General features: G+C 43.3%; 1 pseudogene; it reads right to left on the reverse strand.

The window, feature by feature from the left end:
- Positions 1-27,587: 27,587 nt before the first annotated feature.
- On the reverse strand, positions 27,588-54,032 carry LOC136133570 (small ribosomal subunit protein uS19 pseudogene; annotated as a pseudogene).
- Positions 54,033-72,089: the final 18,057 nt, after the last annotated feature.

Below are 72,089 nucleotides of genomic sequence, written 5' to 3' on the forward strand. Positions count from 1 at the left end.
GCCCCTCCGTACACTCAGGCTGTCTGGGTTTCAGTACCTAAGGGACCTTCCTCTGTATTGTCTTCCTGCCCAAACGCTCAGAGTTGCTTTCTGTAAACCAGATGAAATGAATGAAATTTGACCTATCACATGATTTTTTTTTTTTTAATGTGGTGGCGTGAGAAGCCCTGGAGGGTCATGTGCTCCCTTCTCTCGCTGTTCAGGCCTGTCTGCAGCTCCCTCCTGGGCTCCTGTGGGCTGTCTGAGGCCTTGGGGACTGACTGGAGGCTGGCCGGGAGGGAGTGGTGTTGTGTTTTGTACCCATGACCTTGTAGGTGAACCTCGGGTCTGCAACCCTGGGGTCGGGTCATCTTCTGAAAACTCAAAGGAGGTGAATGACACCTGGACGGTCAGATGCATTCCAAATGGCCTCAGAGAGCAGTGATTAGGGCTCTGGGTTCTGGGACTGTCTGCTGTCCTGCTCTAGTAATGCCCTGCTCTAGCCCACAGGGGAGTGTGGGCTAATGGTCTACCATTCACCTGATGGACCAGAGTTCATCTCTGGTTTTGATCTTCACCTAAGACCCCGTGGTCTTCTTTCCCTATCACTATGGTCCCTGCATAAGCACTGCTGCTCTAGATGAGACCCTGGCTGGGATGGTGCAGTGACACACCTCTCTGTGTCTAGAGTCTCTGGGTCACTCATCCGTGCTCTATGAGAGGGGGTAACATGGATGGATATTGTAGTTCCTTTCTTCCTTCATCTTTCAGACCAGAGAGAGGTTTGAAGACCAGGGAGACAGAGAATGAGCCACCAGAAATAGCAGTTTCCCAGTGAAACTTTATCTGAGCTTTATGAAAGAGATAGCTCCATTAATGAGCACAGATCAGGAAAGGCAGGACTTTGGAGGCACAAAGACCTAGGTTCAAATCCCAAGTGTCAGTTGAAGCTGTACCTTCTCTGAGCTCCTTCCTTCCTCATCTTGAAAATGGGGATAATAATAACTCAGTTGTGAGGTTACTGTGAGCACGGATGAGTTATTGCGTGCAAAGTGTCTGGTGTGGCTGTGGCTTTCGATCTATGTTAGTCATTATTCATTTCTTAAGATTTATATCTAGCTCTTATTTCAAAGAGTTAGAGGCAGTTTGTACACATATCCATGGGGCAAAGGCAGAGTTTTGAGATGGGCATCTGGAGAGGGAAAGGGATCTTGCTCAAGAATGAGGTTTGAATTCTTTGATCAAGCAATACTCCTGACAGAATCACGACTTCCCTTATTTTGGGAGCTGAAGAATTCTCCTCTCCTTGGTGTGTTGTGTTGGGAGGAATCCGTGAAGAAGCCAAGTGGTACCCCCAGGATGGGCATGAAGGCTCAGTGCCCTCCTTTAGACCAGCTTCTATTTTGAGGGCTATTCTTAAATGGATTAAGGTCAGTTTTACCTGCTTAATGATCTGCCTGGATGAGGAAACAAGATGTCAGGAACCAGTTGGGGGAGACTGGACAGTGATATTGTGCAGAAGAGTCCTAGCAGTGTCCCGGCCCCCCCTCCATCCTCTTCCCGGCCCCCCGTCCATCCTCTTCCCTGTCCCTGTCTCCCAAGCCCTGCTTCCAGACTGCTAAGGTTGCTCTTCAAAATAAGACATAATCTTTGCGGTTATGCCTGAGACATCACAAATCACACACAACAAGTCATTAGTTCCTTCTATATGAGCTTCTTAATTCGTTAAAAAATCCAGTCCCTTTCAGTGTGGGAAATAACTGCTCACTGCCGATTTTGAAATTCCTAAAATCAAGGAAAAAGCTGGAAACACTGGGCAGAGGGAGATTCTGTGATATGGTAGAGAGGCCAAGAACTGAATTTCATCTCTGGCTCTGACACTAATTAGCCATAAGATCTTGGGCAGGTAAATCTTCTAACCCGTGCCCTCTCAGTTTTTCGTTCTGTAAAATGGAATGATGGTTCCTGCTCCATCTCCTGGCTTTGTTTTGATATACACTGACATAATGGATGGGAGGGGAATAAAGTGCTCTGTGTATTATCATTTGCCTCCCTAACCTGTGATTCTTCCTTGAAGAAACTAAACCCAGCTTCACATGGCCAGTTAGCCTGCAGTTCCAACTCACGGTATTTCCCTGAGTATTAGCAGTAGTCACCAAAAACCCTAACAACGTCCAACTTGCCTAACCCTGTGGCTGTCTGGAGGGCTTGACAGACTGGTGACCATGCCCAAGACTTCAGTCCTCCTTGACACTGTAGCATGGAAGATGGCAAGATCTTCAGAGGCGGCCCTGTCTGTGATGCTCAAAAGAAGTCACAAAATGAGGGACTTGTTGGTATAGAACAGGGGTTGGCAGACTACAGCCCGGGGGCCAAACCTGGAGCACCACCTACTTTTGTAAATACTGTTTTATTGAAACACAGTTGTTCTTGTATGGATCTATGTCTGCCTAAGTCAATGGCTGCTTTCAACGGCAGAGTTGAGTAGTTGTTGCAGAGACTGGCCCTGAAAACCAGAAATATTCATTACTACCTGGCTCTTCACAGGACAAATCTGCTGACCCCTGGTATAGAATGTAGATCAAAGTAGGCTGTCACACAAGCCTCCTATGAATGTGTGATTTCACCAGTTATTTAACTTACTTACTAATGAATTCCTGTTTATATCTCAGGGGAGTTAATACTGGTTCTGGGCTCAATGGGGAAACAAAGTATCATTTTCTTTGTTTTTTCCCTTTTTTGCAAGTTTCCTCCACAAGAGACAGAAGAAAATTAACCATCTCTGTGCCAGACACTTTAATTATGCCATTACCTTTACTTTTTAGGATAAACCAGTGAGTTAAATATTTTACACATGAAGGAACCGACCTTCAGAGAGGTCACACAGCTAGTATGGGGTGAAGTCAGGATTTCAATCCAGGCCTGTTAAATACCAGACTCTTCCCATCAGAGGTTGCTGCCTCCATGCCCTCTGGCCCTCCCTCTGAAAGCTCCTCAGAGACCAGATCTAGACATTATCTAGGCCTTGGAGGCATGAACTAAAGCCAGGGGGGTACCTCTTGGGGCATGCTCTAGCCTCAGTTCCAATCATGGAGTAAAAGGCTTTCTAACTTACAGAAGGGATTTGAGGCATCAAATTGAAAGATGAGAAATGTTTTTGGGGAGAGGGGATTAGGAAAGTGTGGCAACCTTCCCTGAGCCCTAAAATCACCTTGAGGGGTGATGCCTCATCACCCATGTGAGGGGCAGTTTAGAACTGTTGCTAATTTATATGGATTTGTCTATGTAACTACCCCAATCTTAAACGAATTACTCAGTTTCACTGCATTAGCAATCCTTTACATTACCCACATTTCTCTCAAGTAAGGGGTAGAGATCTGATAAGTACTGACCTGGAGGACCCAGGATCTGATAGCTCCAACCTCATCCATAAACTTTCGTCCATCCACCCCACAGCCTCTCCACCTATAGCAGAGCAAGTGCTCTTGCTGGCTTTGCTGTCTGGGTTGTTGGTGATGGCCCTGTTTTTGAAGGCAACAGGAGAGTTCCTGGATTCTGGAACCAGCCTGGACATGGAGACTGTCTGTGTTGGCTGAGCTGTGCTTCGGCACTGGAGGCAGCCTGGGAGAAGAGGCATCTGATCTGTGATAAGGATGAGAAGCCAAAGGTATCTGCAGCTGCCTTCGACCTGGCCCTTTTGCTTAATATATGGTCAATCTTCTGATGAAAGGGCTGGAGGTTAAAGTTGGCTCTGAGTTGACTGTTAATGTACCTGCCCTCCTCTTGCTCTCTGGGGGAGGGATTTTTTTCCGTAAGGTTAATTCAGGGTAAATGCATTTTAGGGAGAAGGAGGAATGACAAAGACGTTAAAAAAATTTTTTTTTAAGGAAAAAGGCCAATGATTAATCTGCTATGTTCTGAGTTGCAGATCTTAGTGTTACACGTCTAATTCTTTAAAGGCTCAAAGCTCCTAGGCTTACGAAGGGATGATAGATGAGAAATAGTAATTAAATTAAGGATGCGCACACTGGGCCCTCTAAATTCTGGGAAGTTTGAAAATGGACTCACCCTTCGTCATAATTAAGGCCCTCAGTAAGGATGTTCTGGTGGTACTGAGCTGAAGGAGGTATCACGGGATCTCCCCCAGGGACTCCTCAAGCTGTCACAGGTTAGAATCTCCTTTGGGAGAAGGAGAGGTGGAGAAAGAGAAGGCCCTGGGCAGGGGCTGAGCTGGCTGTGGCTGCATGGCAGTGAGAGGGAGAGGCTGGGGGTCAGACAGATGTTTACGGCATGGGGTTGGAGCTGTTGGAGTCTGGGTCCTCTGGGGCCATGTTTATCAGATCTCTACGCTAACTTGAGAGAAATGGGAGCATATAAAGGATTACTAATGCAGTGATTTATTTGGGACTGGGGTGGTCTTATGGAAAAGTCCGTGTAAAAGCCACACTGTCTCCTCTGGAGCTGCAGCTCTGCAAAAGGAGGCTGCAGCAGGAACTGAGGGGGCCACTTTTTTAGCCTCACATGGAAACCTTGAGCCCCTCACTTTCCCAGGGCTGTCCCACCCAGAGTAATGTTGAAGAGACAGACCACGGCTCCAGGAACAATCAAGGATGGCCATTGCAGCTCGTAACTCAGGCTGTGCGATTTTGAACAAATCCGAAACATTGAGATAATAATTCCTGGAGGGAGGAGGTCCTGGCAGCCAGACATTGAGGGTCAGTCTTCATGGAAGAGAAGGATCAGAGGCATTGATAACATCTGGATGGGTGCGAGTGAGGAGGGACAGAGTCATGGGAAAGTCTGTCTCCTGCAGTCACTCGTGGGGCTGAGGGAATTGGTGTGTGTGTGGGCTGAGGTGGGAAGGGCTGAGCCTCTGACCTCTGGGTTAAGGAAATGCCATTTTCTTTCTTTCCTTAAAGAAAAAAACCACACACACACACACACACACACACACACACACACACACACACCAAAAAAGAAAAAAATTCCAACAGTTCGTGGTCCTGTTTATTCTCAGACAGGGAGTGGATGGCCTTTTGGAGGTGTCCGACTGTGCCGTCCAGCCAGACTGACATCTGTGGGAGTTCAGGGTTTTAAATGTTTAGTCTGCATGAGACCCCCAGGCCCCAGCGGGCTCAACTCCTGATAGGCCTGACTTAGCCATCTACCCCCACCCCTCCTGTGAAATGGAATCTTGGGGGTTTGTATGAAGGAAGCTGGCTCCTCCTGAAGTCCAAGGGTGAGGACTGTGTGCAGGGCTGTCATCAAAGTTGTCGGGAACCTAAGCCTGGGGACTTAGTTAAGGCTGTAGGTCAGTATCTGCCCTCCCCTCCCCTTCTCCCCTACAGCTAGCCGACATCTTCTCCTCTGATGGGCATAGCCAGGGCTATGCTCTCTTCACTTAGACCTTCACACTTACTGCTCTCACTGCACTTACACACAGCCCTGCAATTGTTTGTCAGCATGTCTGTGTCCTCCCAGTGATTAATTCTGTTCTTTATTTTAAGTCTCCAGCTCCTAGAAGAGTGACTGGCACAGAGCTTTTGGTCAATAAAAACTCTTGGAATTGGCCTGAACTGAACTCAGGTGAACATGCTTGTCAAAAGCCCAAAGATTTCACTGGGCCTGGTGGCATTTGGGGCACGCACAGGGAGAGAGCTTTGCAGATCTCTGAGTCTGTGTCTGTAGCGTTCCTGGGCCACAATCCTGGAGTAACCAGTGGGCAGGGGCTGCCCTCTGAAACCTGTGCTCAGAAGTTGGCCCATTTGGCCACAGAAGATGGACAGCTGGGGTCCGTGGGACAAGGAGGGGAGAGAAAGGGGATTACCCCTGTGCTGCAGGTGTGCACTGCAGTCATTGCTTTTCTAACTGGAGGTTCTGCAGGGCCTGGGAGAGGGGATACCCTGGGAGTGACATCAGGCTGGGTCTCATAATCACCTACTTAGTTCCTGCTTGAGTAAGCAGCAGGCAAACCACAGTTAAATATGTCTTCTTTAAAAAATATGTTGTTGCTAAACCTACACTTTTTAACCAGTTTATGTAACACTTTGTCCTTCAGGGTTCCCAGAGACTAAAGGACGTGAAGATGCATAAGGCAAAACAAGCAAGTTCAGCCAGCAAATTATTTACATTGATAAACATAATTTATATAGATCAATTAGCAGAATATGAATTGTAAAAAAAAAAAACACCCCCCAAACACCAGTTTGAACTGTATGTTAAAACAGTGGCTTATGTATTGTGCTAAATGCCTAATTTAGAGGTCATCTCCAGGAAGAGTTCTTGTCCTCCTGGGGTCTCTTTTTGGCAGCGCCTGCAGTTTGGCCAGTTGTTCTCGGACCACAGGAGCTTCGGATTTGGAGATTCTTTACATGCCAAGGACAATTCAGGGGTTAAGCTTAGCTTCGCTATTCTTCAGCCTACACTGTCTGCTCTGATGTTGATCCATGTATCTGTTTCTACTTCCATTTAACATTTATTATAGTGAGCCTACTATGTGCATTATGTAGCATTGTGACATTGTGAAGGTGATTCCAAAGATAATGGAATGCCTTCACCCTGAGGAACTTACCATCTAATTCAGGATTTCTCAGCCTCCGTACTATTGACGTTTTGGCCTGGAAAATTCCTTGTTGTCAGTGGCTGTCCTGGGTATTGTAGGATGTTTAGCAGCATTCCTGGCCTCTACCGACTAGATGCCAGTAGCGCCCCCTCCCCCCACTTCACCCTCAGTTGTGACAATAAAAAATGTCTCCAGACACTGTCCCCTGGGGGGCAAAATCACCTCCAGTTGAGAACTGCTAGTCTAATTGAAGACAGACACACCTGACATAGAGCAATGTGCTTTAATGGATGTTTGCTCCACTGGTTATGGGATGAGAAAGGAGGGAACAGGGGACATTTGAGCTGCACCTTGAATAGGGTGTGGAAGTTTGCCAGGCACAGCAGAGATGAAAGGGCATTGTATGCAGAAGGAAGAGTGTGCAAGGTGCAAAGGCATTACAGAGCATGGCGGGCTCGGGGAGCAGAAGGAGTTGGACATGGCTGGTGCGTGGGCTGAATTATGGTGGGGGAGGAGGAGGCAGGAGAGGGGGCTGATAAAATAACCAGGACCAGGTGGAACAGCACCCAGCAGGCAGTGATACACTTGGATGACACCCTTTTCTGACAGTGGAACCAATGAAGATCTTCATACTTAGTCAAGCCTGGGGTGGGGTGGGCAGCTGGGATACCACTTACGTACTAACCAGGCAATCAAATCAAATCAAATCAAATCAAAGGAGGGTAAGTGACTTATACTTAGTCTTCCTCTTCCTTGGTCACCTACTCAACCTTAAACAGAAACTAGAAGTAAAATGAGCTGAACTCATCATATGTAAGCCAAGATTTTTCCTGGGAGCATAGGAGTGTACTGTGCCCCTTCCAGGCGATGACTGTGCCATTTCTTTTCCTCTTTCACCAACCCTAGGGGAATGACGCTTCAGAGCATGTCAGAGCCACAGGACAGAAGGAGCCTGGGCCCTTGAAAGACTGTGTGGGAGAGAGCTGCTCACAGCCAGAGCACCCTCCCAAGAGCTTACACAAGCAAGAAATAAACTTCTGAGGTGTTAAGACACTGCATTTTTGGTTACTGCATCTTACACTTTCTTAACAAACACAGAGACTGTATTTGCTAATCCAATCCTAGAGCACAGATGTCTATTCTGTTGCCAACACTGAACTGGATATGAGGCTGAACACTGCATTTGCAATGGCGATGTTTCAGGTGAGATAGCTGGGGGCAGAGTGAGGTGCTGGCTTGGACTGATCCTCCTTCCCAGAGCTTGCAGTAAGATTTGCAGATGGTATCTGCCCTCTGTGCTTTTACACCTTTCCCTCCCCACCTACCATTCCCTCTCATCCGCCACTGTTCTGTCCATCCCCTTTCCCCTATTGGCAAAACCTCCCCAGGAAAAGCTGGAGGACTCAGCCTTTGGTTTTCTGCTAAGGCAGAGAGCTCACTGGAGCTCTCAGGAAGGTACAGATGTCCATTGCTTCTCTTTTTGTGGTTGAGCCCTAACACTCCAGGCCAGCTGTGTCATCTGGTCCAATTGGCTGCAACTAAAGAGTAGATTCCTTCTCATGCTCCTGAAAATAAGAGGGCTGTCCGGTGTGTGTGTGTCTGTGGGCTGTGGGCCTGATATTAGACACAGGCAAGTGAAGTGTCATCCATTTGCATGTGGGGATCAGAGGACTGGATATGGGGACTTACAAGAGCATACACATGGATACCTTTTACCCTTAGGCTGGTGAGGGAAATGACCTGTGAGATTTTAACAGGAGCTTCATATGTGCATGTTGGTGACTGTTGGCAACAAGATAGCAGCAAGAAAGGCATTGCTTTCTGAACTCCCTTTCCCAAAGGACCCCTTTTTACTCAATCTGCCTTACCTGCTTGCATACTTTAATGGAGGGGTGGGGGAGGAGGAGGAGGGGGAGGTGAGGGTGGTGGTGAAAAATAGAAGGGAAGCTTGAGTGTGCCTTTTCTTTCTCTTTCTCCACCCTCAGCCATCATTAACAGAAAAATATTTTTAAAAGATCCCTTGATGGCATCCCCAAATGCAGAGCCTGACATTTTCTTAGCTGATGGCCTCCTTCGTGAAGGTATTTTGTGTCCTCCCAGCATGCCTGCTGGATCCCTGGTTTGCTGTGGTTGCTAAGGTAAATACTCTTTCCATTAAGCACCACAGCCCAGGAGTGGCCTAGAGCTCAAATAAATGACCAAGGAGCAAGTTAAACATTCCCTGGGGTGATTTTAACCTATGCAGTGTCTTTTTGGGAAAATTGCCTATTTTTTCAAGTTTTGGCCAGTGGCGGGGGGGTGTCTCTTATTCCCTTCTTTTCTCTTTCCTTTTCAGCTGAGTATACGTTTTCTTCATTTATTCATGCATTGGATGAAGGGTGGAAGCAGGATTAATAAATCACACAGGACTGCCCCCCGCCAGCCCCGTATTTGTAAAGAAAGCCAAGGCAGGATACATGCGTTATGTTAACTTTGGGGGGACCTGGGCCATGTAGCCAATTCAGGCAGAGGCCCCACTTACCTTTCCTGTGAAAATACCACAGCACAAAAGGCACTGGAGAACAATGTCCTTCTGGAAGACTTCTCTGGCAGGAGGAGGATTCAGGGATCCTGGTCCCCTGTGACATTTCCAGATGAGTGTGCCCAGAGATTTGCACATGGCTTGGCTTTGCTTGTTCTCCTTTGCCTCAAGGATATGTTCACAGGCCTCAGGGGAAAAAAGTGTCCTGACAGTTGTCATGCTTCGTTATTTGACCAAGACTCCATAGGACAGTCTTATCTTCTTTTAATCTTTCGTGGTGGAGTATGGATCGCCTGGCAGAAGGCGGTGTTTGGCCGATAGAAGGAAATCATGAATGGGCAGTGGCCCCTTGATGCTGGCTGGACCCCCGTGGAAGAGAATGTGTCAATTCTTCCCTGACTACCCCATCTGGGGATTTGCTACTTGGCTGGGTGTGCTTTATCTCCCTGCTAGATGACACATTCCTGCTGCCCCAGACTCCTGTCTCTTTCTTCCACACTCTATAATGTCTGCTATGCCCAGGATTCTCAGCAGAATGTCCGAAAGCACCTCTTGTCACAGAAGTCAAGTACTGAGGGGACTGAAGACCATGATCATAATTCCCCAGGTTGGTACTTTTCAGATCATGTTTCTTGGCTTCCAGGACAGCAAGAGCCCTTGGGTGTGGACGGTGGTCCCTTGGCCAATGTGATCTTTTTGGAAACGTGAACCAGATCACATCACTCCACTCACTGAACTTTGAACAAAACTGTGTCCCAAGAGTTTGGCTTGTGTTACCCCACCTTTCTCATTGCATCTCATGTCCTTTTTCTTCCGGGGGGCTGAGGGCTCCTCAGCTCCCTCTGCAGTTCTGGCCTCCATGGCTCTTCCCTTGCGCGTCACCTGGCTACTCCTGTGCATCCTTCCTTTGGGTTCCACTTAAACACCTGTCCACTGAGAGGCCTTCCTTGACCTGCAGACAAAGTCAGTGTCCCCGAGGGCACATTCATAGAGCCTGGTGCTGCTTTTTCTCCATTGTATGAGGGCCAACCAAAATTACGTAGGTATTTAGTGTGATTATTTTCTTAATGTCCATCTTCCCCACTAAACTGTAAAGTCCACAGGAGCAGGAACAGGCCTGTTCCATTTGCAGATGTATCTCTAGCCCATGGTATATAGTAGGTGCTCGATAAATACATGTTTAATGAAAGAGAGAATGATTGAGTGGCACTGCTTCTCCCTGTCAGAATGGTGTCTGGCTTCCTTTTTATTTTTTTCCCCACTCTTCAAGTTGTCTGTCAGCTGTTTAACAGAGCAGATTAAAATAATTTCACCAGCACTCTTTTTTTAAAAGGGAGGGATGAGTGGGCCTTTTAAAGCATCTTCTTTAGGCAGCCCTCAAAGGATATAGTCTTTCTTTCCTTTCCTGGTGTGGGAAATCGGAGCTCCCGATCAGTACTCACGGGGTCTGGATCCTGGAGATGTTGGAAGTGACCTGGATGTCCTGGAGGCTGTCCAGGGCCTGGAACCAGTTGAAGGGGCCCCACTGCCCATTGCTGAGGCCTGAACTCCTTGTTCAAGCAGCCTCTTTGCCAAACCGCTTTGGGCTACAGAACCAGGCTCCAGAGCAAGACTTGGTTGGAGATATTAAAGAATAGTTCTGACACCCCCCTCCTTTTCCTTCTGAAAAAGCCCAGCTTTATGGCCCTTGCAGGAAATATGGGAGGGGAAGGCCCAGAATGTAACTGGGGCAGGAATAGGGGTGGAGGAGAGATGGAGGAAAATTCTTATGTTTTTCGTTCTTGACGCTAAGTCAGTCTGTTTTTGTACTTGTGTCTTTTAAGCTTTTCCACATGTGCCCCAAGGGCCCATCAGTGAGTGTGTTTTATAAACTGGAAAAATGAATAAAAATAAAACCCAGAAGGGAAATACCAGAAGGAGTGTGAAGGGAAAAGTGTTAGTTCCTCTGTACCTCCCAGCTAGGCCTGCCCTGCATTTGTGGGAGTCCCAGGGTCAGGTTTATTTGGCTTTATGGATAAAATGTGGAGTCTTCACTCAGAAAAAGCCTCATCGGTTTTGTACTTGGCCTGCTCCGTTCAGCATTAATTAACTTCACGAAAGTAAAAAGTGATCCCGTTTTATTTGGCTATCTGGCTCCACAAACCTGGTTGGCTTCCTGTCCCATAGGTGTTGGATTGATGGGACTGCAAATGTGTAAAGTCTTGTACAGGAAGCCCCCCGGCATGGCCATTCAGAGGCTCTCACCTCCCGCCAGACCCTGAAAACAAGCAACGAGGAGGCCCAGACCCCATCTCTGAGTTTGCACTTTAGGAAATGGTACCGGAAAGAAAACTCCATTTTCTACTCTTACCATGCTTGGGCCAAAACAAGAGCCCAGGAAAGGGGCTACTTGGAAAACAAATTCTCCAAATTGCCTGAAAAGCCAACCACAAGCAAAACCCAAACTATTTTGAAAAGCAGCATATTTAGGGAGCTTGAAGAACTTCAAAATAACTCCAGAAGGTTTATGTTGACCCCAGCATGGTCTCTGTCTTGTGACCTAAGGCTTTGTCTTCCAAACCCTGCTTGAGCAACTTTATCAGCAAAAACATTTTTGAGAATGTACACCTAAAATATGTTTGTTTGTTTTTTGTTTATTGTAATTATACATACTTTTGTATTCGCATTTTACATATATTTAATAACAACCCCCTAAATAACATGTTAAGAACTGATATAGATGAAACAAATATTTAAAAATAATGATTTTAATCTATTAACAGTACAAAAATCTTTTTGTTCTTACTAAGATATATGATGAATAATTATATTTTTAGTGAGAGCAATGGATTGGTTAGGCTCACTGTTTTTGAACATACAATGCTTTGTGACACAGTGAGTCAAAACTCTGTTTCTAGGTTTAGTTTTTCAAAACCTGGGCTGTAATAGCTAAAAAAATATATAAGATACATAAGCCCAAATGGAGGAAGGGCACTGGGGCTCTCATTTCTGAATCCCAGCCTCTGTGAAGGCATAAATTTTAATCTGTCCCAGTGTGCTACAGCAAACAAACAAGTGAAGGTGCCGCTGTCAATCCCTCTTTGTATGGGATTCCTGCCTTTCTCTCAAGACACATCCAGTGCCTTATATGACAGTGATCCTCTGTAACACAGCAGCAATCTGTCTGTCAAATATTAGTAAAGCTTATTTTCTTTATTATTGTGTAGGAAGAATGTTCTCCAAAGGTGTTCACACCTAATTCCATGTTCCTATGAACATGTGACCTTACGTGGCAAAGGAGACTTTGCAGGTGTGATGAAGGTTAAGGAACTTAAAATAGAAAGATTATTTTAGAATATCCAGGTGTACCCAATCTAATCCCTGAGACCTTAAAAGCAGAGAACTTTCTCTGACTGGAATCAGAGAGATGTGACCAAAGGGGAGGTCAGTTCAGAGCAATTTGAAATGTGAGGACTCGGCCCACAGTGGCTGGAGGAGTCCCCATGGGAAGATGGGTAGCAATGCAGGTAGCCTCTAAGAATGAGACAGCTGGCCCCCAGGTGACAGCCAGCAAGGAAACAGTGACTTCAGTCCTACAGCCGCAAGGAACTGAATTCTGCCAGCAACGTGAATCAGCTTGGAAATGGATCCTTCCCCAGGGCTTTCAGTAAGGAATATGGCCTTGGCCACACTTTGGTTTTGCCCTTGTGAGACATTAAAGAGAGGACCCAATCAAGGCCAGCTGGACTTCTGACCTACAGGAACTGTGAAATCATACATTTGTGTTGTTTCAGGCTGCTAAGTTTGTGGTAATTTGTTTTGGTAGCAATAGAAAACTAATGCAATTAAACATTAGAAAAAGTGTAAGTATAGCCAGGACATGGATGCAACCTAAGTGTCCATTGACAGATGAGTGGGTGAAGAAGATGTGGCACATACATACAATGGAATATTACTCAGCCATAAAAAGAAATGAAACTGAGTTATTTGTAATGAGGTGATGGACCTAGGGTCTGTCATACAGAGTGAAGTAAGTCAGAAAGAGAAAAACAAATACCATATGCTAACACGTATATATGGAATCTTAAAAAAAAAATATGGTTCTGAGGAACCTAGGGGCAGATGTAGAGAATGGACTTGAGGACATGGGGAGGGAGAAGGGTAAGCTGGGGCAAAGTGAGAGAGTGGCATGGACATATATACACTACCAAACGTAAAATAGCTAGCTAGTAGGAAGCAGCTGCATAGCACAGAGAGGTCAGCTCGGTGCTTTGTGACCACCTAGAGGGGTGGGATAGGGAGGGTGGGAAGGTGACGCAAGAGGGAGGGGATATGGGGATATATGTATACGTATAGCTGATTCACTTTGTTATACAGCAGAAAGTAACAACATTGTAAAGCAATTATATTCCAATAAATGTTTAAAAAAAAAGAAAAAAAACCAACTGTAAGTAGAAGCTCTAATATTTCCCTCCCACACCCCATTGGTTCAACTTGTGCCCCCCTTGGGGTGTGGGAAAACCCCTTGAAACCACTGTCATCTAGGATTCTAGCCCCTACCTGGGAAAAGACCCAGATATAACTTTCAGACTGTATTTCTGAGCCATTCACAACAAACCTAGAGAGAAGATGTGGCCTGCCCAAGTGCGAAGCAGCATGATGGTAAATTCTGGATGTAACAACATTAACAACTGTATCAACTCTCCAAACGTCCTCATAGCAGTGAGAGAGAAGGAGTAATGAGAACCAGGGTCCCAGCTGTCGGAGCACTGTGGCTGGAGCTTCATTTTGAGTGGAATGTCACTCTTGCTCATGGCCTGATCGTATCCTTTCAGATTTTGTAGCTGGTTATATTTGCATGGCAGCTTCTGTTTTGTGAGCACAAAAATGGTGTGGTGGCCTTGATCTGCAGGACCCTTTCCTACTTACAGTGACTCAGCGTGGGCTATCTCTTGGATATTTACAACAACCAGAAGAGTGAGGGCACGAGCACCAAATAAGCTCAGAGAGGGCAAGTGATCTGCCCAAGGCAACAAGGCAGTAAGCCACAGACTGAACATACTTAGGGTGCCCGGATCCAACAGGGGTCTGGACGAGGGACCAGGGCCTACAACACCAGGACACTGGGGAAGAGAGAACATTGACACATGGGGGAATGAGCATCCCCCAGCCAGGACTGACTTGAGGATGTGTGCAGCTCTGTTACAGAAAGTGGAAGAGCCTGTGGCACTAGGCCTCACCCAGCCCAAATGTCTCACTCATTTTCACCACCATAAGACTGCTTGTCCCAGTCTGTATATTTGGGATCCCCTCCTACTTTCTCTCAGCCTCTCCATCCTTCAAAAAGCCATCCTGAAATGCCTCTCCCAGGCTTTCCCTTGCCTTTCTTTATTCCCTTGAATTCCCATTGTGTTAATTGTTCAGAAGACTAATTCTGGAACTTACCATATGCTGCTTTGTATTACTATTAAAAAAACAGCTGCTATTTTGACTGTTGAGATGGACCTTACATGCCCTGCTTTATACACTGCTGTGGCCCTACCCTACCTGGTGCAGTGGGGGCTTAATAAATATGTATATGTTGAATGAATGAACGAATAAGTGAGATGATTTCATTTCCTTTGTTCTTTCATTCCGTCTGATTTCATGTCTTAAACAGTGTCCCCTTTAATAACAATAATTATTTGAATTACGTATAGGTTAAAATGGAGACTATAAGCCCCTGCAGTCCCAGCTGGGTTAGTGAGAGTATACCCATCTCTGCCTGAAACACAAACACTGAATCAGTTTAAAGGCACTGTGTAAAGAAGGCGGGCTGGATTCGATTGGGCTTAGCCTTGGAAAGAGCCACAACACCAACTCATCTGTTTCCGTGTTGTGTCTGATTTCAGGCAATAGCTTTGGTCCCCCCACCCCCCATCCCCAACCAGGACCAGATAGTGGAATGTGTTATTAAAAACCAGCTCTCAGCCTGGTTCCCAATAGACTTTCTAAAGGCCCAGTCTAGCTGCTGAGTGATGGCGGCGTTGGACCCCAAACCTGCACATACAGGCTAGTTTTGAAGACTCACTCTGGGCTGTGAGGCTGATTGCCTCTGGCTCGGCTCCGTCTGCTCTCGAGCTTACACTGAACAGGACTGGCTGAGTTAATACCCCAGCAGGTAGCCTTCGCCCTTCTCAGGGGAACTGACCTTTCCTGGCCCCCCAGTGCCCAGCAAGTCAAGCCCCGTACCCTCTGCCTGGCATTCAAAGCCTGCCAAAAGGACTTTGCAAATTTTCTCTCTCCCCTCTCCCATTTGGCTCCTGTGCCCCAGCCAGGTTGGGCGCCTGGATTTCCCCTGCACACACCACACCCATTCCTGACTCTGAGCTACTTTGTCATCCCCTTTTTCACAAGCATCCATTTTTCTCTGTGTCCCTCCCAACTTCAAATCTTGCTTTTAAAAAAGCCATTCCTGATAATTCTGACCCAACTGGCCGTTTCCCTCCTTGATCACCCACAAGTCCCATTGTTTGTCCCACACATTTTGCCCATGATAGTCTTTTTGAATTAAATTTAAAAGTATTTATTTTGAAACACACAGAAAAAACACTTTAAAAATTACTAGTAAGTCTTCCTGCCTGGTACTTAAGGGGGATCCAGAGGAACATGGGCTACCAGTGATTAGACACTTAGTAGGTGTCAGGTGTGGTGCTGAGTTCTTTATGATTCTGGCTTTATGTGATCATGATGAACAAGCACCCCATGAACAGGCAATTCTACTTGGAGGAGCAACCCTAGAAAAAATCTGGTGCGCGTGCACAGGAGATGGGTGTCAGGGTGTTTCTGCAGCCTTGTTTGTAATAGTCAAGAACAGCCTGAATGTCCATCAAGGTATATAAGCTGTGTGAAGTTCATGTAGTGAAATCTTATAAATAAGTTGTGGTAAATTCATATAATGAAATCCTATACAGTAGTAAAAATGAATAAACTAAAGGTTCCATGTAATGGCTCAGACAAATCTTAGCAAACATAACTTTAAAAAAGGAGTGACCAGTTGTGGAAGCAAATGTACTATATAATACCATTTATATGAAATTAAGACACACCAAACAACACTGTATTTGGACATACACATGTGGAGTTGCAGTATGAAAGTGTGTATGGGAATGATATAGACCAGGGGTTGGCAAACTACACCCACTGGCCATGTCCAGCCTGCCACTTGCTTTTTGTATGGCCTGTGAACTAAGAATGGTTTTTGTAGTTTTTCAGTAGTTGATAAAAATTATATGTCAATTATATCTCAATAAAGTTGGAAAAAAATGTAAGAAAAAAGTAGCTGATAATAAAATCAAAAGAAGAACAATATTTCATGACACCTAAAAATTATATGAAATTCAAATTCCAATGCCCACAAATAAAATTTATTGGAACACCACCACACTCATTCCTGCTTTTGTGTTCCACAGGCTTGGTTGAATACTTGTGACAGGGACCATATGATCGACGAAGTTGAAAATGTTCACTATCTGGCCCTTTACAGAAAAAGTTTGCCAACTCTGGCTCTATATTAAATTCGGGGGAATGCTTACCTCTGGTAAGGGAGGAAGAGGAATGGAATGGAGAGGGGCACAAGAGGGGTGTCAGTGATAACATTTTACCTTTCAAGCTGCTGATGGTTGTATATTATTATATTTTCAATATCTAAAGTATTTCATAATAGTCAAAGAGGTAAAACACAATGCTTCCTCCCACCCACCGAAAACCCCTCCTATAATTGGTCCCCTTACCCTTCCTAGTTCATAGATGAGAAAGCAAGGCTTGGAGCTGGCACAGAGAGTAAATGCTGTAAGAGGAGTGAACTCAGGAATGTCTGACCTGGAGCTTCCAAAGCACTAGCCTGTGCTGCCCACCAGGGTCTGCGGGCCAGCTGGGGAGAAGCGACTTAAAGCGGAGCTAGTCTGGAGTGAACATTTGCCTCCAGAAGACAGCTGTTGTTTGAAATCTTCCACCCACATCATTGGCTTCGTCTGAGGCTGAGAGGAGTGTGGCAGACAGGCCATCATCTGCAGCGTCAACTGGGACTGGATTGCCTAAATAGTCACAATACCCAATATTTTACAGAACTTTCTGTTTCTCCAGGCTGTTTCTCCAGACTCACTCAGGAACCCTGGTTGGAAGCAAGGCCATTGTTCTTGTCTGCATCACGGAGATGCTTAAAGGGACATTCTGAGCAGGGCTCAGTTCTTTAACATCCCTGAGGCTCGGTCAGGAGCTCGGATGCTGGGGTCTGACTCCAAGCCCCCGTGGTCGCCCAGCTGAGTGACCTTGGACAAGACCTGCATTCTCTCCAAGACTCAAGAGCCACATCTATAAAATGGAGACAATAATTAGTTCCTACTGCATAGGCCCGTTGTGAGGCTCCCTCCGTGCCACCTACTGTATTGTTTTTGTTTTATTATTAATCAAATTCAGTATAGAATTCCTCCCCACAGTTCTCTTTATCGCTGTTAAGACTTGGCCGTGTTCAGGATGAGTGGTCTTTGACAAAACCCTGGTGGTCGGTAATACTATGTGATTCCCAGTGTAACTGTAAGGAAACAGTCTCAGAGAGCAAGGGCCTGTCTCTGCTTTGTGTGTGGGCACGAGTGCCCCACGTTCCAGGCACTGGGACCTGCCTGCTTTTACTCTGTAAACATCAGAAACCTGAGTGTCCCAACCATCAGGGCAGGACAACCATGACCAAGTGGCGGTTGCTGGGCACTTATCAAAGTGGGTGTGGTTTCCTTTCACGTGGTACACAATTCATGGCAGTTATTCTTTTCTGAAGCAGGGCTACTTTTCTTTCCCTGGTGAGGTACTTGTAACAGAGATGGGTGGGGAGAGGCACTGGAGTGAAGAGTTGATGGTGGGTGCCGGAGAGTGAGATGGGATTGGCATAGTTCAGAGGCTGACAGGCCAGACCAAGGGGGCTGGCAAAGAGAGGCAGGGGAGGCACTGAGAGATGGAGTACTTGCTGTGCTCAAGTGGTCCAGGAGTTTTCATTCTCATTGTTTTTGGTAGTCAGTGTTCACATGGAGCAAGGAGCTTAGTGTTCAAAAGCAGTGGCTGCAGGTTCTTTGAAGGGGCTTGACCTAAGGTAAACACCTTGGCTGGGATTTGCAGGTAGACCACTTTAGGTTGCAGATGACAAAAACTCAGCTCAAACTAGCCATAAAAAAAAAAGAGCAGTTGTTGGCTCATGTATCTGGGAGTGCAGAGGAACATGGGATGCAGGTACGGCTGGAGCTGGGTATTTCACAAGGTTGTCAGGATTCCGTCTCACTCTCCATCTCTCAGACATTTCTCTGATACAGGCAGCCCCAAACTCACAAACTGTTAGCTGAGATGGGAAGATACAGTCTTTCTGTATGATGCCAGTAGACTCTGTGGGGGTCTGGCTGACGGGGCCTGGGTCACTGTTAGGAGAAGAGATATTTACTCCACAGTACAGGGCAGCAGGGACCTCAGGTCCTTTTTGTCACCTCACCATGAAAATGAGGATGATTTTGGTGGTTAGCACATTCCCTCTTATTTTGCCTTAGTCTCATCTACATAAACTAGAAAATACAAATGTGTACATATTTTTAAAGCTGATTTTAAAGAGGGAAATGGGAAGAATCTGTAACACTGGAAACTTAGAACAAGAAAATCTGCTGTGTCCTGCATGAGGTACACTTATACTCTCAGTTACTCTCTGAGGCCTCCTTGCCCTGCTATCTCTTTTTGGCTGAGTTGGGGATGATTTCTTTCTTTCTTTTTTTTTTTTTTTAACATCTTTATTGGAGTATAATTGCTTTACAGTGGTGTGTTAGTTTCTGCTTTATAACAAAATGAATCAGTTACACATATACATATGTTCCCATATCTCTTCCCTCTTGCGTCTCCCTCCCTCCCACCCTCCCTAGGGGATGATTTCTAACTTCAGTTTTGCTTGTGAATGTAAAGAAAGTCTGACCTCCCACCCCCGGTACATCAGGGCTGTGCCCACAGGGACCTAGGAAATGTATGGTTTTCCCTAGAGCCTGAACCCACGTTCCTTGGGGACAGACTGCCTCTCTAGGCCCTGGGGAGAAACCCAACTTCACTTGGCAGTGTAGACGGGCTGCTCTGGGGAAAAGCTGTGGCCATCCTCTGGTAAATCTTCTCCTTTCCTTTTACCTTCACAGGGAATGGAGCTGGTCCTTTGCATGAATATGAAAGATACTAAATTGGGGTTCAAGAACTGACTTTGGGAGATCTTTAGTTACAGGGTAGAGTCCACACATGTGGCTCAAGTCTCACTGGCTACTCCAGTTTGGAGGGGCCAGGATCAAAAGGCAAGTCCATTCATTTTCTAGAAAAATGTCTTGCAGAATCTTTGCAAATCTTGCTCTGAGGCTGTGGAAAGTCTTTCGTGTCCTTCCTTTATGCCTGGCTGGAAGCCTTTCCCCTAACTGTGGCATGTCCACCTGGAGTCCCCTTGGAGTAAGCTAGACGTGTTTTCCTTTTACAGGGCAGCCTCCACAGCTTCCTCATTTCCTGCGTGATGGCTAATGCAGCTCTTCCCTTTTCTAGAACGCTGGTTAGCAGAGTCCCAGCTCCTCACATCGTGGCTGAGAGGATACTTCATCCTCAATCCTTCCTTCCATCCCCAGCCCTGTCATTTCCTTCTCCCTCCTGTCTTTGAAAATCCTTCCCATCCTTTACAGCTGCAAGTCTGACTTCCTTCATAATCTGAACTTCAAAAGCATTTCTTATCTGTACTGCCTGATTCTTATTTTTCCATGTTGTTCTCAGTTTACGTGTACCCCTCCACGTATTCTTACTACTGGGCTAAACTGTGGGAGGGTAGGGGTCACGGTTTCTCCTTCCCCATCCTCCCCCCATCCTAGAACTCACCCTAATGTTGGGCCCATAGTAGAAGCTGAAGAGGTACTTGTTGATTGAGATTAAAAAAAAAATGCAACAGAACTCTTTATTCAAATGGAGTCTTCAGTGGAAACTAAAACATATAAAAAGAACAAGCAGAAGTGTTCTGGTGGAATGAGGAGCCTGGAGTCCCACCAGCTTGGACTTTCTTCCTATCTTGTTACTGGCCACCTCACCAGACCCCTGTCCAATCCAGCCCTAGAACAGCTCATGGAAGTCTTGGGGACTGGCCCACAGCCATGGTCACTACATACTTGTTGATTTACTTGATTGATGTTGATATTCATGGCACCTAGTTTCTGTGGCTTGAGTCACTGTCATTGAACAAATCCGTTCTGCTGAGTAGAGGCCCTAAGTGTGGTGGGGTGTCCTCCTTGCCTGCTGGTCACCCTAGACCAGAGTTTGGCAAATTTTTCTGTAAAGGGCCAGGTGACAACTTCTAGGCTTTTGGGGCCATAAAATCTCTGTCACAGCTTCTCAACTTTGCAGTTGTAGGGAGAAAGCAGCCGTAGATCATAAACAAATGAGTGTGGTACAAATGTTCTAGCACAACTTTATTTACAAAACAGGTGGCAGATCAGGTTTGACCCATGAGCCACAGTTTGCTGACCCCTGGTCTAGACCAAGGATTTTGTTGGCTTCAGGGAAGGCTCTTTATGATGACTGGAAGAAGGAGATTAATAAATCAAGTGTACTTTGAAAGTGTTACCAGCACTGGCTGTCTGTGCTTGAATACTTTAGGTTGTGCTTCATCCTTTAAGGCTCAGGAGGGCAAATGAGGGCCAGTTAACCTCCTTTAGAGGACCTGCTGTCCCCACAAGCCACTTGATGGGAACTTCAATGTCTCTGTATAAGTTAGATGCTTCCAGTTTAAGGAACGATGACATAATTCCATCACTTTAGGAGACGGGGGATTATCAGAAGGACACACAAGGAGGTGAGGATGAACAGAAAATCTTCAGAGTGGTCACAGAGCAGGCTTCACTGAGAACCAGAACATCACTCGTGGCCACATGGTGTGATTTAACAGGAGCGTGTGAAACCTGGTGAATGAAATCTCATGTTCCATAATCAAACTGCCCGGTTCAGATTCCAGCTCTGCTAGTTACCAGGCTGTGTCCCTTCTCTAGCCTCAGTTTCCCCACCTGCAAAATCATGACAATAATAGCACTGACCGAATAGGGTCCTTGTGAAGATTCAGTGTGGTCACATGTGTAAGGGCTTAAAAGTGCCAGGCACAGAGTTATGTTCGACCAGTATGGTTGCTGTCGACAGTGGCTCCGTTAATCGTGTTGTTGTTAATACTTGTTATTAACAGGTTCTACCGACAGAGGTAGTTATCAATGACTGCCTACTCCAGTGCTGGGTAGTTGGAGTGATTCAGTTACATTTTTCTGTCCTGCTGCATCTATCATTACTTGCCGACGGTGGCTCCCCTGTCACAGCCAGATGTCCCAGGAGAAGATCTGATAGCTCTGCCAGATGTTATCCATTATTCAGCAGTCCTGCTGGGCACAGTTTTCACACTAGGCCATCTCATTGGCCTCCTGGCAGCCTATGAATAAATCCCTTGTTCAGTCAGAAGTGGCCAGGACAACCCATGACTGAAGACCCCCTCAGACTGTGGGCAGGAAGGCATTTTGCAGAGCTTATCCAATGAGACACTCTGGGAACTCATTTACCCATCAGGAGCCCTGCCCAGATTATATGAGGGCACTTGTGCTCTGCCGTTGAAGGCCCTATCTCCATCTCACACCATAAGCGTCCCTCCCTGCCTCTACTGGGCTTCCATTTTCACTTTTCCTCTCATATATTCTCAGCTTAAAGCAAAAATGAAATATCTATATTGAAAGCTAGAAATGTTGGGTTCCAAAGCAAACTTTTCAGAGAGGGTTCCCTTAGAGCAATGTCCATGGACTAAAGAGATGAGGACAGAGGGCTGGCCTTGTCACATTTCCTAGGGAGCCCCAAGTCACTTAACTAAGTGTCCTTCCCCGAGATGACCCCTGCCTCATGGAAATGGGAATTGTAGGTAAAAGGGGTGCTTGGCATAGCTTTAGAAGTCTGCTGGCTCTCTGAAAACATCCCCTAGTGAATGGGTAGGGAGCGGGTAGCTGTCTCATTGTTTTCTAGACTGGCTTCTTAGAGACCCATTTGGATGTTGTCTCTAGAAAATTTGCTCTTAAGCTCTTGGTAGATTTGAGGTAGACTGTTAGTTGAAGCTTCAGAATCTCCTTTCTTTGATTCCTTCAGCAAAGTCCCAGCCTGTTGACCTTTGGGTCCCAGTGCCGAGCCCAGATTTATCTACTCCACTGGGGCTAAATGCCTGACTTGTTAGCCATGCTGAATGGTTTTATTTGTTTTTGTTGTGCATTTTTATCATTTTTGTTCATGTGTCTGGAGGCTTTCCTTAGAAAATGATGGATGCGTTTTCATAAATCAAAAAATAAATGAGAAAGGATATAAAGGCAAGAAATAGACCCAAGCCTGGAATTTGCCACTCTAGGCTGGAAGGAGCTGCTAGCTATTTCCCAGTGAGAATGAACTTTTTGATTTTACAAGGTCAGATCCTGACTTATTTCACAGAGAACAGTTTTCAGAGCATTTCCTAATAGTAACAGCCACAATAATGATGATGGTAATTCCAGCGGTGCCTGGTACCGTGCTAAGTGCTTTGTATACGTGATCACATTTAAACTCTAGCTACAATCCTATGAGCTATATTCCACTTCCATTATACAGATGAGTAAAGAGAGGTTCAAGAGGTTTTATTTAACCAAGGTCCCACGGTTGGTAGGGAGTGGAATTAAAATGCAAGTGTCCCGAATACAGATCTCATGCACTTGACTGCTACACTGAACTCCTTTTTAGTACTTGTTGGAGGTGCTGAGGGGTTGTGGGTTCTCCTTCCAGCTCTGCTGGAAGGCAGGTGGCTGGGAGAGATTTGGCAGCTCCCAGTTGGAGGCGTTCGTGGAGAGAATCTGGTGTCACTGGCTCTGTTTATGGAGTGCCCCAGGGCCAGAACACCCACCTTGCTGGGCAGCATATTGGGACAGTTCCTCACAACTGTTTTTGATGTTTTGGACAATGTCACTGTCACCACCAGCAGAAAATCCCCCCCCATCCTGTTTCGTCACCCTGCAGCCAAGGTCCCCTCTTCCCTTAGGGTGTCCTCTAGGACTAGACACAGGATGGTGGTCTGATACAAACCAGAAAGCAACTGGTGAGAGTCCAAATGCTTTCTGCATTAGTTATGAGTCCTCTGATTGTAAATAACAGAATCAGCCCTGGGACCAGCTTGAGAAGAAAGGACGTGTAGGATGTTTATTGGTTCATGTAACCAGAGCAGAAAATGTGTTTTCTTCCTCTTGGGGATGAATCCTGATTTCCCTGGTCAGTCCAATGCCAGTCCTCGGATCAATGAACAGGATGGGGAAACTGATTGGCTCAATCCTGGTCACAAGCCCACTTCTCTGGCAAGAGGATAAGTGACTGTGATGGGCTGCTGGAACCACAGAACCAAAGTTGGGGTGGATGAGGCCCACAAAAAAGAAAGTTGCTGTTCTTCAAGACAATTTGGTAAATGTCCAGGATCTTTTCTATTGCTTTTCTTCTATCCCATGCCTCCCTCCTTTGTCTGGGCTATAATATGTCCAGCCCACGTTGAAGTTGCGGCATAAATCTCTGGTGAACTTGTGAAAAATCCCGCTTGTTCTTTCCCTGCTCAGAGCAATCCTGGGTGCCCCATCCCACCAGGGGTGTCTTTTGTGGTAGGTGTCCATATTCTATCTTAGGGCTTCTGACGTCAGACCCTGCCCTTTGCTCAGGCTTGGAGATTTCAAGTGGTGTCACTAGGAGGAGTGCAGGATTAGAGAGGGAGTTAAGCCCATAGAGTTTCTAACTGACCAAGTTTGGAATTTGCCATTCAGCAGAGCTTAACCTTTGTGAACATCTGGTAGGAACTGAATCCCATCCTGATTCTGTGTTCTTTTTCTGACATTTGAACAGTAACAACGTGTGTAGTTTTGCAAAAGGTTCTTTCACAATTTTATGAGTGTGTGTAAATAGGTTAATTAGCCCAATCACTTGCTATTTCTTCATCTGTGTGGCACCACCTGGCCCAGGAGCATGTAACCCCTTTTGAGCTCCAGGCAGTGAGACGTGGCAAACAACCATCTTGACAGGGTGTAGGATTAGGAATTTCAAGACCCTGCCCTGGAACTTTGGCCAGGAAACCCACTCTTTCTTCTTGATGGGCAAGGATGAAGGTTTGGGGACTTTCTGAGCAAAATATCTTAGGGCAACTTAAAAAAAGAAAACAAAGAAACTTCCAGTAACTATCATGTACGTTTGTAATGAATGATTCTCTGCTTCCTACCTGGTGACCCTCTTACATAATGGTCTATCAGCTGCTCTGCTCCACCCAAATCCCCTCTTGTATTGTTCCAATTTGTTTTTCAGGGTTGATCTTGTCTAGCTGAAGATGTCCTGAGCTCTATGAGGACAGGAAACCTATCTCCTGTTTCTTTTTTTAGTTTGTTTTTTTTTTTGGTGGTACGTGGGCCTCTCACTGCCATGGCCTCTCCCACTGCGGAGCACAGGCTCCAGACGCGCAGGCTCAGCGGCCATGGCTCACGGGCCCAGCCGCTCCGCGGCACGTGGGATCCTCCCGGACCGGGGCACGAAACCGTGTCCCCTGCATCGGCAGGCGGACTCTCAACCACTGCGCCACCAGGGAAGCCCTCTCCTGTTTCTTTTGTCGGGCACTTGGTAGGCACTTGATAAGCCTTCCCTGGCTGAGGAGTTATAATTGTAATTGTGTGTGCGTATGTGTTGGCGTGGGGGTGGTGTATGTATTAGTTCGCTAGCGCTGCCATAATAAAGTATCACAGACTGGGAGGCCTAAACAACTGAACTTTGTTTTCTCACAGTTTTGGAGGCTGGAAGTCTAAGATGAAGATGCTGTCAGAGCTGATTTCTAGTGAGACCTCTCTTCCTGGATTGGTAGATGCCTTCTCACTGTGTCATCACATGGCTTCTTCTCTGTGTGTACATGGAGAAAAAGAGATCTCTTGTTCTTCTTATAAAGACATAAATCCTACCGGATTAGGGTCCCATGTTTATGACCTCATTGAACCTTAATTACCTTCCTAAAGGCCCTACCTCCAGATTCAGTCACACTGGGGGCTAGGGCTTCAACGCGTGAAAATTCAGTCCCTAACCGGGTGGCAACTACAAGCAAGGGCCCTGAGATCCTTGTGGCCCTGATCTCAGAGTCACCTAAATTGCATATATAGAGGTTTTAATTTTGGAAGGGAGGTGCTGTTTCCTAACGGTGAAGATTTCCAACTGCCCCCTCCCGTCATTGCTGGGTCAGTGAAAGCTCTGAATTGTGCGTTGGAAATGCCACTGCTTTCCATAACAGTTATGTATTTACATGGGACAGAGCTGAGGCCAAACAGTGCTGGCAGCTCTTCAAAGCCTTCCATAACCTCCCAAAGTTAAAGGCCAGTCACACACCTGACCTGATGTTTTGGCTTCTCTAAAGCCAAATTCCAGCCTTGGTTGATTTTCTGTTCATTTGAAATAGATCCGTATGAGATGTAAGTGTATGTCCTGTAGGAGGGTGTGGGGGGAGAGTCAAGTGAGTCAGAAGGGAAGAGGGGGATCTCTGTCCTGACAGTGCTACTTGCCCACTCTCTTCTGATGAGTCTAGATGGGTTTAAGGGATTTGATGTGGCCACGTGAAAGCATGACTTAGAAAAAGCAAAATGTCAGTGTTTTGAGGCCTTTCCGTTGGGGAGGGTGGGAAAGCGGTGGTCACTGCGTGTTCTCCTTAGACCAGGCAGGGGAAAGGGAAGTATGTGCGAGTCTCTGATAATCCTCTTCTCTTTCTTCCCCTCGCTTTTGTTCTTCAATAAATCACTCAGGACAATCTGCTTCTCTTTAGTGGTGTGTTTTCCTAGGATTCAGTCTTTGTTTGAAATTCTAGAACAACAGAGTTGCAGTAAATATGGTCAACCTACGTGTAATTATGCTGGTATGTCAACTTTGCCCCTCAGAGTCGGGTCTGCTCTGGTTAACCAGAGCCCCCCTGCCCCCCCGACTCAGAAATAGGACCTCCTGCAGGACCCTGTGGAGGGCCGACCCAAGCCCTGCATCTGAAGGGGGTAAGCGAGCCCATAATTATGCTCATTGTTTAGGTCGGAGCACAGGAGGGTTTACATTAAAGACCTCAGCTGGCACACACAGCGCGCCTATGGAAAACATGAACCGGCTCCTTCGCCCGCCCCGTGGTCCCGCATTGCCTGTCCAAGAGCTTGGGTTTCACAGACGCCTTCTGTGACTCCGCTTCTGACCACTCCTGATTAGAAGCTTGGATTCCCCCAGTTCCAAGAGGCATCTCAAACCTGAGGTCTGGAAATTGAGCCACGAGCCGCCTTTTGAGACCAGAATTTAGGTCTTGGGAAGGACATGGAGATGGTCTCAGCTGGTGTATCTCACACTTTACTGTTCACAGGAATCACCTAGAGATCTTATTAAAAGTGCACAATTGAATGCAGCAGTCCTGGCCTGGGGCTGGAAAGTCTGCAATTCTAAAAAGCTGCCTGGTAATGCCTTGGGGCTGATTACTGGACTGCCCTTGGAGTAGCCTGCTAAGCCTTACAAAGGATAAAAGGGAGGCCCAGAGACTTCAAAGAGCTTGTTAGGGCAGAGTAGAGACTTGATCCTTCTTGTCCTTAGAGTGGTTGCTGCCCAGCATGGGCGCTGCTGGCAGGTCTGGGTGGGTCGTAGCAGAAAATACTCTCCTGTGACCACACCTGGAATCTTGGAGCAGGGGCTTTTTCTCAGATGCTCTGGGTAGATGTAGATCCCCAGAGCTCTTGGCATGAGCCCGTGGGCCTCAGCAGCTGGGAATCTGGATAGGAGTGGATCACTATGTGTTCCTTCCAGGGCTTCAAAGGGGCGTGGGAAGGGAGGGCACTTTGAGCATGTTGTCTATTGAGAGACGCGTGCAGTCCCAGGCCACTGTGAGAGATGTCAGGCAGGGCCAGTTGGATAGGCAGGGGAGTATATGGCATCAGGGTAGAGGGGAATGAGTGTTTTTAGTAGAAATCAGAGGATGTGAGGCTCTGTTTCTGTCCACACCACCATGAGACCTTGGGCAAGGGAGTAAACCTCTCTAGACCCCACCAGTATAATAGGGTAGAAACAAAACAGAAATGTACTCCTATATGCAAAGCGTACCTGGCTGTAGAGTGGATCAAGGAGTCTAGGATATTAGTAAAGAGCCTGGGCTTTGGAGAGAGACAGACCTGCAGGTGGAACTGGGCATTCGTAGTTCTTGATTGATGTGGGCATGTTACTTAATGCCTTTAAGCCTCGGTTTTCCCATCTGTAAAATATACTTACCTTGAAGGCATGTTGAGAAGATGAAATGCAATCAGGTATGGAAAGTACAGGGCATGCAGGGAGCACTTTATAAATGGTTGTTGTTGTGATTATTGCTATTATTATTACTTCTGCCTTTATTGGTGGTGTGATTTACTTACCTATTTACCTTGGTTTTTTTTTTAAAAAAAGAGAAAACTGTGCCTTGGTTGGCCAAGCAGGCTACTTGAGGGGGATGAAGCAGGAGGAGTGAGTGGCTCCCGGCCCTGCTTCACATGTTTGTAGGTGATTCAGAGCATGCCTAGCTAGTGACCGATCATCTCAGGCTTAATTTCCACCTGGTTGAAAGTCTTGTGGTTGTAGATGCCCACCATGCTGGCCACCTTCTCAGGCAGAATGATCATGACCCGCAGGTGTGTGTTCACCACTGCCGGCTTCTCCTCGGGCGGCGCCTCCTTCTGGGCCTTGTGCAGGCACTTCTGCAAGGATGCTGCTTCCTCCACAGGCCTCTGTTCAGCATCTGATGCTGTCATGTGCTGTGCAGCTGCATAAGCTGCTGGTAGAACACATCCAATATCTGATCGAGGTCCACGCTGCGGTAGGTGAACTTGCAGAAGGTCTGCTTCTTGTGCCCTACTTTTGCCGTCTTGTCAGTTCTTCGGCAGCCTTAACTTTTATACTTACTAACATTTTGCCTTGTTCAAAAAAGTATTTGAGTGGCCCACGTACATGGAAATAAGATAGCCTGATAAAATAAACTACCAAGAAGTAGAAAAAGAAGTATTGGGTAAATTGGCAGCAGCAGCTGAAAACGTGGGATGCCCTCTTTGTGGGGTTCTCCAGGAAGACCAGGTCTGCTGAGGGGTGGGCTGCAAGATTGGGCCTGGCCATCTAAGATTGGGAGGGCTGCCACCAGAGGCATGGTGACACGTCTTTACATCAAGGGGTAGGGGATGATCTTGTGGAGGCCAAGAGTTTAGAAGGATAGCAACTCACCTGGCTTGGAGGGGAAGAGAGAGTCAGGTCCTTGGACTTTGCATCTTTGGACTCACTCAGTCACAGCTTCTGTGTTTTTCTAGTTCGTAAGTAGAATGTTCATTCATAGAGGTATGTGCTATGCTGTAAAGAGCTGGGGTAGAGAATAGAGGTAACATTTGTTTTTGGAAAACTTTCACCTTTACTATCTATTCTTTCTCTTCCTTTTGTCACCTCCGGGCATTGCCAAGTCTCTCCAGAGGCTATATTTTTCCTTATTTCTCTTATTTTTTACTACTTCATAACTGATAAGGGTTTTCGACATTGGCCCTTCCAAGAAGATTTCTATTTTAATGGTAGTGGGGAGAGGTCTCCTTATGAGCCACTATAGTGATAAGATATGGTGATAAACTCTATTGATAAATAGTGAAACTTAAAAAGTAGAACAAAACATTCTCTATCCCCAAACCAACTAAAATCCTAGAGAATTGTACTGAAGAAGTTCTGTCTAACTGAGCATTCCAGAGTCCACCACATCAGAGTCCTGAATTACAGCTCTGACATTGACTAGCAGGTCACTGAATCTCTCTGTGCCTCAGTTTTCTTATCTGTAAAGATGGGGATAACAATAGTATCCACCTCACAGGGCTGCTGGGGGGAATAAATGACCTAATAATATAAAGAACCATTAGATTTTGGTGGCCAGTGGTGTTTCAGTTACAAAAAAAGTTGGATATTAGAGTAGTTCAGTCTTTTGATCACAAAATACTTGATTTGCACAAGTTGACCACTGGCATCTTGGGGTCCCTCAGAGTTTTCACCGGTGGGTTGGGAGTCCAGCAGAACAGATTAAAAATGTGGAAAACAATGTCCTTTTGTCATTCATCAAGTCTGATTAGCAGTTGGAATGTTCATGGAATGGATCCTATTTGGTTAAATAATGGAAATCAACATTCTTTTTATTTGACAATGAAGCGTTGAAGTGTTGGGGATGAACAGTTCCTGGTTTGATGGCAGGTTCAGATTTCCCCAGCCTTCTCTTTGACCATGGTCTTCAACTGCTGGATCTTGAACCAGAATACAGTTGCAGGAGCACAGTGGAGAGAGCGCAGGATCAAACATTAAGACTGAGTTATGCATGGGACTGGATAGATGACAAATTTTGTGAGTCTTGGTTTCTCCATCTCTAGAATGAACACTACAAAACTTCCTTCGTAGTGCTGTTAGGACTAAAGGAGATGATGTGTTTGAAATGTTTTGGAAATGATTAAGGATAATGCAAATATTTATTATTGTTTTGTCCTCGAAATGAATTGACTCATGTCATTGCAACTAGAAGGAGGCCCAGATGGGTTCAGTGCCTTGCTCAGGATGAATTAGAGGGAGGAGGCGATGTGCCTTGGGGCTATAATGGGTCTGAGCTTAGCAATCACCTCCTGCACTTGTCCAGCATGTCCAGGTGTCTGCTGATAGGGAACAGATTTGAGTCTGTTGGTTTTTTGTCTGCTTGGTTGAATTGTAAAGATCTGTGCTGTCTGTTGTATTAGGTTCCATTCTCTGTCCAATCACTGATTAATTCTGTGACTCAGTTAAGTCATGTAGGTCTGGTGTCTTCACGAAATGGGTAACCTCGGCTCTGCCTGTCTCAAAGGGAATTTGGAAAGTAAAGGCAACTAAAGGATTGAAAGTAAAAGCACTTCTTGGAAGATGCTTGCTTCCATTCTGGAGGCAGGATAGCATCGAGTTTATGTGCACAGACTCCTGAGTCAGATGCTTATCTCTGAATCATAGCTCTGACACTGACTACTAGGTCCCTTAACTTCTCTGTTCCTCAATTTTCTCATCTGAAAATTGGGGATAACAGTAGTAAGTTGGAATTGTTGTGAGGATTTAATGCTGAACGGCTTCAAATGGTGCCTGGTCCAGGTGGGTGCTCTGCACTTGTTAACTACAGTAGAGTAGGGCCTGTCCTTTGTCCCCTTGGAAGGTAAGATTGCTGCAGAAGAAATCAGTCAGGGATGTCTGAGACACGTTGGTCCCTATTTTTTTGTAGTATTGTCCCTCATAAGTCACTGGTAAGGGGACAGTTTGCCAAGTGCTCTGCCAATCTTTGTAAAAAAGTGGATTAAAAATGTTTAAAGATAAATCTCCAAATATTAACCTTTCCCTGACTGTCCTAGAGCCCCAGAAGCAGATTTGTATTTATATGAACTTATGGGGAAAGAGGCCTTTAGTGGCTGAATTAATGCATGCAATGAGTTGTTCAGTGGTAGTTGTACCATCACAATGGAAATCTCTCATGTTCTAGAACTGATGGACAAGGTCATGCTACAAAGTTGATCAGTTAATTCTACCTTTTATTTGTAGAGTCCGTCTTCCCAAATGCTGAAAGGGATGCTGTCTGTTCTTTGACCTGTTATTTCAGTTTCAGTGCAGGCACACAGCTGCCCGTTTTGTAGACCATGAGCCTAAGACCCAGAGGCACATTTACTGGCCACTTTTACCATGAATACTGATAATGGTTGTGTTATTTTGACGCCAGTCATGACAATTTTGGACACTTCTTACTGGATAGAAATCCCACTTGAAGGAACTTTGGAGTGTTTCATTGGAAAGCATGCCAGCCTAGGCCTGGTTTAGGAAGGGTTAGTTGTCATTCATTATGAGTGTTTGTAGAAAAATGCAATCAGCATGACATTTCTGATATAGCATCACCCAAAGAATACCAGTGTTGATGTAGTTGGACACAAAACACTGTCCAGCTGACTGGGGTCCCAGCTCTGTGTTGTAGCTGGTCCTGCCCTCAGAAGGTTTGGGTGTCCTTGCTGAGGCTAGAAGGAAAGAAAACAGCTGGGCGAGCAGGATCACCAGGAGCTCTGGATCCACGTGTGCCGAAGTGCTATTTGGGATAGAACAGGACTGAACTTGTGCCCCAGGACATCTGCTCCTGGTGCAGCAATGAGATTTCCAAGAAAGCTTTGCATTGCTCTATCTCCCCTCCTAGAATTGTTTTTATTATTGTTCATAAAGAAAAGAGTTTTTTTTTTTTTTTTTTTTCATTTCCAATCATACAGGTGAAACTTGTCCAGTGGAATTCAGTGCTCTGGGCCAAAGGAGAGGAAAATGCCATCCTAGCCATTCCTTATTGGCAACTGTAGTTAGGTCCGGTGTGTGTTGTTATGCAGGGTATGGCATAGTGCAATATTCTTGGAAATCGTGGGAACATTAGGTATGAGCCTTGGCATTTTGGATTCAGGAGCTGTGTCAACATTTGGGCTGTAGCATTCTCTTATCTGTTCACTCAGCAAGTTTTTTTCCCCTCCTATTTACTCCTCATCCTTTCTAGAAGAGAAACATTTTTTCTAGAAGAGAATGTTTTGGAATATCTGGGGGTCTTGTAGTATATGCTGCGGTAGGCTTCCCAGCTCCCCCTTCAAAACCAAGAGATGTTGGCTCCTGCTGATTCACAGCTGTACTCTCTCTGGAACCAGCCCTGGAAGAAGGAAGCTGCCTTGCCCAATCTTACTCCTTCTCCCAAGGGCTCCCTGCATCCAATTATTAGTTACTTGAGAATAGGAAAGCCTGGTTCCCTTGCCTTAACTGGGGCAACTCAGAAGGGCATCTCAACTCCTGAGTTCCCTACGGGATTGTCACAAAGGCGACAGCTGCATCACACAATTCAACTCTCCCACCTGTCCTTGTTTCCCCCTCTCTCTTACAGGTATTATTTCCAAGCATGCTCCCCAATTTGCTCTGCACCCAAATCTCACGGAGTCTGTTTCTAGGAAATATGATCTGAGGTAGATCCCTTGGAGCCATGATTAGGGATGAAGTGGTGACACTGGTCTCTGACCCTTTTTATCTTTTCCAGAAATGTTTCCTAGTCATTCTTTCCTAAAAATGATCTTGGAGGCAGGGTTTCTGAGCCAGTCTAGGCCATTATTATTTCCATGCATATATATGGAAAATCTGGAAGGATACCCACTGAGCTGTTAACAGTAGGAGAGGAAGTGAGGAGTGAATTTCTATTTTACCTGTATAAACTTCAGAATTGTCTAAATAGTAAAATAAAAATGCATAATGTATCAACTGTATAATTATTATATTTCTTACTTATTAGTCGACTTTAATATCTGAGTGTGACCAGTGCACAGCCTATGTATTCACCATCGCTGGTCCTCTGAGTGTTTAGTGGAGAGGCCATGGTGGGGTGAGGGGTGGGGGAGTGGGGATGACTCCCAACCATAGGGGTCAGCTTCCTCTACCTCCTTATTTTTAAAAAAAAATTATTTATTTTACTTTTGGCTGCGCTGGGTGTTGCTGCGTGCGGGCTTTCTCTAGTTGGGGCGAGCGGGGGCTACTCTCTGTTGCGGTGCGTGGGCTCCTCATTGCGGTGGCTTCTCTTGTTGCGGAGCACGGGCTCTAGGCGCGTGGGCTGCAGTAGCTGTGGCACACTGGCTCAGTAGTTGTGGCTCGCGGGCTCTAGAGCGCAGGCTCAGTAGTCATGGCACATGGGCTTAGTTGCTCTGCGGCATGTGGGATCTTCCTGGACCAGGGCTCGAACTCGTGTCCCCTGCATTGACAGGTAGATTCCTAACCACTGTGTCACCAGGGGAGCGCTCTACCTACTTATTGACATGAGTCAAAGCAGAGCAATGCTCTGTGCCCTTTACCACATGAATGGAACCCTCTTACCCTAGTGTTTGAAGAAGTGTTTGCTAGTTTTTTTTTATAGGGGATGACATAATTCATGGAAAGTATCTAAGGTGGCTGGGAAAAGGCTTAATAAATGATGGTTATTTTACCATTATTATTATTATGTTGTTGTTACTGGGTTTTGTATTAGAGCATTAGCTCTGGAGTTTTTTTTTTTTTTTTGGTGGTACATGGGCCTCTCGTTGTGGCCTCTCCCGTTGCGGCTCCGGACGCGCAGGCTCAGCGGCCATGGCTCACGGGCCCAGCCGCTCCGCGGCACATGGGATCTTCCCGGACCAGGGCACGAACCCGTGTCTCCTGCATCGGCAGGTGGACTCTCAACCACTGAGCCACCAGGGAAGCCCAGCTCTGGAATTTTTACCAGAAGGGTTCCCCTTCCTGCCCCTGGAATTCCATGTCAAAGCAGGAGAATTTAATGCAAAGTGAGCACTGTGATGGGGCTCTGTCCCTCCAGTTCTTTCATGGGCCCGGAAGCTGTGTCTGGTCTCTGTTCTGCTGATGCAGGATGGTTAGGAAGAGGGACCCATAGAAAGCTGCACTTCTTTCTGAAAGTTTCCTTTAGCATTTAGGGCTACCTCTTTGGCGTTATCTATAATGCAAAATGTCAAAGACTGATCCTTTTCCATTGGGGGAAAAGGATGAATTGTCTTCACTTTGGGGAGGGCAAAGAAGGGTGAACCCTCATACTCACTCCCCTCTCTCCCATATGTGAGCCCTAGTCTTCTGTGTCTCTCCCCCAGGTGGCACTGAACACAAGTTGTCAAAGGACAAGCAGGCCACAGAAATCGAGCCTGTTAAAATAATTTACCAATTCGACAGTAAACCACAAAATGGAAACCCAGATCCTATGCCTTGTTGTTCTAAGAAAAGTTACCTCCAGCCCCCTTGCCTCGGTTTACTCCTGTGGGACATTGAAGTAGCCAAACAGAGGCTGGAGAGATGGAGGTGGATGTTTGTGAAGTGGGACCTGGGGCAAATCCTTTCTTATTACCTGTCTGGCCTCCCTCACAGTGCTGTTTGGACCTTAATTGGCTGGGTTAATGAATGTGGCTATATGAAGCAGATTGTATGTAAATATAAGATCAATGAAAAATATAGTTTATTTGCTTTAAGTAAACTCTTGAAATAAATGTCTTTCTGGAAATCAAATGCTACAGTGCAGTTACCATGATAGATAGATGTGGATAAAAGGAAGCAACTTTGCTCTGGGGCAGTGTTTCCAAATGTGTTCCAAGGAACCCTAAACCCAAAAGATGTTGCTTTGAAAAAAGGCTGCATGTATTGATATTTGTCATATATTTGTGTGATCAACATGTTTGGGAAACAAAGCATGCACTTTAGAAGGAGGGAGGCTCTAAAAGTGAATTCATATACAGAAGGAAAAAATAAATCAAATTATATAATTATTAAACATGCTGACAAATGCTATAAACATGACAAAAATCTAGAAAACTAACAGTATTTTGAATTAATTACTTGACATACTTCTATGATACTTTTCCTTCTATATTCTTTGTTCACCTCTTTGTACACAACAATTTTGTAATATTTTCTACAGAGAGAATAGAAAGATAATTTAGTCTTTCTCTAACGTGGCTGATAGAAATTTGTCTTTTATTATTGACAATTAAGAAAATGTCAGTTTTGCTGCTTGTAATTGGTAATGTCATAACTTTTTAGGTTGTTGACAAACTTGGAACAACCCCTATCCAGTTTGCTTTGTATGTAAGCTGTAAGATTTCAGGGTGTTTCAGGTTTTCTGGTATAGTAACTCATCTTACCTACTCTTTACATTGATGACCCTCATTAACCTACCAGTGTCTTGGAAGGACTCCATATAGTGAGGGACCCTGACACTTAGGCTTCATCCACTTCAGGGTAAATGTGCCTTTGTATAAGACCTCCTTCCCCTATCCCCAAGCATTTATTTGGAAAAATGTCAAACCTAAGAAAAAGTTAAAAGACGTGTACAATAAACATTTATATACCATTCACCACGATTCACCACCTGACATTTTTCTACATTTGCTTTACCTCTTTCTTTCTCAGCCTATATCTCCCTACCTTCCCCATCTAAACACACACACACAAACACACTTCAGACTACATATTCTAGGAATAAGGACATGTTCCTACATAATCACAATACTATTACCATGCTCAACAAATGTAACATAGATATAATAGTATAAAGTTTCCCCCTACAACCCTTGGGAGGACAGCTTTGGAGACCTTGGTACACACCCTGAGCTAAGGAGAATCAGCAGGCCTGGGCCCTGAGGGGGCAACTAAGTGTGACAGCCAGGGTTCCTTACGTGGACTTGCTTCCCCGGATTCACTTCACAGAGTCATTAATAAGTTTTGTGGGTGTTTTTTATTTTCATGTTGTTTTGAGAACTGTCCTTTGAAAGAGTCCTAGAGAGGGGCTGATTCTGTAAAGATGGTGCTACCCAGAAACCAGAGGGCCAGACGAGCTGGCAGAGGAGATGAGGAACTCTGGAGATGCCATCCCAGCTGTTAACTGGAGTGCCCCAGGAGAGGCCCTGGGGAGGCACTGATGAGCTGGAACTGGAGGTGGCCACTGTTAAGAGCTACCAGATGTGGGGACAGACAGGAGAAGCCACCCAGCTGCTGCCACGCATAGCAGCTTGCACTGAGACCGAAGACCCTGGCAGGAAGCCCTTCCATTGGAAGCAGAATTTCCCATTGTTCTCCTGCCTGGGCAAGTGACTAAGGGAGAAGGTTGGAATATCAGTTAACCTTTCTCCAATGTGATTTCCTCCCCTTTAAACCAGGGGACTGGATAAGATGACTGGTTTTCATGACTTTTAAAAAAAATTAACAAAACGAAGCCTTCTGTGGGAGCCCGATTAGGTAGAAGTACAGCTGCTCTACTTGAAGAGGAAGTTGGGGCCCCAGAGCCTTCCCAGAAGCCCCACCCCCTCACCTTCTTCTACCTCTCAATGGCCTCTGAAAGGAGTTCTGGGTTTTTACAAACAGATTCCATCTGGAATAAAAAACAGAGATCTAAAATATTTTCCTCATTTCAAACATGCAAATGCAGGCAGAAAATTGATGAATTGGAATCCTGCATGGAATGCGTTTGTGAGTGCTGGTTTAGGAGGCAAAGGAAGTGCCTCAGAACCATGTGTTTATATAGCTGGGGAGGAGAGCCATCGAAGGACCCCAGAATCATTACGACTGTTGGCTCTGATCAGGGCTAAGAGGACCAGATAAACCCCAGTCCTGCGGCTGTGACTCTTGGATATAGGAAGTCAACAAAGCCTTGGGGTCCAAGTTTGAATGCATCCCAAGTGCCTTCTAAAGGCTTCATCCTTTCTGTTCTGCTTACCACGGGTCTGCATTGATACTGTGTACACTGGCCATAGCCTTTAGGCTTCCTAGAAAATATGAGCAATTCTGGTGGTTTGGGGAAGCTCTGTCCTATCCAATTCTTGTTGTAGAAGAGGGTATATTCCTTCTAGTTTTGCACAGGATCCATAAGAGTATGAGAATACTAGATAGGACGTTATGCTTCCAAAAGATTTTAATTTTCAGAGGACATATCGTGACCTCATTTGATTCTCACAATGAATCAGAAAAGTAGGCATTAGGCTCATTTTTCAGATGGGCAAACAGAAGCCGAAGAGAAGGTAAGTGACTTGCTCATGGTTACATGGCTGACACTCGGTGAAGCTGGGATTGGATTTTATGGTTCTGCTAAGCCAGCCCCAGATGGCCACTTCTATCCAGATATTAGATCAAATGCAGGTGCCTAGAAAAGAGTTTTGTTGCTGTGGCTCCTGTGGGGAAGGTTAGCCATAGGCATCATTAAAGGTGGTATTATGACCCCTTGGCACCAAGTGCCTGCTCCAGGTTCCAAACTCCACAGCGCATGTTGGTATCCACTGGGGAGGGTAGTGCTACCTGCTCCTGCCCGGCCTCCAGCTGTAATTGCTTTTCCTCTCGCTCCCTGGGGCAGTAGGATGTGGCAAGAGTCTACAGATCTGAATACTGCTCCTAACTCCACTGCCAACAGGTTATGTGTCTTTGGCAACTTCTCTGAGCCTCAGAGGATATTGGAGTACATTCTTGTTTCTCAAAGTGCTGTGCTTGGGCCACCTGTGACAGAGACGTTGTGTGTGCACAAGCGCCTGGGGGGCTTTCAGTCCCACTGCAGTAGAATCTCTGGGGCTGGGTCACAGGCTCCTCTGGTGATTTGGTGGCTACCACTAGAGTGAAGAGTCCCCAAGTGTCCTTCCAACTTGGTGCCTCCTTTCAGCAGTAACCCTTTGCCTTGACCCTGGACGGGCTGAGGTTTCTATAGGGAGAAGGTGGCACTTGATTTAACTGAAGATTTAAGAAGCTGTTTCAGGCAAAGACTTGCAAAAACTTGAGAGTCTAAGGAGGAAGTTAGCAAACAGGTGGTTCAGGTGTGGTATGAGAAGATGTCCTTCGTGCTTATTTCAGGAACTGCTCTAAGTTCTTAAACTCTGCTCATGCCAAGCAAGTGTGTGGGGACTGTCTTGCCTCTCATTAAAGCCAAAATAAATTACTCTTCTGGGGAGATGACTCTTGCTGTCCTCTGCCTCTCTGTCTTAATTTAGGGGCTCTCTGGGGTTTGCACCCAAAAAGGAAGACCTGAATTCTTCCTTCCATTTCCCTGGGCAGACATGGCTGTAACGACTTACTGTATTGACTAAAGAAGTGATACCAGGAGCACTGAGATGAGGAAGAAGGCCAGCAAAAGAGTCACATTTAAAAATATGTGCAATGCTTATTAATAATTGTTTTGTGCACTCCTATGGTGTCTTAAAAGATTTCACACTTTATAAGGTCTGCCTTCCAAACTGAATGTGACATTGTCGTGTACTCAGGTTGCATATAAAAGTAGCTAAAACAGCCTAAAGAGCTAGTTTTAGGATTAGACTCACGAATCAGTGTTAGATAGTTGATGCTTACAAGCTTGAATATTTTAATACGCTGGGGTTGATAAAGTTATCAAAAGTGTCATGGCAAGAAGTCAAATCCTAAAGGGAGGCCATCGTCTTAAAAAGTGGTTAGCATTTACAGCTTATGTGGGAACATAAGTCTTACTCACCTAAGACTACAGAAATTATGGTTTTTTTGATGCAGCAACATGTGACCTGTACGATTTAATGTGAAGTACAAGAAGTGCTGCCAAGTGAGTGGGACATCTTGCTAGGTAAGCTTTTGGTTATCTATTGTCTCTTTATGTAATTCAGAATCTATTACTGTTAGCTAATGCCTGTAGATTATTATTAGCTGCCCATGAGATAAATTTTAGGTATACACTTTTCTGTGGGGTGCAGAAGGCTGTAGTTTGGAAATGAATTCTGGTCAAGAAGTGGGCATGATCCACTAGAACATTAAGAGGTGCTGTTTGGAGCAAGGATGTAAAATTGGCCCCTACCAGAGTTCTGACCCTTTTATTCTCATTCTTTAATTCTTCAAAGATCATACACGGCAGATCCAAGGCCAAAGCTGCAAGTTGTTTCAGTATCCTGGGATCTTATTCAACAGAGCTAAGGAGATTCAGGTTTATTTTAAATTGCTAGGCTCATTCTTCCCAGCCTCTTATCTCTCCTGTGTGGCTATTCCAGTGTCCACCCCTAAGCAGCTTCATTGCAGCCAGCCAGCTGGACGCCAGCATCTGTGGTTAAGCAGAATTCTGACTTTCCAGCCCTCAGTTTCAGCTACTGCTGCTTTCTCCCATCCAGTGATTATATTGAAATAAACTGTTCAGGTGGAGTGAAAATACCTAGAAAGAGGCCTGTAAATCTGAGTCAGTGGAAGAGTCTGCAGAAGGGAATTCTCCCTGAGATGTGTGTTAGTGGTGGGAGCAGCATTGTGGGGTGATGCTCACCCTGCCAGGGCTGCTGTTTCCATGTGGAACATCTTAATTAGGGCTTCATATAGTTAGAATATTTTGCATATTACTGTTTTTTTAATTTCAAAATTATAGCTACTTTAAAAAATAATAGATCTTAAAAAGTTGCTGGGTTTTCCATTTATTTTTTAAATTATAAAAGACATGTAACATTACTGATAGTTTGAGAAGTAAAGATAAGGGAAAATAATCATTTATAATCCCTAACACAATTGTTAGTTTTGTTTATTCCCTTCTGGTCTTTTTTTGTATGTATGCTTTTATCTAGTTGTAATCACAGTGCAATACAATTTCCAGTCCCTTTCCCGCTTAGCATGTGTCACTTGCATTTTTCCATGTTGCTATATGGTCTTTATCCTCCTAATGGCTGCATGATGGTCCATTGCAGTGTATTCACTTAACAACTTACCTATTGTTATCATTTTGATTGCTTCCAGTTTCCCACTGTTATAAAGCATATTGTGATAAGCATCTTTGTACATATTGTTTTCCCATATTTGTGTTATTTGTTGCATATTTTAAAAAGTGTTATTCAGGAACCAAGATATTTACTCAACAATGGGAATAACATTTGAAGCTAATGAGGAAATGGGGCATTATTTAACAATTTGTTGGGTCTTCACTATTCCATAAATTGAAGGGAACATGCAGCAGAAAAGTATTAGCACAGTCATAGGTGTTTAGACATCTGAAAAGTGCTTCTGGTTCATTCCGAGGTCCTGGGCATTGTTAGACTCTTCCGTCCTTAGCGACATGATTAAGTACTTTGGTGCTGATCTTCATTGCTTCATTGCAATTTCAATGCCATATGCAGATACATAAGAGTCTATGTGAAAAGGTAGAAAAAAAAATCAGCATATTCTTTGGTCAACATCTCTCAGGAAGGATACCAGTGATTCCTCTTTTCTGAACTTCACCTAAAAGTGTGGGTTTTGTGGCTGTCGTAGCAATGCCATTCTCATCATGTTCAATGTCAGTAATATAGTCCTTAGTGAGTGTCCAAGCGAAGGCTGTGATCTCCTACTTAATATTCTTGAGGCATTGAACGTATTGGTCACTCACATGCCAAGTATAGGCTCGTAATTATAGTGACAGTCTCTATTTTTTTCAAGGGTTGCAAAGGTTTTATTTAATGAAACATGCTTAAAACTAACTAGAACACTTTTCTGTCTCTCTTTCTACCCCTCTTTTCTTGACTGAACTTCATTCCCTCAGTGTGAATGAGTAAGGGTGAGTTTTGGGAGGCAAGGAAGCAGGGTTCACGGTAGTGGGTCTCTGTGAGCTAATAGCAGGGAAGAAAAATAAGCATTGCAGTTTTTAAATGGGGGAAAAAATCAGGAAAAAGGCATGCATAAAGGATTTATCCTTTCCACGAAAACACTGATTAATGAAATCTAGTATGAACGGGGTGTCATGCCCTTTAAATATTAGATTTCATTCTTAGTGGATAGTAGTCTTCTGAAAGGAGATACTCTGCCTCTGCTGGCTCTTTACAGACACGTATGTTTCAGGCCCTTGCACTGATCAAGGATGCAAATGCTTCAGGTAACCGAATCACTGGACAGGGTGAAACTTTGTGCTGGACAGATGTGTTGTCAGGAAAGGGCTTTTGCTGATAAAAGGGACAGCTGCCCTCGGGATGGGGTGGTGGGGGGGGGAAGGGGAGTCAAGTAAGAGGGAAGGAAGTATGCAAGGGAAGGTGACCCAACCACACGAAGCCAGCCTCTCGAGCCCCCAGCTGGGAAACTCCACCAGCTTGCTAGCTCTTCCGGTTCTAGCAGAGCTGGCCAGACATCTGGCCTCTGTTCTAATTAAAGTGGGCAACCAATTTGGTGGCTATAGTGAGGAAAACAGCAGTGAAATCTTGATGCCTGTAGGGTCATCACAAGGTCCCACATAATTCTTTAAGACTGAGGCTTTGCCAAGTTGTATCCATTTCCTAAGGGCCATTTAATTCAACTCCACTTAGATTTATTGAGTGCCAGTTATATACAAAGCCCAGAGCTCAGCCCTCAGAAAATCCTTGTCTTTTGGGGAAGGAAGACAAGGGGATAACAAACTGTGTTGTAGAGAAGATTGAATTAAAGACCATGATAGAGGACATTCAGGGTTCTCTAGGAGTGTAGCAGAGGAAGTATTTTATTATTGAGAGAATCTGGGGAGGCTTCCTGGTGGAGGTGACATTTTCTCCAAGCTTGGAATTTTGAAGTCAGGTTCTAGGCAAACATTCTGTGAGCAGAGAAACAAACTCCCTAAATGAAATTTCCCACCTGGAACTCTCTTCTCTTTCTGGGAGTGAGACAAAAGACTCATTCCAGTATAGTCATGGAATTTCTTACATTTCATGGGTGGCAACTCAGGCCCTGAGACCTCTAAGAATAGGACTTTAGACAGGTGAAATGAACCAGGAGTCTGGCTTTTCACACGACTCCAATTGTTGGAGAAGGATCATTTTAGCCCCTCATATCTGGCTTTTGTTTATGCTCCAAACAGTGCATATGGTAACCTGTTACTATCAAGAATAATTAAGCCCAATTGACCCAAGTTATCTCCTGCTAGGTAGTTAACCTGACTTGGCTCTGTTGGTGGCATTGGCTAAAGGCAAAGTGAGAGCTATCTCCATATAAATGAGCCAGTTGGAGCTGATTTGTTAATTGTTTTCTTTCCCTTCCTGCCCCCTCTGATATTCTTCCCCCCACGTTCTCTTTGAGTGCCAAAGGACTGGTTGGCAAGACTGTGCCAGGAATCTGAAAAACTCTTATTTTATCTTTGTTACTGAAGGCAAACATGATCTGTTATATGTATTTTATAAGAAAATGTGTTTTGTTTGTAGCTCTACAGTCAGCCCTCCCTTTCCCCCTCCTAATAAGCTCATGTCAGAACTCTGAAGTAAGTTCACCATAATGGTAGCCTAAAGGACATATTTTGTAAGAATGAAAAATGAACATATTATTTATATATCAATAGTGTAAGAAGCATTGATCAATGTAAGCAGCCTGATGTTTTGCTTCTCTATTTCCCCTCCAACCCTCCTTTACCTTACCCTGCTTCCCCCTCCCTTCTTGCTGCAGGTGCCTGTGACACTCTTACTATTTAGAAAGCGAGTTCTAGCCTGTCCTGGTCAGTTTGTGCTGGGATTTGGTCTTTAATACGGAGCCTTCAACGGGCCGAGCCTCCAAAATGACTCTCTGACAGCCAGCCATTAATTACCATCATCCGCATCTAATTCATTCATCCCTCTCCCTCTCATGTAGAGGGACAGCTAGGGCTGAGGGCACTCAGGGAAATGTAGGCATGATTCCATGTTCTTTATGCAGAGAGGGCTGCCGGAGACTTTGTTGGATGCAGGGGCTTTAATTGAATTGGCTTGCCAATAAAGCTGTTGTCATTCAGTAAGTGAATTTGTTGTACTACTCAAACCACAGCTGCTGCAGACAGCCCGGAATTTCCTGAAGGCAAGCCAGGCCATGGGCTTGCCTGGGTTCAGCCTTTTCGATTGATCCTGGAGGCCATGCAGAGTGTGGCCCTGTGGAGGTTGATTTTGGCACCCATTTGGATGACAGTGAGTTACAGGGGCAGGCTGGAACTGATGAACCAGTGGGGTGTGACCTTGGGGGATCTTGTAGGGATCAGGGAACCCATAGGTATGTTAGGGACAATGATTGGTGGGTGGAAAGCCTTGCCCACCACAATTGGGTGTTTTCATCAGTCCCCAGACAGCCGCTGCCCTTGGCTCCATCGAGCTAGTCATAAGAGGGTATCACTTCCCATTGTAAAAAAAAATTGAGAATATGACAGTTAATATACTTGTAGAGCCTTGTTTAAGAGGTCGAGTGGTATTGAGGAAATGCTGCAGCATTAGAACTGGCATTTGTTACTGGGAGATCGTTGGGCCAGAAATACTCTACCTCTCGCCACAGTTTATAGAACATGGCAAGATTGGCAGGTTGTGTGATTTATGATGGCTTTAAAGTAACGTCAAGATTAAGGAAAGTTTTTCAAGGGACTGCAGGGCCATTTTTATTTTCTGCATCCAAGCACATGCATGTAGTTGGCTCAAGCGAATGAGAGAGAGCAGGACTGGCAGGCAGATTTTCATGTTTTGGTGTCTTTACAATTTAAATAGATGGGAATCTCTTGTTGAACTCTTCATTCAAGTGATTTCTCCCCCTTGTAATTTGGAATTCCCTGACCAGTGCTCAGACCTTTTCAGGGAACCTACTCTCTCCGGTTGTGGAGAGTTCATAGAACAGAACGATCTCTAGTCTGCTTTCAGTTATTCAAGAGCAGAGCATTTTCCAGCCCTTTGCACCTGTTCTCCATCGTCTAACTACCATTTGGCTATTTTGTTGTATCTTCACCAGGAAGTGGACGGGAAAAAACCCCTCTAAGTCAAATTTCATTTTTGTTTGAATCCTGAAATTCTAACAACTCAGAAACTCTTTAAATTAAGCCAGTGTATTGGCCCTGTTCTTGACCTGACAAGTGAGAACTGAATTGATATGCCGCATACATGACTCTAAGCTTATAAGGAAAAAAGACGGTGGAGCATGGGAACGAGACTTTGGGATTCTCTTATCAGCAGGAATACATTCAGAGTGAGGGAGAGTGAGGTGGAGTGTATACATGCTCGTGTGCGTGTGTGTGTGTGTGTGTGTGTGTGTGTGTGTGTGTGTGAGAGAGAGAGGGAGGGAGGGAGGGAGAGAGAGAGAGAGAGAGAGAGAGAGAGATTACTTTGATGTCTGACTTTGGGGTGAAATAGAGAAAACAGTGCCCCTAATTCTAGTCAGTAAATCCATTGACTGTAACTTTCCCTGGGTATAATCATGCTTTTGTAGACTCTTCTCCTGAATTTAATCATGAAGGAAGATGGAAATATATTAATTACTGTTTCATTGCAAGAAGGTGGATTTAACTACAGGTAAAATTTAAGGTCCATTTTCTGAAGCTTCAGGCTTAGGTTAATTTTTTTTCCAAAACTGGTTAACTTTTAAAGTCAGAGCCAAATTTAAGTTATGTTGAGTTGAAGGCGAGATCTCTTTTCCTCCTTGCAAATGAGAAGTTTGTCTGTCTAAGCCACCGATGTTCTGAAACTGTAAGAAAAAGACAAAACAAATTAAAGTTATTCCTCCAAATGGCACAAGCATGCCTCCAGAGGACAGGATTTTGGTGGCTGTTCTTCTCCATTCCCACCATCTGGCCTCTTTTGTTTTCTGTTCTCTGTCTTCTGGCCTTTGTATCATTCCTACTATTCCCTACTCCTTCACCCTGATCTCCTTACTTCCTCTTTCTCCCGTATGCCTGAATCTTTTCCTCCCGATCTCATCCGATCATGTATCAAATTATATAGGAATAATACTAAAATTTAAAATGGTCTTGCCTTTAAACACACAATTTCCTTAACCTTCTTCCCCAGCTGCTTCTTCTTTCTTCCTTCACGTTGAGGGGTTTGCACAGCTGGTACCCAGTGAGGAGGCCACCATGATCCTGGTGATTTGCTCCCAGATGCTGCTTCCCACTAGCTACCGTCTCGGGTGGAAGACTTAGATCTGTGTTGAACTTTCCAAGGTAATAAATTCAGGGAAACCCAGCTGAGACCAACCCACAATATTCTTCATTTTGGGTTTCTGCTTTTCATAATGAATGCCTTTCTGTACTTCTCTTTGATAAGTGGAATTAATGTCTCCACCTGAACTGGAAATGCTAAATTGATGATAGTCTCTCGAGGATTTTGCGTCTTGCTCTGACACCTTCAGTGACTTCATCAGAATTTAGGTGTATTAAGGGATTAAGGAGTTTGGCTTATATGTATGAAGTTCTCAAGGTGTTCTCAGAGGCTGTTCCTAAGCCAAGTCCTGATGGTCCCTTGGGGAGAAAACTTTTCAATGAACACAGTTCAGTGTGAAACCTCATGACAAGCCAGCATAATACTTTAATCATTTTCTAGCAGTGGCTATGGAAAATGGTTATGGAAAAAATATAATCAGTCTCCCCCTACTTTGGTAAGCATTGTTTTCACTTCTCTTTCCAAGATTCAGAATTCTGCTTTGGTTCCCTCGTTGCTTTTCTTTTCAAGCTGGGGTATGTGGGGTGAGGTGGTGGTATGCTGGCCAAACCTTGGGGCTGTAGGATAAACGTGGCAATTTCCCCAGAGCATTTATTTTATTGAAGGATTTTTGAGGAATTGTTAATTAATGGAAAGATTATTATTACATTATAAAGTTGAATACCAAATTTGCATTAATTTTAAAATAAGGAAACTTCAAACTTCTGCTTTAGATTCTCTATGTTATCCTCTATGTTGGGCCCCCAGAAGTGTGATTTCACTGTTCTCGGTATGAGGGGTTGGAAGTTGCATGACCCTTGAGCCAGTCACCCAACTGGGCTTCTTATCAGAGCTGAGAAAGACTGATTTGTCTGACAGTGGATCTTAATATCTTTGGAGCGTGAATCTTATTGTATATATAACATCAATTCAATAACCCCTAATAATGGTGCTAGATATTAGCAGCTGTGTTATAGGCAAGTGTAAGAAGGGTGAAAGACTTTGGGCAATTTAATCTCTTCTTGGTTTATGAAAATGTCTTGCTGTGCATATATTCAACCCACAGTCATCTGGGGACATGACATTTGTGTGTGGATTATCTCAGCTTCTTATGTTCCAAATTTCCATTTATCTGCTCGTTCAGTCAGTTGTGATGAGTTGGAAAGCTATTTAACCAGGTCCTAAACGTCAGCTCTTAGATCAGGCTTAAGGGAGATATGCAGAGTGGGCACTCTTGGCAAAGGCATCCTATTGATTTCATCATGGCTTTGGTCCCATGCCCTAGTATGAAACTTCTGTTCCTGCTGAAATCTGCACTAGCATGGGTCACAGGGCTCCTTTAGCCCTTCTGGCTGAGGGCCTGGCTCCAAAGCAGTCTAGTGATCCCTTTAGTCCTGTAGCCCCACACCCCGAGCTGAGTCTTTCAATTTTGCCTCTTGAGATGAGAAAAAGTGCAGGTCTTCAAGGAAGAGCCAGTGAGGAGGACATTGCTCTTTAAGGCTAGCATTGATCTAAGACGCCCACCTTCGCCAACCCACAAAAGTAATAATCCCAGGTTCAGTGGCACAGGAATACTAAGAGAGGAGTATGAGTAGATGAGACCGGAGAAAGCACCGGGCCCAGACACTCCACACGTCTTCACCCTTCTCTCCTCACAGGGAGAAGCTTGGGAGTGGGAGAAGGGGAAGAATTAGGGCACCAAGGCCGGCTAGTGAGGAGCAGGATATGGAGGAAAGTTTAATGGAAGGAGCTGTCAGGTTTCTCCTGATGGCTGGAGTGTGGGGCTGCCATTTTGTCCCCCACCATAAGAAGGCCCCTGCGGAGAGAGGCGGTGATATGACACACACCTTTATTTTTTGTTTATTTTTCAGGCTCTTAGGTGTGGTAAAATGGCTCCGTTGTGGTGGAAAATGCATTGTTTTCTCAAGGCGGCTTTGGATTGTGTGGTGCTTCCCTGGCAGGGCACCTGGTGCTAATGCTTACATGATCCACGAGGAAAGGCTTTGCTGACCAGATTAGCAATGTGAACAAGACTACAGGAGAGACCGTTTATCTGCCTGAGAACAAACTGTTTTCTAGCACTTCAGTACACCATTTACATACAATTTTAATGTGCTAATGGCAAGTGATTATTACTAGTGAGTTCACCTGACAGCAATAGAATAGCCTTTTCTGTTCTCTAGTTCAGACATCTCACTAACTCAGGCTCTGAACTAGAGAGGTGCGACGGGAATGTTCTCTTGGATTTGGGGCATTGAGCGTGCATGCAAGCAGGGTTCCTTTTCTTCAGAAGAAAAATAAATGGCAACATTCTGTTTTGGGGTTTGAAATTACGTGACTGAAAATATAAAGGTGACAACTGTGATACGCTTTTTTAATAAGGGCAGAGATGTCAAGAGAAACCAGCCTTCTAGGTACAAAACAATATTCTGTCAGGTGCTATGGACTTAAGACCTTTTTCTCTCTTGGAATAATGTCCTTAAAAATAACCAAGTTTTCCATTCAATAGAAAAATGTTCATACTTCCCTCCCCATCAATATGAATTGTTGTCATAGAGCATGGGGCACTAGCAAGCCATATTGACTTTGGAAATTAAAATGGGAATGTTCAAGAATGTTTTTGAAGAATTATATGGGATTTTAGCCATCTTAATGGCTTCCTTTTTAGGGTCAGTGAGAGTATTCTTGCTAAAATGTAGCCCATTGCTTTAGAAATAGTTTCCTTAATGTCTTTCCTGTTGCCCCTGCTGGGTCTGTGCAGGAAATGTAAACCAACATACAGTATGTGTGTTTATTTTCATGTCCCATTTTATGGGAAATTGGATGGGATATTCCGCTGAGGCTTCAGCTATGAACTGTTGACAATATGGGGAGAGCAGGGCAGGCTATTGCTGAAAAAGTTTGCCAGGGAAGAAGGGGCTTCTGAAATCTTTGAGAGCTACAGGGAAGAGCCAGGCCTCCCTGCAGGAGTTCCGTTACTCAGGGGCAAGGAGGGGAGGAGTGCAGTAATGAAACTGGCTGGTGAGCTACTGAGCCAGTAAACAACAACCTCACCCTCCAGCCCCAGTTGCCAGCACAGTAGAGTAGGTCTGCTGTACCACACCTCATCTTGTGGGATGTTAAGTCTGATACTGTGTGGTCTTCCTGCCTCTGCTGGATACAGGAAACTCAGGATACCAAACACCCGATCCAAAGTCCAAAAGGAGTCATTAACTTGGCAGAGGGCAGAGTTACCCTAAGGACCCCTGCAGAACCGGAGAGGCTATAGGTTGTCAAACCAGTCATAACCTGGCCATGTGCAGGTGGTAGCTAAACAGAACCTTTTCCTGGGATCCTACTGGAAAAGTAATTTTAAGTGTCTGGGCAGGGTGTGTGTGTGTCAGTGTGTTTCCTATAGTATGTTTGAAATCTCAGGGCTAGGCCCATCTGTAAGGCAGCGGTAGGTGTCAGTGGGAATGCAAGTTCTTCCTACAGAAGAAAGGAGTTAGTATGTTTGCATTTTAAGCTCATAAACAGCTGTAGCTTGGACCATCATCACAAGCACATTGGGGCTGGAGGCGCTAAGGGCGGCCGTTTGCCAGTGTGCTGTGGCAATTTCCAAGCTGTAGACTGAAATAACTGTATAAACTTCCAATTTGATTAGGATTTTGTCTTGTGTTTTTAAACAAGAAAATTGAGGAGTGTCAAATTAATTTTGTAGTCTTGGTCACTTTTTAATTCCAGTTGGCCATCTCAGCATAGATTTGTGCAAATACTGATTCCAGGAAATAGTCAAAGTGCTAAACTTGGTAAATAAATGTGTTTATTTTACAAATGGATTCAAGATGAAACACCCAGCACTTCTCCAGGGCATTTCTGTCCCTGCCTGTTCATTTTAGCAGCTTGACCAAATGAATTCCCTTCCCTTAGTATAATATTTAAATGGACTTCTGGCATCTGATGCATTGCCTGCTGCTCCAATTTCCTAAGAAAGTCATTTAAATAAAACTTGACTATCTTGCATCTACTATGGAAGCCAATCCATTAAAAATCCTGGTCACTTCTCTCTCTCTCTAATTTTAGACAAGCCATGTGGAATTATTGGCGTTTGAGAAAATTCATCTTATCAGAGCTGAAAGTTTTGGATTTAATTTTTAACAATTTTTTTTCTTTCCTAGCTTTCTAAGTGAACAAAAAGACAAATAAGAAAAGGTTGCCACGAGAAGTTAGCAAGCTGTCAATGGAGATTTCGCTACTAAATGAAACTCCACTTCAGCTTTTTGGGGGAAGAGTTCCACCTCCCTTTCTTCCAATTCCCAGCCTTCCCTCTACCCTGCTCTTCCCATGCCCAATATGAGAAAGGAAAAGAAGCTTGGCAGGTGTCCTGTCTTCCAGGAATTTGCAGTCTGGTTATGGAGACAGGCTCTACCCATTCAGAGGGTAGCCTGTGTGATTTGGGTTATTTGCTGAGCGCAAGATGAGGGTGCAGAGTGGAGAGGGCAGAGAGATGGTTATGCACTGGTCAGGGGCCAGGATGCGGGATGTTAAGTTGGTCTGAAGGGTAGTGGGAAGTGGTTACATGAAGAGCAAGGGAGGAGATGCTGACAGTAGCACAAAGATGGTGAATATGAGAGGAGCAGCCTCCACAGAAGAAAGAAGTGCAAAGCAAAAGGTCAAGCTGGAGGGCAGGGACTTGGCCAGCTTGACTGCACCCCCAGAAAGAGAGGGGATCGTGGAATTGCCGGAGACAGGGCTGAAACAGCCCCGGGGCTAGGCTGGGCGAGGCCTTGAGGTGGGGTCAAGGAGTTTAGATTTGTGCTGTGGCTGGTAGGAGGGGATGTGCTGGGAAGTGGTGGAGAGGAATGAAGCCCAAGGTAGAGGGCTTCTGTTCTCAGTGTTCTTGGGCCTTGGGTGGCGCATGTGTCATATCACAATGTGGGTCACCAGAGCCAGAGCTTCCTAGAGGCAGGGGCCAAAGCATGGCTCCACGTGGCGCGAGGTAGACGATGCTGCAGACTGGGGGTGGCTGGGAAGGTGTCTAGGAAGAGAGGAGGGTTTTGCGACATGGAGGGTGTGGTCCTAGGTAGTACTTAGAGTCACCTTTTACCACAGGAAGATGATTATTAAAGCAGCACTAGATCCTACCTTGGCATTCAAAGCGTATGAGTAAAAATATGTTGGTTGCCAAATTTACTTGTTCCCTTTCTTCCCGTTCAAAATAGTAATTGGTGCTTTTTCCCCCCAAACAGATGTTCTCAATTTTTTAGCACGTTGTGGGGTTGCAGAGTGTGTGTGTGGGGCAGCAGCTGGTGATAACATCTTTTATTTTCTGGCTGTGGGTTGGAGTTAGAATCAGGATTTAGAAATGAGGAAGCCGTGGCTTGTGGTCCTGTATCCTGACATCTCACACTGCATCTCAGGTAGCAGTTGTCCTTATGAGTCAAACCTGCAACCTATTAGCAAGTAGGTTGCATCTTTATATTATGTAAGTTATACCTGCTTGTGGTTAAAAAAAAAAACCCCAAAACCAGAACATTTCCTTTTCTCCAGTATCTCTCTCCAGAGGAAACCACTGTTAACAGTTTGGTATTTATCTTTTGTCTTTTTTGCAGATAATAATACTGATGACAACTAACTTTTAATATGTGCCAGATACTTTTCTAAGTGCTTTACCCATAGGAACTCATTCAGTCCATACATTAGTCCTATGAGGCAGGTATTATTATTTTCTTCATTTGACAGTTAAGGAAACTGAGGCACAGAGAAGTTAAATAATTTGCTTAAGTTCACATAGGTAGTAGGAGATGAAGCCAGGATTGATACTCAAGCAGTCTGAGTCCTGAATTTATGCTCTTAATTATGAGTTTATGCTGCCTCCCTGAATGTGTATAATATACATACACAAAATTATATATTTAGTTCTTAAAAAAATAAAATCATTCTTTTAAAAATCTGCATAGAATCTAACTGATGCACCACCAGTTATTTAATGATTCTCTTATTGCTGGCCATTTGTTTGCTTTCCAGTTTTGCTATTATAAACAATATTGCAGGGAGCATTCTAACAACAGTAGCAGCAACAACAGCTAGCTACCATTAATTCTGAATAGTATGCTTACTATGGGCAGGGTCCTGTAAGCTCTTTTCCAAGTATTTCTACGGGTTAGATGCCTGGAAGTCAGGATGCTAGGTTAGAGTCCAAGAACATTTAAAATTTTGATTACATCTGCCAACTTTTCCTCCCAAAAAAGAGCAAGTATTTATTGTCAACTTTCAATTCAACATTCTGTTAGGGATTGTTTGCAATGCAGAAGCACGTAAGATTAGGGCCCTCCTGGAGGTCTACAAGGGAAGAGAGACAAGCTGTACAAGTCATCAGGTGATTCAAATAGACTTTACATAGGGCAAGTCTGGTGGTATAGCTGGGAGCACTACCGGGGTGCAGGGAGAAGGGAGGTCTGTGAGTGACAGAAGGTTTCAGCAGAGGCTTCAGATGGGCTTCAGGAAGCTTGGAAGGATTTGGAAGGGATGGGGTGGGTAGCAGTCCTGGTGAGAGTTGGAGAAGAACAGCGCTGGGGGAGGAGCTGGTGTAGTTTAAGGATGAGGCGGTGTGTCGGTGGGATTGTGGTTCCGACTGAAGCGAAGGGTGTGTGTTGGAAAATGGCAAGCCGGCCTATTGCCAAGAAAAGAGCAGGATTAGAGTAAAAACAGAAGCCTACCTGTCCCATGTCTAAATGTTTTAAAATTAAAACTAATAAATTGCTAAAACATATTCTATTCTTCTGCCTTGACACATGAATCTTCATAATGACCTGGAAGAGGTTTGAACTTAAAATTCTCACCTCCATGGAACATGGCACTGGAAGGTAATGAAGTATGTTTCCAGATCAGCTGCAAGTCAGAAAGGGACTAGGGCTTGTGATAATCTGGTATATTTGCCTTAGTCACTTTGATTAGCTCTTCTCTTCTGTCAGTACTAAAGCATACTGGTGGTATAAGCTGTTTTCAAGAGCAGACAATCACAGCCCAGAAAAGGTGTGTGGGTGCCCTGGAGACACAGAGGTTGAACCCCCAGTCTCTGGCTTGAAGTTGAGAGGTGGAGATGGAAGTGTCCCTCTTCCTACTCCCTCCTCACCCCACCCCCAACCAACAAAGAAAGACATGCAGGTGCTTGTCTATGACTTTCTGTTCTGCAATGGAAATGGCCTCCGTGTTTTTGTTTCACAAGCACAGTTAAGGTCTGATTTCAATGCTACAAAGGAAACGAGGGCAATGGTAAGAAACCCAGAACTTGGATGCAAATCATGAACCATTTTTAATTTGTTCGGTATATTCAGGTAGGGGAAATTCTATATTTGAATATAAGCAGCCACTTTGAACCAGGTATGGAAGTAGCTATGTAAGCAGTGTTTGGTGACGCATTGCTGAAGTTGTAAAATTTGTACCTCTCAAAACAAGGACGTTGAAAAGTTAAGTTTCTCACAGCAATACTAACATACCTGCATTGCATTGCATGGGCAATTCTGCATCATAAATAATGGATTTACAGGCTTAACTACTACTCAGGAATATTATACATGTGGAATGTGGCTGAATTAATGTCACCATGACACCCTTAGCTTTCGCTGAGGAGGTTTCTTCAGCCTTAGGCTGGGGCCAGGCGGGGCCGGGCTGGAGAGAGCCACTGTTGCCTGGCCCAGAAACTTTGCCTAAAGGGGGAGAACACTGTTTGGGACTCAAGGATTTTGAGTGCCACAAGCTACAAATCGCAGGAAAAGAGAAATCAAGCATTAAGGTCTTCCCCAGATTATGACTGCCTGGAGCAGTCTGGAAATCATAGGGTCCTTCTAAATGTCGGCAGGGACCTGCGTGAGGTCCAGCTCTGCGGTGGTGTTTGCTTTTACTACTGCCATTTCTCCATTTCTGATTTTACTTGTCTGAGCCCTGTCAGAGCAAGTATGGAGAACTGCTCTCACTGGCTTTTCCTAGAGCTGGAAGGAGTCCTGGGTGGTGGGTTATGCACAGAGACCGGGGTGTGACTTATAGGCAAGTCCCTATGAGCCCCCTGACCACACCAGTCTTAACTTATCCACAGGAGGAATTGGGTGAAAAGAGACTTGAGGGGTAGCAAAGGAGGCAAAATGCAAGGACATTGCGCGCGCGCGTGTGTGTGTGTGTGTGTGTGTGTGTTGCAATGTCTGGAAGGAGGCTGGAAGGTGGGACTTACCGGTCCTGCTCTGCCACACTGCAGCTGGCCTGTGAGTTAGTGTGGAGCCTGCCAAAACCGGTTGACTTCTGGTCGTCGCACCCTGGAGGCAACTTGCCATGAACTCCTCTCGGCAGAACCTCCTGGGGTGCTGGTGTGGGACACACATGTTGGTTTCCCTTTCCTTCAGTGGGAGGAACTGGAATCAGTTGACCAGCAAGTCACTATGGTGCACTTTTTTATGTGTTCTGCTGGGATAGGGGCTGTGGAGGACACTCAGAGTCTTTGGTCAGATGATTGCAGATGTATGTGCATTCTAAAGAGCAGCCCAGGACGCATCATGGGTGCTCAGTTCAGAGGATGGAGACCTTGAGTGTGTGTGTGGGGGGGGGCGGGGGAGGGGCAGGGGGTGGGGGGTTGGGATGGGGGAGTATAGTCAGGGAAGGCTTCAAGGAAGAGGCAGCCCTGAGCTGCTTTTCAAAGGAGAGAGAGGATTTTAGACAGGCAGAGAGAAGTGGGTATAACTCAGTAGAAGGAGGAAATTCCAGAAGCCCTGAGGATCTCTAGCCCTGTAGGGAACAGGGCTCCTAGGGATAGCTTTTTGGTCTGAGTTGAGGCCTGAGTCCCAATTTCAGTCTGAATGCTGGTCAGCTGAAGAAGACACTGCTACTTCACTCTCCTCCTTCCTGTTCTGCTCATGACAGTCATGATAAGTTTATAACCAACATTGTGCCCCCAGAGGCAGGCAGGCAGGTAGTTGGCCTTCGCCACTGGTGCAGAGAACCAAATCAACCAACCGGGGTTCCCGCCAGAACAGGAAACCATGGGGAGTATCTGTCTGGCTGCATCCTCTGAGACACTTTCTCACCCTGTTCCCTGAGAGGAGAGCCTTGGTGTGGCACCTGCCTCACTGCGGACATGTGGACAAGGCCTCCGGAAGGAGAGAGCCCCTGCTGGCTTTCCTGAGACAGGTTGGGTGGCTTATCATTGATGACTGTTCCCCCTCAGGCAGCTGTTTGCCCTGGGTGAGTGAGTTCCTCTCTCTAGACTCAGTTTCTGAATCTGTAGACTGAGAGGGTGGACCAGATGGCTTTGGAGGTCCCTTCCAAGTCAGCTCTCTCCTGTCCCTAAAGGCAGATGGAGGCAGGTGGGGAGAGCAGTGGAGCAGAGAGAAATCGAGAGGAATTCCCCAGCCAGGCTCTCGGGAACCACACAGTTCCCCATTCTAGTGCCACCTGCTCGGAGGTTGCGGGTAAGAAGGGTGCTGGCCTTGAAGGCTCCATGGATGGGTAGCTTGGCCTCCTCAGACGTGCCCGTAGGCTTCTTGGGGTCCATATGTGGACAACTGTGGAACCCTTGCTTAGGCCATTCTTGACTTATCAGGGAAAGTTCAGTCTTTGGGTATACAGCTGCCTGTGGTCCTGGGGAGGAAACTGTTTCCCTGAGATGCTCACTCACTGTCTTGTGACTGCAGCAAGGGCTGTGTCATCATGGCCAGAATCAGCAGACACAGGTCCAGGGGAAATGCCCCAGGTGCCTCCCATGAACTCCTGGGTGCAAACATGCCCTTATGCCCACAGCACATGACATCTGCAGAGCCAAGGCTGGAAGACCCTGGCCAAGGACTGCCCTGATGCTGGAAGCCTCTTCGAAGAGTGAGGCCTGGAGAGGACAGATGACTTGTCCAGAGTTGTGCAGCCACTTGGGGATACAGTTGCAGCTGACTCCAAGTCTCCTGACTCCCAGGCAATTGTGCTTTCTCTTCCACCAAATTGCAAGGTGGAAGGAGGCTTGGCATACCACAGAATAAAACTTGCACTGACCCCCCTGAGGCTCAGACCATTCTCTAAAAATGTGTCAGAGGAAGTGAGAATGCAGGGCCTCTCTTCACACGTTGGAGTTGTAGGTGGGGCACGTGCTCTCAACTCCAGGCAGGGCAGAGAAAGTTGTGGAAGGGCAGCCAACCAAGAAGCACTTATTTAAACATTTGTGTGTGCCCAGCCTTGAGCTAGTCATAGTACAGCATGGAGGAGCTTTAAGGTATACACCTCACATGGCAGTTTCACTGCAGCTGGCAAGGCAAATTTAACTCCCAAATTAATTGCAAAAACAGCTAAATGCAAGCTCCTGTTTGTGTTATAAAATAGAAGAACATATATTTACATTTGCATAAAGAAAATCTGGAAGGATACAAAAAGCTAATAAAAGTGCTTAAATAAGCAGTCACCTGACAGGAGTGTGGGGGGGGTAAGATGTTGTCCTTTTGATTATAAAAAATATTTTGGACTATGTGAATGTATTATCTTTGCAAAAAATTAGGTGTAAACGACAACACCAAAACCAGTCAATCACATGCTGAATTGAGTGACTGGTGGCCAAAGGAATTCAGAAAAAGCAGAGCTCAGGGGGTCTCCTAGAGCCTTCTAGGGCTCCTGGAAGATTAGAACTGGAAGGGACTCTAGGTGCCATTTTATCTGACTTCCCGCTCAATGCTGGCATGTCTCGTACAACTACCAAGACATAGACGTTCCAGTGTCCTTCACCCAATAATTCCTAAGTCCCATGACATGCATGGACAGTGCTAATCCAGGGATCACAATGCACAAAGAGGCATCTGTCCTTAATGGTCTTATGCTCCCAGAGTGCACCTTTAATTGAAATGCAAGAAGATTTTGAGTCCCAGGGGAGTAAACAAGGTGCTAAGGGGCTTGGAAGGAGGATGAAATCAGGGAAAGCAGCAGAGTTAATATAGTATTTGAAATAACCAAGGATGGGTCCCATTTTGACAGTCCGAGGGCAGGAATACCAGGGAGGGAGAATGTGAATTCATGAGTTCAGGAATTCTCAGGATTGGCTAGAGAATAGCCCATGTGTGGTGGAATAGTGGGATGGAAATTTGGGTTGGGCTAATGTTGTGGACTGTACTGAGTGCCAGTCTGAGGTGTTTTTATTAAAATTCAGTAAAAAGTGGGGGGAACCAATAAAGATTTATGGGCATGTGCTTGAGTTAGTTTTGAGATTCTCTAATAAGTGAGTACTCTCTACTTCATCCAAGAATCCATGAGGAGAAGCTTCCTGGAAGCAGTAGGAATTGAGCTGGACCTTCAAGGATCAGTAGAATTTAGAGAGTATTCATTCTTGAGGGGGGGAAGAGCATGAGTCCAGTGTTGATGGTCACCACTGAAGGACTTTGACCATGAGAGAGCATGTTGATGCTGTGCATTGGAAAGACAGCTCTGGCTGTGCTATTTAGGATAGAATGGGGAAGGATTACCTGAAGCAGGGTGATTGGTGAGGAAACTTTCTCAGTCTCAAGGCAGGACACTGAAGGCGTCCTGCTTAGGTGGCAGTAATGGGAATGGAAAAAGTCAGACACACTGGAAAGACCTTTTCCTCTCCTATCCATAAGGTCCTCTTTGCTTGGATTTAGCTCATTTGCCAGTCCTGAGGGAAGAGATCATTCTTAGCTCAACACTCCAAGCTCTCTGTTTACCAGCTGTTTTCCTGGGTCATTTCACCACTGGCAGGGAGTGGCAGCCATGTTTACCCCAGCCCTGCTGTTCATTGGCACTTTGCTGCAATTTGGATTGTGTTGATGGTGGGATAAACATTTACATCTTGGACATCTTCTTCCCAGCAACTTAGAAAAAGTTGCTCAGTGGTGGTGGGACATCGCTAATACAACTAGACTCAACATTCTCTTTTTGCATGTAAGGGTTTAGAGGTTCGGAGATTTAAAGGAACATGCTCAAACCAGAGAGAGAAGTGGGGACATGGGAGCAGAATTATGTCTTTTGACTCCAAGTCCTGGACATTTTTTTTTTTTTTAGCATACCTTACAGTTTCTGTTGAATAATGCTAATATTTACTGAGCACCTACTATGTGTCATACACTGTGTTAAAATTTCAGTATCATTATTTAATCCCCCAATGACCCTATCATTATCCCTATCTCTTCAGATGAGAAATGGAAAGTCAGAGAGATGAAGTAACTTTCCCAGGGTCACATGACTAGGAAGTTGCAAAGCCAGAATTTGAATCCAGGTCTCTCTAAGTATCTGTTCAGGTATAAGAAACCCTCAAAATTATTTATTAAAAATAATTAACTCTCAATAGGAGTTCTACTTTTGACATTTACTGTTTGAGAAGATACAGTGAACTCAGTAATACCTTTAGGTGAATTTGTATTTGAATAATCAGTGTCTACATACATTTTGGGAAATAACATATTTGAAAAATAATAGTATGTATATGTGCCAGACCTGGCAGGAATGAGTTTTAGAACTCATCAGTTGGGTGGAAGAGGTAGTATAGTAAGTTAGGTGGGAGAAAGTGGTGGCTTGGGAAGTACAGTAAGTCAAGCAGTCTCATTGGAGTGAGTGAGAATTTTCAGGTCTCTGGTGTAACCTGACCCACCAGCCTGTGGGTATGAATAAAGTCACACATTTGACTGGCTCATTATTCCTACCTGTATAACTCATGACCTTGGGTCCTCCTGCAAAATTTCCTACTTAACACTAGTACTCCTGGGACACTCTAAGAGGTATTGTGTGTAAAAAAGTTTGTAACTGCTGATGGACCCTAGATATTTGTTATGTCTTTCTGCTCTTCCCATGTCCTGCTCAGTGCCTCTGTGCTCCAATATGCTGCTGTATTGGAGGTTGTTGGTCTGTGGTAAAGTGGGGGGAGGGAGTTGGACAGGGGAATGTTCCTCTTCTTTGTAAGAGGCATTTGTTAGAGGGGGTCTTACAGAGGGCTGCTTGAGCATCAATGTGTCACAGAATTTAGGGAAACATTTCTTTCTGATTGAGTATAATTTATACTCAGTAAAGTACATAGATCTTTAGTATTCCGTTCAATGATTATCGACAATTGTGTATGCCTATGTAATCAAAAAAGATATAGAACATCTCAGAAATTGCTCTTGTATCCCTTTAGAGTCAATTTCCTTGTCCCCAGAGGAAACCACTTTCTAATTTTTATCATCTTACTTTAGTTTTAACTTCATCTAACTGGAACATTAAATATGTACTCTTTTGTGTCTGGCTTTTTCCTCTTAAAAGAATGATTTCAAGATTTATCCATGGTGTTGCATGCATATAAATTTTTGTTCATTCTTTATGCTGTTGATTTATATTCCATTGTATGGATGGGCCACAATTTATTTTTCTATTCTCCTATAGATGGATATTTGGGCTGTTTCCAGTTTTTTACTATTATGAATAAAGCTGCTATTAACATTCTTGTATAAGTCTTTTCGTTGAAGCGTGTTTTTATTTCTTTTGTGTAAATACCTAGTAGTGAAATGCTGTACCATAGGATAGATGTATATTTAACTTTATAAGAAACAGCCAAACAGGTCTGCAAAGTGATTGTACTATTTCATACGTGCTCCAAATGTTGCTCCACATTGTCTCCAATATTTGGCATTGCTAGGGTTTTTATTTTAATTGTGCTAGTAGGTGTGAAATCATGGTTTTAATTTGCACTTAAAGATGATGTTGAGCAACTTTTCATGTTTAATTTGTCATATCTTATTTTGTGAGATTTTATTTTGCCTATTTAAAAAAATAGGGCTGTTATTTTTTAAAAGCTTGATTTGTAGGTATTCTCTATATATGCTGGATACACATCCTCTGTTGAATATATGTATTATAAATATTTTTTCCCAGTCTGTGGATAGCCTATTTATTTTCTTTATGGTGTCTTCTGATCACAGAATTATTCTTATTTTCAGAATGCTCCAGATACTATTATTACATAATAAGCTATCCCCCAATTTTTTTTTTTACTTAAAATAATGACAGCATTTATTTTGCTCATGAATCTATAATTTTGGTAAGACTCAGTAGGGATAGCTTGTCTCTGCTCCCTTAGGTGTCAGCTGAGGTGGCTTAAAGAGTGGGACTTGAAGTCATCTGAAGGCTTGATTACTCACATGTCTGGCCATTGATACTGTCAGCTTAGATCTTAGATGGGACTGTTGGCAGGAATAAATACTATGACCTCTCCATGTGGCTGGGTTCCAAGGGTGAGAGCACCTCCAGAAAGAGAGAGAGGAAAGAGAGAGTTAGATGGCAGCTGTTTTCTTTTTCTGACCTAGTTTCAGAAGTCATATATCATCACTTCTACTTTAGGAATCGAGCAGCTACAAGCTCACCCAGGTTTCAGGGAAGGGTTAATCAACTCAGCTTCTTGGTAGGGGAGTGACAAAGTTTTGGAAGAGCATGTGGGACTGCTGTAGCCATTTTTGGAGAATAAAATCTTCCCCAGACTAATTTTTTTTGGGCCATGCTTTGCAGCTTAGTTCTCTGACCAGGGATTTGAACCCACACCCTCAGCAGTGAAAGTGTGGAGTCCTAACCATTGGACCACAGGGTATTCCTCCCTAGACTAATTCTAATACATGAGTTTATTTTGTATTGGTTAGTGCTTTTTGAAACCATCCTAAAAGATCTTTGCCTATCCCAGGATCGCAAAGATATTCTATGTTCTCTTCCAGAAGGTATATAGCTCTAATTTTTACATTTAGGACTATTATCCATCTTTCTTGAATTAATTGTTGTGTAAAGAGTGAGATGGGTGTTGAGGTTCACTTTGTTTTTAACACAGATATCAAGCTGATCTAGCACCATATGTTAGAAAGACTTTCCTTTGTAACAGAAGTTGAAATCAATTGACTATATATATATATATGTTAATTAATAGATTATCATGTTCTATTGATCTATTTGTCTATTTTTACATCAATATCAAATTATAACTTTCTGATAAGGCTTGAAATCATGTAGTATAAGTCCTCCAAATTTGTTATTCTTTTTAAAATATTTTGGATATTCTATGCCCATATAACTTTTAGACTTAGCTTGTGAATTTTTCAAAAAGGTCTACTAAAATTTTTATTGGAATGGCATTGAATCTATAGATCATTTAGACAGAGTGGACATCTAACAATATTTTGTCTTCCAATTCATGAGCATGGTACCTTTCCATTTATTTATCTCTTTAATTTCTTTCTGCAAAAATTTTGTGACTTACACATTTTAAAATAGTTTTATCTATCAATATTTATTGTTTCTGATACTGTAAATGGAATTTAAAAATTATTTTCCAATTATTCATTAGAACTAATAGAAATTAAATTGTTTTTTGTACATTGGCCTTGTATCCTGTGACCTTCCTAAACTCATGTGTTAGTTCTACTAATTCTTTTGTTGTTCCATAGGATTTTCCACCTATGCAATCATATTGTCTACAGATAACAATGGTTTTACTTCTTTTCTAATATTCTTGTGTTGTATTTTTTTTCTTGCCTTATTGTACTGGCTAGGACTTCTAATATAATACTGAATAGAAGTGGTAAGAGTGGATATAAGTATGACATTAGCAGTAGGTTTCTGGAGATTCCATTTATCAGATTAAGGAAGTTCCCTTCTCTTCTTATCTTTCTATGTGTATATAAAGCTAAATTTTTGGCTAATATTTGCTTAAAGATTTTTGTATTTATGCTCATGAAGGATATTTGTATTTTCTTGTAATGTCTTTTTCAGGTTTTGATGTAAGAGTTATATGAGCTTCATATAACAAGTGGGGAAGTGTTTCCTTCTCTAATTTCTGAAAGTGCTTGTGTAAAATTGGCACTAATTCTTCCTTAAATGTTTACATAATTAATTAGCGAGGCCATCTGAGCCTGGAGGTTTCCTTTTTAGTAGGTATGATATTATGAGTTTAATTTCTTCTTTTAAAAAATTTTATTTATTTTTGGCTGCATTGGGTCTTTGTTGCTGTGCACAGGCTTTCTCTAGTTGCAGTGATCAGGGGCTACTCTTCATTGTGGTGTGTGGACTTCTCATTGTGGTGACTTCTCTTGTTGCAGAGCATGGGCTCTAGGCATGTGGGCTTCAGTAGTTGTGGTATGCAGGCTCAGTAGTTGTGGCTTGTAGGCTCTAGAGCACAGGCTCAGTAGTTGTGGTTCACAGGCTTAGTTCATCCACGGCATGTGGTATCTTCCTGGACGAGGAATTGAACCCATATCCCCTGCACTGGCAGGCAGATTCTTAACCACTGCACCATCAGGGAAGTCCAAGTTTAATTTCTTTAATAGATATAGGACTACAAATTTTGTTATGTTGTGTTTTCTTTATTATTCAGTTAGAGATATTTTCTAATTTTCCTTATGCTTTCTTTTTTGAGTTCTGGATTATTTACAAGTGGTAATTTGGTCCAAGATGGCAGCATGGGAAGACCCTGAGGTCATTTCCTCCCATGGACCTACTGAATTTCACCTATATATACAGAAATTCCTCTTAAAGAAGAACTGAGGGCTGATTGACGTGACCTTCTGCACAAGAAACAATAGAGGGACAACATAGAGATGGATAGGAGAGATGGAAACATGGTATTGACAACCTGCAGAGTGAGGGACATCACTGAGGAGGGCCTGCATGTGGAATCAGCCACCCTGGAGCACAGAGAAAAAACTGGTCTAAAAGGCACCTAGATTATGTGAAGGAAATCCATTTAATAACCCTAAAGCATCTGCCAAATGGGTGGGGAATTGCTGGAACTCTCTTCAGGGTTGGAGGCACTGGAGAGCACCATTTTTTTGCATTCCCCCTCCACCTTGATAGCATGGGCAGGAACTTTAGCCAGCCTGTCAAAGCTGCCTCAGCATGCCCCTGACCTACACCAACTCTAGTTCTCCCATGAGAGCAACCCCAGTGTGGTGCACACTGGGACACCCTGTCCCATTCCAGCTGTTCTGCCAGGGCCACCCTATTGTGTTGAGCCCTGGAGCCCCCCTGGCCCATCACTGCTCCAGTTCTAGCTGGCCAGCCAAAACCACTTGGCACATGCAGTCACAAAGAGTCAAACAAAATGAGAAGACAGAGAAATATTTTCCAAACAAAAGAACAAAATAACCCCCCCCCCAAAAAAAAGCCTAATGAAACTGAGATAAGTAGTTTACCTAATAAAGAGATCAAAGTAATAGTCATAAAGATGTTCACTGAACTTGGTTGAAGAATGGAGGAACACAGTGAGATCTTCAACAAAGAGTTAGGAAATATAAGAAAGAATCAGTCAGAGCTGAAGGATGCAATAACTGAAATGAAAAACACTAGAGGCAGTCAACAGCAGATTAGATGATACAGAAGAATGGGTCAGTGATGTGGAAGACAGAATAGTGGAGATCACCCAATCAGAAAAACAAGAAAAAAAGAATTTAAAAGAGTGAGTATAGTTTAAGGGACCTCTGGGGTAACATCAAGTATACTAGCATTTGCATTATAGGGGGTCTCAGAGGGAGAAAAGAAAGAAGGGGGTAGAAGACTTATTTGAAGAAATAATGGTTAAAAATTTCCCTAACCTGGAGAAAGAAACAAGTATCTAGGTCCAAGAAGCACAGAGTGTTTCCAACAATATGAATACAAAGAGATCTACACCAAGACAGATCATAATTAAAATGCCAAATTTGAAGATAATGAGAGAATTTTAAAGGCAGTAAGAGAAAAATAACTACTCAAATACAAGGAAACTCCCGTAATACTATCAGTTTATTTTTCAGTAGAAACTTTTCAGGCCAAAAGGGAGTGGCAGGATATATTTGAAGTGCTGAAAAGCAACAATATTACAGCCAAGAATACTCTACCTGTCTAGGTTATCATTCAAACTGAAGAGGCTGTAAAGAGTTTCACAGACAAGTAAAAATTAAAGGAGTTTGTTAACACTAAACTGGCCTTACAAGAAATGTTAAAGGGTCTTCTTTAAGCAGAAAGGAAAAGGCCACAACTAGAAATAAAAAAAAAAAATATGAAAGAAAAAATCTCACTGGTAAAGGCCAATATATATATAAAAAAGCAGTGAATCAGACACTTAAAAAGCTAGTATAAAGGTTAAAAGACAAAATTAGTAAAATCAACTATAATTACAATAAGTAGTTAAGGGATCCACAAAATAAAAAGAAGTAAAATGTGATATCAAAAACTTAGTGTGGGGCTTCCCTGGTGGCGCAGTGGTTGAGAGTCCGCCTGGCAATGCAGGGGACATGGGTTCGTGCCCTGGTCCGGGAAGATCCCACATGCCACAGAGCGTCTGCGCCCGTGAGCCATGGCCGCTGAGCCTGCGTGTCCGGAGCCTGTTGCTCCGCAATGGGAGAGGCCACAACAGTGAGAGGCCCGCATACCGAAAAAAAAAAAAAAAACAACTTTGTGTGGGGTAATAAAAATGTAGTGCTTTCAGAATGCATTCAGACTTAAACTGGTTTATATCTCATATATATGTCAATATATATGAACCTCATGGCAACCCCAAACCAAAAACCTTTAATATATACGAAAAAATAAAGAGAAAGAAACCCAAACATAACACTAAAGAAAATTATCAAACCACAAGGAAAGAGACCAAGAGAAGAAGAAAGGAACAGAGAACTGCAAAAACACCAGAAAACAATTTTAAAAATGTCATTAAGTAAATACTTATCAATAATCACTTTAAATGTGAATGGACCAAATGCTGCAATCAAAAGACATATGGTGGGACTTCCCTGGTGGTGCAGTGGTTAAGAATCTGACTGCCAATGCAGGGGACATGGGTTTGAGCCCTGGTCCAGGAAGATCCCACATGCCGCAGAGCAACTAAGCCCGTACGCCACAACTACTGAGCCTGTGCTCTAGAGCCCACGAGCCACAACTGCTGAGCTCATGTGCCAAAACTACTGAAGCCTGCATGCCTAGAGCCCATGCTCTGCAACAAGAGAAGCCACTGCAATGAGAAGCCCATGCACAGCAACAAAGAGTAGCTCCCGCTTGCTGCAACTAGAGAAAGCCTGCGTGCAGCAGCAAGGACCCAATGCAGCCAAAAATAAATAAGTTTTAAAAAAGACATATGGTGCCTGAATGGATAGAAAAATAAGGCCCATATATATGCTGCCTACAGGAAACTCACTTCAGATCTAAAGACACACATAGACTGAAAGTGAAGGGTGGAAAAGGCTATCCCATGTAAATGGAAACAAAAAGAAAACTGGAATAGCAGTACTCATATTGGACTAAATAGACTGTAACAAGAGAAAAAGAAGGGCATTATATAATGATAAAGGGGTCAATGCAAGATAACATTTGCAAATATTTATGCACCCAACATAGGAGCATCTAAAAATATAAAGCAAATATTAACAGACATGAAGGAAGAAATTGACAGTAATACAATAATAGTAGGGGACTTTAATACTCCATTTACATAAATGGGTAGATCATCTAGACAGAAAATCAATAAGGAAACATTGGCTTTAAATGACACATTAGATCAGAAGAACTTAATAGATATATACAGAACATTTTATCCAAAAACTGCAGAATAAACATTCTTTTCAAGTGCACTTGGAACATTCTCCAGTTGGATCACATGTTAGGCCAAAAAATAAGTCTCAATGAATTTAAGAAGACTGAAATCATATCAAGCATCTTTTCCAGCCAACACTATGAAACTAGAAATGAATTACAAGAAGAAAACTGGAAAAAACACAGTCACATGGAGACTAAACAACATGTTACAAAACAACCAATGGATCAATGGAGAAATCAAAGAAGAAATTAGAAAAGATTCCTTGAAATAAATGAAAATGGAAACACAACTTTCCAAAATCTGTGGGACACAGCAAAAGCAGTTCTAAGAAGGAAGTTCATAGTGATACAGGCCTACCTAAAGAAACAATGTAAAGAAAAAGACCCTCAAATAAACAATTTAACTTTACACCTAAAGGAACAACAAACAAAGCCCAAAGTTAGCAGAAGGAAGGCAGTAAAAAAGATCAGAGTAGAAAGAAATGAAATACAGACTAAAAAAACGATAGAAAAGATCAGTGAGACTAAGAGCTAGTTCTTTGAAAAGATGAACAAAATTGAAAACCCTTTAGCCAGACTCATCAAGAAGAAAAGAGGGCCCAAATTAATAAGTCAGAAATGAAAAAGGAAAAGTTGCAGCTAATACCACAGAAATACAAAGAATCATTAGAAACTACATATATAATCATATATAAACAATTATATGCCAACAAATCAGACAAACTGGAAGAAATGGGTAAGTACCTAGAAACATGTGATCTTCTAAGACTGAATCAGGAAGAAATAGAAAATATGAACAGACCAATCCTAGTAATGAAATTGAATCAGTAATCAAAACCTCCCAACAAGAAAAAATGCGGGAGTAGATGACTTCACGGGTGAATTCTACCAAACATACAAAGAAGAGTTAATACCTATACTTCTCAAACTATTCCAAAAAATTGAAGAAGAAGGAGTGCTTCTGAACTCATTCTACAAGGCCAGCATTACCCTGATACCAAAATCAAAGACTACAAAAAAAGAAAATTACAGGCCAGTATCCCTGATGAATATAGATGCAAAAACCCTCAACAAAATATTAGCAAACCTAATTCAACAATACGTTAAAAGGATCATACACCATGATCAAATAGGATTTATTACAGGAATGCAAGGATGGTTCTATATCTGCAAATCAACCAACGTGATACACCACATTAACAAAACAAATGATAAAAATCATATGATTATTTCATTAGATGCAGAAAAAACTTTTGACAGAATTCAACATCCATTTATGATAAAAACTTTCAACAGAATGGGTACTGAAGGAATATACCTCAACATAAATGTAAAGGCCATATATGAAAAACCTACAAGTTAACATTGTAGTCAATGCTGAAAAGCAGAAAGCTTTTCCTGTAAGGTCAGGAACAAGACAAGGATGCCCACTCTCACCACTTTTATTCAACATAGTATTGAAGTCCTTGACACAGCAATCAGACAAAGAAAAAAAAATAAAAGGCATCCAAATTGGACGGGAAGACTAAAACAGTCCCTATTTGCAGGTGACATGATACTATATATAGAAAGTTGGAGACTCCATCAAAAAAACTATTAGAACTAATAAATTCAGTAAAATTGCAGGATATAAAATTAATATACAGAAATCTGTTGCACCTCTATACACCAATAATGAACTATCAGAAAGAGAAATTAAGAAAGCAATTCCATTTACAATTGCATCACAAAGAATTTAAAAACTGGGAATAAATCTAACCAAGGAGGTGAAAGACCTGTACTCTGAAAACTCTAAGACATTGATGAAAGAAACTGAAGACAACACAAATAAATGGAAAGGCATACCATGCTCTTGGATTGGAAGAATTAATTTAAAAATATCCATACTAGGCAAAGCAGTTTACAGATTCAATGCAATCTGTATCAAAATACCCATGGTATTTTTCACAGAATTAGAACAAATAATCCTAAAATTTGTATGAACCACAAAAGACCCCAAATAGTCAAAGTAATCTTGAGAACGAGAACAAAGCTGGAAGCCTCATGCTCCCTGATTTCAAACCGAACTACAAAACTATAGTAATCAAAATAGTATGGCACTGGCATAAAAAGACACATAGATCAATAGAATAGAATAGAGAACCCAGAAGTAAGTCCACACTTAAATGGTCAATTAATCTACAGCAAAGGAGGCAGGAACATATAACAGGGAAAAGACAGTCTTCAATAAATGGTGTTAGGAAAACTGGATAGCTACATGCGAAAGAATGGAACTAGCCCACTTTCTCACACCATGTACAAAAATAAACTCAAAATGGATTAAAGATGTAAATGTAAGACCTGAAACCATTAAACTCCCAGAAGAAAACTTAGGCAATAAGCTCTTTGACATTAGTCTTAGCAATACTTTTTTGGATTTGTCTCCTTAGGCCAGGGTAACAAGAGCAAAAATAAACAAATGAGACTACATCAGAGTAAAAACCTTTTGCACAGAGAAGGAAACCATAAACAAAATGAAAAGGTAACCTACTGAATGGGAGAAGATATTTGCAAATGATATATCAAACATGGGGTTAATATGCAAAATAGATAAAGAGTTCATACAACTCAATATCAAAACAAAAACAATCTGATTAAAAAAATGAGCAGAGGACCTGAATAGACATTTTTTCCAGAGAAGACATGAAGATGGCCAACAGGCTCATGAACTCATGCTCAACATCACTGGACATCAGAGAAATGCAAATCAAAACCACAATGAGATATCACCTCACACCTGTCAGAATTGCTATGATCAAAAACATGAGAAATAACTAGTGTTGGTGCAGATGCAGAGAAAAGGGAATCCTCGTGCACTGTGAGTGGGAGTATCAGTTAGTACAACCACTATGGAAAACAGTGTGGAGCTTCCTCAAAGAATTAAAATAGAACTTACATATGATCCAGCAGTTCTACTTCTGAGTATTTATCCAAAGAAAATGAAAATAATTTGAAAAGATTCATGCACCCCAAGTTTCATCACAGCATTATTTACAATAGCCAAGATATGGAAATGACACAAATGTCCACCAATAGATGAATGGATAAAGAAGATATGATGTGTGTGTATATATATAATCTATTGTGTGTGTATATATATACACACACACAGACACAGACACACACACATATATATGTATATACATATATATGTATGTGTGTATATATATATATATATATATATATATATATATATATACTCACACACATACACAATTCACTATTACCCAGCCATAAAAAAAGAATGAAATCTTGCCATTTGTGACAACATGGATGGATCTAGAGGGTATTAGGTTGAGTGAAATAAGTCAGACAGAGACAGACAGATATTGCATGATTTCACTTATGTGTGGAACATAAAAAATAAGTGAACAAACATAACAAGAGAGAAACAACTCATAGATACAGAGAACAAACTGGTGGTTGCCAAAGGGGAGGAGGTGGGGGGATAAGTGAAATAAGTAAAGTACATTAAGAGGTAAAAACTTCCCATTATAAAATAAATAGGTCTTGGGGATGTAATGTACAGCATAGGGAATATAGTCAGTAATATTGTAATAACTTTTTGTAGTGACAAACAGTAACTAGACTTATTGTGGTGATCATTTTGTAATGTATAAAAACATCGAATCACTATACTGTACACCTGAAGCTAATATAATATTGAAAGTCATTATACTTCAATAAAAAAAAGAAATGGGTATTTAAATTTTGAAATAATTCAGTATTTTCTAGGTTATCTTATTGTAATTGCTATCTAACTTAATTCTTTTGTGATCACAGAATGTTATTTTGATACTTTGATATGATTTTGAGTCCTTGATAAATGTTTGAGATTTGTTCTATGTCCCAGCATGTAGTCTTTCTTGGTGAATGTTTTGGGTGCAGTTGAAATTAATGAATATTTGTAGGTATTGGGAACAGTGTTTTATAAATGCCAGTTATGTCAAATTATTTAAAAGTGGTGTCCAACTCATATTCTTACTGATTTTTTTGGTCTATTTTTTATGTCAGTAACTGAGAGAATGGTGTTAAATCTCCAACTATAAATGTGGATGTCTCTCTTTTTTTTCTTTAGTTCTGTCAGTTTCGGTGCTGTGAATTTTGAAACCCTCTTTTGAGTATATACTAGGATTATTAGGTGTTCCTGATGAATTGACCTTATTTATAATTATGAGATGCTCTCTTTGTCTCTGGTAACATGTTTTGTCTTAAATCCACTTTGTCTGATTTAAATACAGCACACTAGTTTTTTATACTTACAGTTTACTTAGAATATCTTTTTCTGTTCTTCTTTTCATTCTGTCTCTTTATATTTAACGTATGTTATTTTAAAATAACATATAGGTAAGTCTTACTTTTTTATCCAGTCCGGCAATTTATGCCTTACAGTTGGTGTGTTTAATGTATTTATATTTAATGTAACTAAATGTATGAGTGGGTTTAAGTCTACCATTTTGGTATTTCCACCATATGCTCTTTGTTTCTTTTTTTTTTCTGTATTCTTTTGGATGAATCAAGTATTTTTTAGTTTTCTCTTTTGTCTTCTCTATTGACTTTTAGCTACTTTTTGTGTTATTTTTACAACATATGCACTTTAGAAATTAAACTGTGTATCTTTAAGTGACCACAATCTACCTTCAAATACATTCATTCATACATTATGAATAGTGTAAGGACCTTACCTGCCTCTTGTCCTTTGTGCTTTTGTTTTCATATATTTTACTTCTATTTATGCTGTAAACCTCATAATTCATTGTTATTGTTGTTGTCTTTTTTAAGTCAGTAGTTTTTTACAGATATATGTATATATATTCTCTCTCTGTCTCTCTCTCTCCATCTCTGTTTCTGTCTTTATCTCTCTGTCTCTCTCTATATGTGTATATATGTACACATATACACACACAGAAGTGTTTATTTGTATTTCTATATATTTATCTACAGAAATATATATATCTCTTTATGTTAGTGTTTGGATAGATCTTTCTCCCCCGCCCCCCACACACACCCCACACACAAAGAAACAAATATGTATTACACGCAAATACACACACACCCACCCACACACACATATATATAAAATATTTTGAGGGGGACATTTCTTGTAGTACTGGTCTGCTGGAGACAAATTGTCTCTTTTTGTCTCTTTGAAAATGTCTGTATATTGCCTCTGTTTTTGCAAGATATGAAACATTAAGTTGATAGTTTTTTTCTTTTTTCCTTATAGCACTGTAAAGAAGTTGTTCCAGTTTTCTGGCCTCATTCTTATTGTTGTTCCCTGTTAAGTAATTTTTCCTCTGGCTACTTTTATGAATTTCCTCTTTATCTTTGAGTCTCAGCAGTTTAAGTATGACTAGGTGTGATTTTCTTTGTATTTATCCTACTTGGGTTCATTGAGCTTCTTGTATCTATGGGTTTATTTTGGAAAGCATTTGGCTGTTTTATCTTAAAAAAAATATATATATATATATTTACCCTATTATCCCTCTTTTTTTCCTTCTAGAACTCCAATTACATGTTTTCTAGACTGTTTGTTGTTATCCCAGAGTTCTTTTTCTCTTTATTTCACTCTTTGTTTTTGTTTGGATAATTTTTATTGATTTGTGTTTAAGTTCACTAATCTGTTCCTCTGCTATATCAAATTTGATGTTAAGTCCATTAAATAAACTCTTCAGTTTTGATATCATATTTTTCATTTCTGTTGTTTTCTTTGGGTCTTTTTTTATAGTTTCTTTCTCTCTTTTGAAATTACTAATCTGTTCATGCATGTATTTTTTCTACTGGTTTCTTTGAAATATTTATCACTGTTGTTTTAAAGTCCCTGCCTGGGCCATCTCTGGATATGATTCAATTGTCTGTTTCCTCTTTTGAACATGGGTAACATTTTCTTGCTTCTTTGCAGCTTTCATATATTTTGATATATGGGACATTTTGTATAGAACACCAGTAGAAATTAAGTAAATAATAGTCACCTCCAGCAGAGGAGATTGTCTTTTTCTGAGGGCATGTGTTGGGAGATGAGTCAGTCTCATCTGAGTAGTTCAGCTGAGTCTGGGCTTGATTGCAACTGAAGTTAGATTCATTTTGCCACTGCCTTAAAACAATTTGAGGAAAGAATCAGAACTCCTTTTAGCAGGGTTTGGGATCTGAGCACTGGTGAGATTTCAGAAAAGTCTTCATCTTTTAGGAATATAAAATATTAATATGAAAAATATTCTCTTTGCTTTCCAATTTTACCCCCATCTTTCTGCATCTTGAGAGTTCTCTCTCCACACACATGCCCTGCACACATATTATGGAGAATGGCTGTAGTGCACTTGGTAGAGGCCCCAAGTGCCTTGGAGGGATTTCTCTCAGATCTCCTGCTCCACCCCCAGCTTCAGCCTTGCCCTTGGAGAAGGCCCTGGGTACCTCAGGAGGATCTATCTCATCCCTCTTTCCCTACCCCCCCAGCCGCTCAGCATACTAACTTTGGGTATAGATGAAAACAATGGGAGTGGGGTGGTGGGTAGGTACAGATTTACCGTCTGGCTGGGACCCCTCAGGGTCTTAATCTGTTGTGCTAACCCACTCACCACTATAAGTTTGTCAGAAGTTTGGTAGGTTTCTCCTTACCCCCATCTATGGCAGATTTCTGTTTCTCTGTGTCTTCACCAATGATGAAAGCATCATGTCTCTCTTCTTGCCAGGAAGGGGTTATTGCTTTCTGAAATTTAGTTCATTTTCCCTTCTTTGCATCTTCGGTTCCCTGATGATTTTTAAACAATTGTGATTTTGTCGCTTATCTGTCTTGCTCTCATTGTTAGTGTGGTAGCAGCGGTCTCTTGTGATTTTCTGCACTCTAACTGGAAATGGAGCACAGTTCTTTCTATTTTATTTACTTTCTATGCCCAGGACCTAGACACCTATCCATGTAGCTGGGATAGGGATAGATTTGATTGACTCCAACTCAAAACCCCTTATCCTGTTCTGTGGCAAAGGCTTTCTATTGGGTGAAGCTCAAAATTCCCAACTCCTTCACTCAGGAAGAGTTGTCCCCCCAAAGTCTCTTCAGAGCCCATTAAGTGGGTTTCTGTTGGGCCCACCCCATCAGTGTAACAGAGATATTTGCATCTCACCATTCAAAGTGTGGCAAACTTCCCCACCCCTCAGCTATACACTGCATTGTATTAAAGTGAGAATACCTCAGAGAGGGGCAACAACTTAAGAACATTTTCAGGTTGGTGACATCAAGTTCTATAGCCATGAGAGAGATCTAAGGGTAGGGGTCACAGTAGGAAACTCTTACCTATTAGTATCTACTTTGAGTCACCCCTTTTCACAGTTAATCCTGTGGTGTCCCCTTGAGATAGATATTTTCACTTTACACCTAGGGAAGCTGAGATTCAGAGATGTTATACAACTTGCCTAAGTAGCAGAGCTGGGATTTGAACTCACAACTGACTCATTCCAAAACCAAGGCTTTTATTTTTCTTTACCAATATGGAGGAAGGCACAGCAGAAGGTGGGACTGGGCAGACCACTCCTGCAGATGTTGGTCACGGGATGAGAACCAGCAGTGGGGGTCTAGTGTCCGGGACCCAGCTTTTCCCATTAGGACCCCACTATAAGCAAACCTTGTATCTGATGGGTGACCTTGAGCACTTAATCTATTTTTTTTGAACATCAGTATTTTTCTAAAAATCTGAGTTTCCCCAATTCTTTTGGGGAATTCAGAGCAGCTCCTCCAGGGGTCCTCTTTTCATCAGACCTCTCTCCCAACAACTGGATTTGTAGAAAAGAAAGGAGAGAAAACAGCAGCCCTGTCACCCACCCCAGCCCCTACCCATCCTAATCTGCAGAAGCCTTCTCTCCATGCCAGAGGCCACTTCACACTTGGCCTCTTCTCCCTGGCACAGAGGCAAACACAGGAAAAGCCAAAGTGTAATTAGTTAATAGAGCTCCTCTGTTAATGGAAAGGGCATTTCAAACTGACTTATGCAAACACATACTGGGAGATTTGTCAGAAACC

This window comes from Phocoena phocoena, chromosome 14, assembly GCF_963924675.1.
Source record: "Phocoena phocoena chromosome 14, mPhoPho1.1, whole genome shotgun sequence".
Lineage (NCBI taxonomy): Eukaryota > Metazoa > Chordata > Mammalia > Artiodactyla > Phocoenidae > Phocoena > Phocoena phocoena.